The 72,089-nt window shown below is 45.1% G+C and overlaps 1 protein-coding gene across 1 annotated transcript; it reads left to right on the forward strand.

Moving 5' to 3' along the window:
• Positions 1-6,403: 6,403 nt before the first annotated feature.
• Positions 6,404-53,941, forward strand: LOC138528136 (olfactory receptor 52E5-like). Its single transcript, XM_069639589.1, has 3 exons — positions 6,404-6,469; positions 49,301-49,461; positions 52,951-53,941. The coding sequence occupies exons 1-3, from the start codon at positions 6,404-6,406 to the stop codon at positions 53,939-53,941; spliced, it is 1,218 nt and encodes a 405-aa protein (XP_069495690.1).
• The last annotated feature ends 18,148 nt before the right edge of the window (positions 53,942-72,089 follow it).

Here is a 72,089-nt window from a genome sequence, read left to right on the forward strand (position 1 = left end):
AAAATCCACCTAAAAATGATCTCATTGACCCATAAGGCCCTAAACAATGCTGCTCCTAGTTACTTACGGACAAAATAAAAAGAAAAACATCTAATAGACCCATGAGACTCGCCAACTCCAATTGCCTGGTAGTACCCAGATTTAGACTTGCTAAAATCTGTGGTGCAAGCTTCCCTGTGAGAGCTGCCAACTTGTGGAACTCTTTGCCACCCAACCTAAGAGTAGACCAACCCTTCCCACACTTCAGAAGGAACTTCATCAAACATATTAACGCTAACAACGACTAGACACGTGAACCTTCACAAGTGTAGCCCCATAGCTCCCAACCTTTTTTGTCAGCATGGCGGGTGAAAACACCCGATTTTCTTTTTGGCGGGTGAGAGGCCCATAGAAGTGAATGGGCGTACGAAGGACTTGGCGGGTGATTCATCTGCTTTCAAGGCGGGTGACACCCGCCAAAAGCGGGTGAGTTGAGAGCTATGTAGCCCTACTTAATGCACTCAGATGCGTTAGTAACCCTTATGTTTATAACTGCTAACTCTGTATATTGCTAACTGTACATTTTTTTTTTTTTTTAACATTAGTTTATTACAAAAGAAAGAAAAACTTTTTGTTACGTTTGTATCTCAAATCCTCAAAGTCTTCACTAACTAAGATCACTAATTACATTCCAAGTTGTTTAAATGTAGTGCATCCATAAAGTTTATTATTGCGCAGGTTAACTGAGTGTTAAAACCTGCGATCAGGTAGCACCACCAGGAATCCATATTTCCTGACAGGGGAGCAAAGCGATCTAAATGCAGACTACGCTGCTCTGTAATGGCTTCACAGTCCAGTATTAGATGTCTCACCGATTCTTGGCCAAGTTTGCAGAATCTACATTCTGTCTTCTGCACCAGTGGATCATTCCTCAGGAACTGTATCTCCCTAGTTTTATATAGATTAAGTCTCATCCGCAGGAACATATTGCGATGGTATTGTGATGGAAATTTCTCCAAGTATTTTGGAATTGCGTCAAGTTTATTTAGCGCACTTCCAAGGTCCAGGGAGGTTTTCAATTTGTTTCGGCATTCTTCGTTTCTTAGCCAGTTATAGTAACAGATTTTTTTCTTCGCAATTTGGGGGCGAAGTATTACAGTTTCTGCAGAAACTCCAGCATCTTCTAATACAAGAAGTAGTTTTTTCTCCCACTCCTTTAATAAAAAGGCAGATGAATGTTCAGAAACCGAGTGTAGTATTTCGTATGGTTTTACTACCGTCTCCATCCGCAATTTCCTAAGCATGGAGAATGATTTCCACAGAACAGTTCCATATAGTGCCTCAGTACATAGCTCATATCGTATTGCCATAATTGATGAGCTATTTGGTAATCTCAACACTTTACGCCAAAAACTACCTTCGAGCTTGTCCCACAAGTCTTCTGGAAGATTCCAACATGTTTCGCTCCCAAAAGTTATCGCGGGAACTACCTTTTGAAGGTAGAATGATAGAACCGGCTTTAAAGTGAATTTTCCGTACGCTGCATGCAATTTTGCTCCTTGTAATGCAAACATTTTCATCCGGGCCACCAAGTCTTGAGACCACTCCCATTCTCGAATTGAGGTGTTAAACAAAACACCTAAGTATCTTATACTGTCAGTTATCGCGAGAAGTTCATTTTTTTATCTTCCATTCAAAGTTACCTGGTCTCTTTGATTTACTCTGGCCCACCTGGATGATTTTTGACTTTTTGATGTTAATTCGTAGGTCATTTTGCATGCAATATTGCTGGAATTTATTCAGCAGGCGCTGCAATCCAATAGGAGTAGAGTCCATAAACACAATATCGTCGGCGTAAACAGCCCAACTTAATTCATGACCATCCACCAACGGAGGAAAGACTCTTAAATCACTTAATGTTAGAGGTAGGTCAGAGATGAAGAGCTTAAATAACTGGGCTGCTAAAGGGCAACCCTGTTTGACTCCTCGTTTTGTCAATATCTCATCGGATAAGTCGCCTTGTTCGTTTGACCGAACTCTGATGGATGTGTTGGAATGCAGCGCAATCAAAGGGGCCAACAGCTCACTTGGACATTTCCAGGCACAAAGTTTTTTCCACAGCAGGTTGCGATTTATACTGTCGAAAGCCTGACTTAGATCTATAAAGGCGATGTATAGTTTTCTCTTACACCTCAGTGCGTCTAGTTTTAGGCAGTTCAAAAGCACCAAGTTAAGCTCAACCCCCACACCCTTTGTAAAGCCGGTTTGACGTTGATCAACAGCTGCGACTTCTTCCGCCCAGTGAGCAAGACGTTTCTGGAGAAAAGACCCAAAAACCTTCCCGATTGTATCCAAAAGGGCAATCGGGCGATAGTTGTTTGGATCGTCCCGATTACCCTTTTTGAATATCGGAACAACCACAGCCCTGGACCAAGAATCAGGCAGTACTCTTTCCAGAGCAATTCTTTCGAACAAGATACTCATCAGGTTTGCCCATACAGAGCTGTGGTTTTTTAGCATCATGTTTGAAATTCCATCGGGGCCGACTGCTCTGGAAGAGTTTAGCTTCTGAATTGCCTGTTTAATATCTTCCTCTGAGTCTGCCACATTCCATCTTACATCGGGGAGCACTAGTTGGGGGACCTTAATGCAGTTGCAGTCATCAAATGTGGTAGTAAAATGCATCACCCGGCTTGCTCCACTTACTCCATTTGACATTGCATGAGTATGTTTAATCCCACCGGTGTTAATTATCTCCCAAATATGTCTACTATCTTTTTGCAGAATAAGTTTCAACATCTGTTCAGCTTGGGCTTGGACTCGACTCAGGTTGAAAGATTTCATCCGGTTTCGGTAACGCTGTTTTCTTTTTTGAATTAATATATTGTTACAGGAGTTAGAATCCTTTCTTAAGAGCCTGATGTCGTTCCGAAGATTTTGCTTCTCTCGTTTTATTATTGGGTTAAAAGTATGTTTTACTTCGACATCGTGCCCTTTTCGTTTATTGGACCTCGTTTTGTATTGATGTAGTAACAATGTATAATTTATCCTTGCCGTTGTGTCGGTCGCGTTAGCAAAACGGGATTTTATCTTGACCAGCTTTGGTACACTCAGACGTAGCCTGTTTGCTCCATTGTTTATAGTAATCTTCTCCGGGTATTTTATCAAGGTTGTTTTTTGAACTTTCAGCCATTTCAGCATTAGTGCGTCATGGTCGCTTTTTTCTGTGTCGATGACTTTGAGAGTGATTATTTGTTCCAAAAAGTTCCTGGATACCCATATATAATCAAGCGTCTTCATAGAGTCTCCTCTCTTCCAGGTGAAACTTGGGGGGATGTCACCACGAGTGCAGCCATTCAGCATAGAGCAATCTCTAAGGGCAAGTTCCTTTGCCCATCTTTCACCCCGATCCTGCAAATGTTTGTTACTCCTCGATGCAGTTGTTGTGCTTTTTATCAGAGGTTTGTTTACCCAGGAATAATTGAAATCCCCACATATTATAATTGCAGGATCAGTGTATGAGAGTAAGCATTCATCACTTGCGGACATAACATCAGAAATGAATCTTGATTGTGATATCATTGCTGGATTCCAATAAATGTTCACTATCAAAGTCACCTGGTCCCTGGAGTTTAAGGACTTGGAGTTTTGAATTGTCGTGACTTGTACGAACATGTTTGGAATCTTAGTTGACAAAATCTTCCAGTCCTCACTGTTATTTATCATGGTTATCAGACCAGAGAAGGGACGGCCAAACAAGTTCTTTCCCGCCGGGTTGAGAAGGACAGTATATCCATCGCACACTGGGCATTCACGTAGCCATGTTTCTTGTAAACATATAATTGAAGTTTTGTCCGTTAATTGCCATTTACCTTCAAAAAGATGAGAAAAGCCTCGTGTGTTCCATGACATTAGTTGATTATTAATGTCCAATCCGTCCACGCTGAGCTACTGTCCAGTTTGCTTTACGTGTCTTTGGCACGATGATCGCTTTATCCTCATATGGTCCCACAGTTCTTTTCTTCTTTTTTCATTCTCTGTTTGTTCCATAGAAGAATAGGGAAAGCTTTCTGCGTCCTGAACATCAGCACATATAATTTCGAAGCCAAAGAACAAAAAGTCGGCAGCAGCATCCTTTACGGCTTCCTTTAACGTGCTGGAATTAAGATGCAAATTTACCCAGTCCAGATGGTCTTCAGACATATAGTCAACTACCGGCATGTCGTCTGATTTGGTAGCTCGAAGAGTTGGAATGCACTGTAATAGTTTTAGTATGTTCCGACGATTCAAGTTTACTTCTTTTTGTTCTAGTAGGACATTTTTAATTTGTATTTTCCAGATTTTTCTCCCAATTAGAACATTTGACTCTGTGTTTTTCAAATTAGAATTTCTGCCAAGCTTTTCAATTTGTGCTCTTGTCAATTTCGGATTTAATTTGCTGCACATGTCATTTGGCTGGTCACGGACAGCAGGCAATTTGCTGCTCTGCTCTTCTGTTTCCGTACTTATTGGCATAGGCTGAGACACCTTTTTGTTGTTTTCACTTACTTGCCCACTTCCTTGTGGTGGAGTGACCTTTCGAAGGCCCGGTCTAGCCTGAGTCTCTTTGGCCTTACCCGTGTCTCCTGATAATTCTTCCACCGGAGGGGCGGCCACTTCTTTTTCTTCGTCGTCGTCAATTGAATAGGTTGAAAATTCACATAAGTCAATAGATGACTCAGATGTTTCATCGTCCTTACAACCTGAACAGTCTCTTGTTCTTTTCAAGCACCGTTTAGGCACTGTCGTTGATTCGGTTTCTTTTATTGAATTATCGGACTCCTTTGGTTGTTTCGCCTGATGTTGAAGCATTGACAAGCGTGCCGGTGTTGATAAATTCCGTATGAATTTTTTGCTGCCTGTTTTACGTGCGCGTTTGGCCACTTGCCTCTGGGTAGAGTGCGTCTGTAAGTTTTTTCTCCTCTCTTTTTATCCAGGGGTTGGTTTTTGCTCACTTTCTCTGCTGTTATCGATTTATTAAAGATCCCAAATGAGAGTATTTCAGCTAAATTTCCTGGAACCGCTCTTTCCACGTCAGGCCCTGGGAACCGTTCCCCTTGTGCTTGCTCCGGCTCCGCTGATGCTATAATCACGACACCATTATTGGTATTGTCGGGTGCTTCTTTCTGGAAGAGGGGATTGAGCTGAGCACACGACGTTTGCTTTTTACTTGCTTCGTTTGACTTCAAGCGCCTGTCACTTACGTCAAGGCCGTTTTTCTCAATGTTCGTTTGCTCAATGACTGGACACACGGTGCCCATATTACAGCTAGACAATCCTGAACGCTTACAACAAGGTTTTGGGATCACGGCAGGCTTCCTATTTGATGATTCAGTCAATAATGGTAATCTAGGCAAGTCATCAGCTCCCACGCTACCTGTCTGACTATTCGTTGGCTTATTATGACGCATCCATTTTGTGCATTCGATTACTGCATCAATTAAGCCCGCATTATCACCATTTGCCTGTCGAGCAAGTTCACATAATCTACTTTGCCATTTTAGGGATGTTTCAGCTTCATAGTCCATTCTATGCGTTATTGCTTGCGAAAAGGTTTCTAATGATGAAATCTTGGCGTTTACAGAGGCCAAAAGCGTCGATTGGTCACTCACAGCATCATGCAAGGATTCATACAATTTCATAAAGGGTAATAAGGCAATTGATGTTGCGGCCAACACATTATTGTGGATTTGTATTCCGGCCGCTGTGGATAGCGAGCTTTTAGAGGGGGGTTCAGGCCTATCTTGTTCGGAGACATCTTGGTTCTCTCCAAGGGGGGCTCTCTTTTCCTTTATCCGACCAGTCAACTTGGAGTTACTCATAACAGCTCTTGCCTCTACATCCTTTAAGCCTACCGATTCCATGTTTGCATCCGATTTTTGAAGTTTCGAGTTGTCTACAGCTGACACGGAACCCTCAGACCTGAATGATGTATTCCAAGATGAATTCCCTGCTGATTTATTGCCTGCGGATTCTTTTCTAGATGAATGTACCATTTGATGTTGTCGAAAGCTGTCGTTTAAACGCTCATAGGTTGCTAAAAAATCGGCTTTTAGCCTTGTCGCCAACCTTGCTTCGCGACCAGAGAGTTCTGTCGATGGTACTGCTGTGAGTTTCTCACCTCTAAGAGAGTCTTGTGAATTTTGCAACTGAAGTGCATGTGCTTTATTTGTGTCCACAGCCTCAAGGCGGGCCCTTTGACTAAGGTCTTTATCCGCCGCTGTGGTAATTTCAGGTGACATTACATTCGGCATTTCAGTCGGCATAGAATCAACACACGCCTCGCCCCCCCCCCCCCCCGATTTTGTTTTATTAACTGGTTTAGAGGCAACTGCCTTCATAGTATTGAAAGGTATTGAAGGCATGGGTATGTTTTTTGTAACAAATGGAAACATTGGAAAGAAAGGTGCGGACTGCGATCCTGATCCTCTATAATCTGCCAGGGAGGGAGGTAATGAGTCTTTAGTCTGAGATAGAACATTTGGAATATTAATACCCAACAAATCGAGGTCAGTTAGTTCAAAGGGAGAGATTTGTGGGGTTTCATAGGCGTCAATGTAAACCGAAGGCGAAAAGGCTTTTTCCGGTTCAACAATGCGGCTCTCAAGTTTGTCTAGATGCATATTTTGAGGAAGTATAATGGCATCATTACTTTCATTTCCCGTGTAAGCAGTCCCTGGCTGCGGGAAACCCATTACCGTCTGTGACAAAATGGCTAAAGAAGGTGCTATGCCTTTCATCGGTCGACTAATTTCCAGATTGTCCACATTTATAATTGACCCAATTGGGTCATTCGGTGCAGACAAGTCCACCAGGCTTACCTCCTTATTTAGCCTCTGCGGTGGCTTCCTTCGATGTAACAGTGATTTTTGCCGAGTCTGCGGTCCCTCCTTCGATGTTGTAGTCACCATTTTGTATTTGTAATGTATTATAGCTGGTATCTGCATGTGATAGCGTACAGCGGACTGCAGACAGAACTCGTCTCCGAACTCCTGGTGGGTCTTATGCTCACCTCCGCGTAACAGCCGCTTAACAGCCCAGTGCCTTTACCCCTGACGGGCTTAACGCCGCAAGGGTGGCTGTATCCGGCTTTTACAGCTGGGAAGAGTCATGTGACACTGCACATGACCGCCAATAGGCTCCACCCCCTCCTGGGAGCGAGCGCAAGGCTGCTGGGTCTCTGGAGCTCCGAAATTCAGCGCAGGCTTAGCTGGATGCTGGGTGCTGGGCTGAATGTACTTGACACGATGGTCTAACTGTACATTCATGTAAATACTGCCACCGCTAATTGTACATTCATGTAATTTTGTAATATTGTAAATTCATTCATGTAACATTGTAACATTGTAAGTCTCGCATATACTTGCTGCTGCGCCCGGTAACCTAAGGGTCTGGAGCGCATTATAAATAAATAAACAAACAAACAAACAAGAATGCTCAGGTATTCTGGGGACTTTTGAATAGTGCTGATCCACTGCAATCGGGGAAGAAAATGAATGCAGTAGCGGAAATTGAGTGGGCCCAGCATTTTTCAACCTTTTCCAGGGCACCTGGATTCCAAACGAACACAGCCTTCTTTGACTATAAGAGTATATCAGAGGCTATAAGGAAGATTAGCCCTTCCCGTGCCACAGGACCAAATAAACTATCATATTTCTTGTTTAAAAGTGATCCCGCCAGAAACACTGAGCATTTAGAGTGTGGTCAGTTGTGATCATTTTCCCAGCTCATGGTCTCTGGCACATATTTTTCCTATTCATAAGAGGGAGGGGCGCGAGAACCTGCCCTCTAAACTATAGACCTATTGCCCTTCTGGATGCAGAGAGCAAGGTTTTTCAATCAATATTGCTTGCCCATCTGGAGGCTTGGGCGCCAGAGGTGGGCCGATTACAGAAATGGCAAATTGTATTCCACGCAAATTTAGGAACTTCATAGAATGGTCTCATAGTTAAAAATGTCAAGCATTTGGCTTGAGATGAAAAGTGCAACTCAGTCTTCATCGCCTCTATTGATTTAACTGTGTGTCATGATGCCTACCCCCGGGGACCCAGACCACGTCCAGCAACCCCGGAAGCAGGCATCCAGTTATTCCAAGCAAGCCCAACAACCCCTGCTAGGGGCTATTTGGGTGCAGTCCTGGCGTCAATGGCGCCAGGCTCATATGGAGAGTCAGTCCTGGCGCCAGGCTCATAGATTTAAACTTACCTGATGCAGACCATGCTGCAAGAGCTCCAAGCCAAAAGAGGCTTGGAAGGGACTACTTTATCTAGGGACTATTTTTTACTCGGGTGGGGCTGGGGTGGAATACTTACCTGGGACTACTTTGGAGGATATTTAAACCACGCCCGAAAAGCAGCACACGCTTCGCGTTATTCTGCATCCAGCAGCATACAGCTCACCGTGCCTGCAAGTCTGCATCCAGTCTTCTGCCACGCCCGCCTCAAGTCTGAAGCTCCTAGAAAAAGGGAGAAAGAAGGAGAAAAGGTAAGAACTAGAGCAATACCTTTGATCCTTACCTGAATTCCCGATCCACCGTGCCTTCGAGCTGGAAGAAAGGAGTTATTTTATGCGCGCCGCCTCGCCTGCTGCAGCGCCGCGCTGAACTCACCGGCCTTCGCAGCATCGTCACATTCCACCGCATCCTTCTCCATGTTCCCGCCGCACTCCAGCACCTAAGGGGAAGACAAGAACAGCAAGGTGAGCCAAGAGAATAAACAGAGGCAATATTAGTTACACCCCATAGACTTACCTGATTTTACCACCGGGGGTAATATTCCTCTTCACGGGTCGGCGGGGCTTCCACTGCATCCTCGCCGAACCCCGGCCCCTAAGGGGAAACAAAAGGACAGCAAGGTGAAACAAAGGGACAAACAAGGGGAAACCTCCTCTCCACAATAGACTTACCTGATTTTACCACTGGAGGCATTATTCCCTGAGACTTCATACTTTCTCTCAGCGCCTGAATAAGGGAGAAAACAACAGGTTACATACTGACATTATTTTATTGAACTGTGTTGGATAATACAAATCCTTACCTGAATATTACCGGTTGCCAAGAGGAACTCTTCGCTAGGATCAAGCTGCAAACTGCAAGGAATCGGACAAGAGTGAAAGTCAGACATTTGAACTCTTACGAACTACATACTTACGGCGTCTTGCCGGAAATCTCAGAGTCAATATTGTTCTGGAACTCACCAATTCCTTCGAGCCAGTGAAGCAACTGGTTATCTACGCGCCCCTGCGCTCAACGCAGAATGGAGAGGTCATCTTTCCAAACCATTAGGTGAGACTATAAGAGGAGACATCAAAGGTGATCAGTGGGGAGAACAGCGGGGGTGGGGGGTTAACGCTCAACTCCACGGGTGGTTAATTCCCTTTCTCCATTTGCAGAAGAATATTCCTACGGGCCAAGCAAATGAAGCTAGGTGGGCCAGTCCAGTCCGTCATCTCGGCACTACGCATCACATTGGTGGAGTCCGCATCTGTATATTTCAGATCGACGCCCCTGTGGGAGCCAGGTGAGCGTAACAGAACGCAAAGCCTACCCACAAATTCCCACCCGGGCGTTATGGATACCTCAGAAGCTGACCAATTGTCCCAATTACTAGGGGAACTGAGGGCTGAAGTGCATTCCGCCCGTCAAGAAAACAATGCTCTTAGGAGAGAACTGATTTTGTCAAAGGAGCGAACTGATGACCTTGCTAGGCAACTACTGCAAGGCCAGGCTGGACAAGCTCCCCTACCAGGACCCGGAGGAAATCCAGCTCCTGTGTCATTGAGTAACCATGTGCAAATAATCCTACCAGGAAAAATTCCATTAGCTCCGCCTGAATGCTTTGCCAGAGATCCCAAAAGGTTCGCCATGTTTATGAACCAATGCCGCTTGCACTTTTTATGCAGACCTGGAGCCTTCCCAAACGATCAAGCCAAGGTAGCCTTTGTATTGTCATATCTCAGTGGCAGTGCAGTTGATTGGTCAATTCCACTAGTTACTCAGGATGACCCAATTCTTCAGGATTTTCAGGGCTTTCAAAAGAGCATGGAAAGACTATTTGCCCGGCACTCCCAAGAACAGGCCATGGATAACGAACTTTTGTCCTTACGACAGGGTAATCAGGACCTTCTATCCTACATCGCAACCTTTAATAGGTTCATAGTGGAAACTGGATGGCCTGAGGTAAAACGAATCACGTTTATTTCATCGAGGGCTTCGAGCAGAACTCAAGGATGTCTTGGCTCAGGTCGTGAACCCACCTCAATACTGCGCTCGATATATAGACTTAGTGGTCCAGTTAGATCACAGACTTCAGAACAGAAAGGCTGATCGAGCCAAGTTTGAGAATCGGGTGTTGGTCAAAACCCACGCTAACCCCAAAGGAGCAGATGCTTCAGAACCCATGCAAATCGGAGGGTTTAAAGGACCCTTAACCCAGAAGGAAAGAGAAAGGAGACGGCAAATGCAATTGTGTCTATATTGTGGAACTTCTGGGCATTTTCTACGGGATTGCCCCATAAAACCACCCAAGAAGGTAGCAGGACCTGCTGATAAAACCCATATGGAGTCAGACTCGGGAAACGACCACGCCCGACAAGCGTAGAGGTCCGCTTGCCGAGCTTGAAGAAGGATACTCAGACCTCGCATTTCATCATACCAATGGTCCTCGTAGATCCAAGGCAGCCAACGCGTATGCACACAGTAAGGGCATACATTGATAGCGGGGCCATAGGAAACTATGTGGACTACGAATTGACTTCCAGGATGAATCTACCTCTCTGCCGAAAGACCACCTCAGATGTCATCACCACAGTCGATGGAACTGAAATTGCCTCTGGGCCTGTAACTCATTCCACCGCAGAGATGACACGATTGGGTCAGGATGGGCATCGAGAGACTATTGTGTTTGATCTAATCAAAGCCCCACAGTTCCAAATAATACTGGGGATACCTTGGTTGGAAACACATAATCCTTGTATTGATTGGTGAAAGAAGAGAATAACCTTCCCGGATTGTGCACAAACCTATTACCCAAAGAAAAATCAGAACGCAGGCCTGGCCACAGTAACAACAGCAGTCGCGCAACTACCTCCAGAATACCAAGAATTCCAGGATGTCTTCCAAAAAGAACAGGCAAACACCTTACCACCTCACAGATCGTACGATTGTCAAATCGATCTCATACCCGGTGCACAACCCCCTTGTAGCAGGATCTACGCCCTTACGGAACCTGAGAACCTTCACCTACGACAATACTTAGACCAGTACCTTGCTAATGGCTTCATTCGCCCATCCAAGTCCCCTGCATCTTCAGCTTTGTTCTTCGTGCCCAAAAAGGAAGGTGACCTCAGAACGTGCATAGACTACCGCGCATTGAACCAGAGTTAGATCTCCGTGGGGCCTATCATCTGGTACGTGTAAGAGGGTGACGAATGGAAGACTGCTTTTCGCACTAAGTTTGGGTTATTCGAATACCAGGTGATGCCTTTCGGGTTGTGCAATGCACCAGCAGCCTTCCAATACTTTATGAACGATGTCCTTCGTGAACTCATTGACGTTTGTGTTGTTGTATATATCGATGATATTCTAGTATACTCCTCTTCAGAATCTGACTATGTGAAGCACGTCCGAGCAGTCCTTGAGAAATTGCGCCAGCACAAACTATATGCAAAACTGGAAAAATGCGTTTTTCATGCCACATAAATTTAATTCCATGGGTTTATCCTAACCCCAAGAGAAGTCTGCATGGACTCACGAAAGGTGGATGCAATCCTTAAGTGGCCATCACCAAGTTCAGTTAAAGGAGTACAAAGCATGCTCGGCTTTGCCAATTTCTACTGCAGATTCATCCCGGATTTTTCACATGTTGTACATCCCATCACAGCACTCTTGCGAAAAAATAAACACTTTATGTGGACTGAAGAAGCAGAATATGCCTTCCAAGAACTGAAAGCGAAATTCACGTCTGCACCTGTATCAAAGCACCCGCACCCTGAACTTCCATACATAGTGGAAACTGATGCATCCAGTCTAGCCATTGGAGCTGTCCTGTCTCAAAAGGACCCTGAAACTGGCCAGCTTCACCCAGTAGCATTTTGGTTCAGAAAGTTCTCGGCACCCAAGTTAAACTATGCGGTTACCGACAAGGAGTTATTAGCCATTAAATCCGCCTTCAAGGCTTGGCGGCACTATCTTCCCAAGAGCCAGGCATATCATTAATGTGATCACCGATCACCAGAACTTTTTTTTATTTAAAGACAGCCAAGGCCAAATCGTCACACCAACTCCGATGGGCATTGTTCTTTGCCGAGTTTGATTTCGTGATAACCTATCGACCAGGTTGTAAGAATAGTAAAGAAGACGCCTTATTCCAAATAGAGATGGGAGAGGCAGAAGTGAACCCAGAACCAGTACCTATAATTTCCGAACAAAGGATTCTTGGCATGACTACTCTACAGACACTTGAGGACATTCAGGTAAATATCCAGCAACTCTTTGATCCTACAGCCCTGCAGGACTGGGTAAAGAAAGGGCCGGACTACTCTGTCAGCAATGACCTGTCTTATAACCAAGGGCGGCTATTTCTGCCACACAAGGAACTACAAGAGCTAGTCATTTCCCGTTATCATGATACCCTAATGGAGGGTCACCCAGGTATTGCAAAAACTGAAGCCAAAATTAAGAGACAATTCTGGTGGGCCACCTGGCGAAAGGATATTAAATCATTTGTGATGTCTTGTGGCATTTGCGCCCAAAACAAAAGTCAGAAGAAAAACCCAGCTGGACTCTTACAACCTTTAGACATTCCGCCTACACCATGGCACACCTTATTGTTAGACTTTATTACTGATCTACCCCCATGCAATGGATTTAACACCATTCTAGTTATTGTGGATCTTTTTTCCAAGATGGCCCACTTTATTCCTTTAAAGGGATTACCTTCAGCTTCAATCCTGGCCAAGGAGTTCCTCGAAAACATTGTTCACATACACGGATTTCCGTCGTATTGTTCTCTGATCGGGGCAGTCAATTCATTTCACATTTTTGGAAAAAAAATTGTCAATTGGCGCAAATCGATGTGAGGTTATCGACCAGTCACCACCCCCAAACCGATGGTCAAACGGAGAGGACCAACCAGACTCTTGAACAATACCTACGTTGTATGTTACATCAGACTGAGAGTAATTGGAAAGACATTCTTTGGATCGCCGAATATGCATACAAGAATTCAGTACATTCTGGAACTGGACAAGGCCCCTTTTCTACCTTATATGGGCACCATCCTCGAACCTCAGACCTTGACTCACCCCAACACTTAGAAATGCCCGCAGTGGACCATCTGCACGCTACGATTACACAAGCCTTTAAGGAAGCAACTGCACATTTAAAACAGGCGAAAGAAAAATACAAGAAAGATGCTGATCGGCAGAGAAGTGATACTCCACAATACCAGATAGGGGACCAAGTATGGTTAGCCACAAAACACATACCTCTAAAGGGAACACAGACCTTTAACCCCAGATATTTGGGACCTTACTCTTTTAAGGCCATTATCAACCCGGTGGCTGTCAAGTTCGATTTACCTGCTAATATGCGAATTCACCCTGTCTTTCATGTGTCACTTTTGAAGCCAGTGCAACCAGGGACAAGACTAAACAAGCCACCAGACCCCATCCTTGTAGACGGGGAACCCGAATTTGAAGTTAAGAACATCCTGGACTCCAAGCTGATAAAGTCAAAACTTTTTTATTTAATCAACTGGAAAGGTTACGGACCACAGAAAAAGGTCATGGGAACCTAGTGACCATGTTCATGCACCCCGATTGGTGAAACAATTCCACCGAAATTTCCCAGACAAACCGAAACCACAGAGAAGAACGACTTTACGAGGGGCCTTGGGGGGGAGTGCTGTCATGATGCCTACACCCGGGGACCCAGACCAAGTCCAGCAACCCTCGAAGCAGGCATGAAGTTATTCCAAGCAAGTCCTACAACCCCTGCTAGGGGCTATTTGGGTGCAGTCCTGGCGTCAATGCCGCCAGGCTCATATGGAGAATCAGCCCTGGTGCCATAGGCGCCAGGCTCATAGATTTAAACTTACCTGATGCAGACCATGCTGCAAGAGCTCAGAAGCCAAAAGAGGCTTGGAAGGGACTACTTTATCTAGGGACTATTTTTTACTCGGGTGGGGCTGGGAAGGAATACTTATCTGGGACTACTTTAGAGGCTATTTAAACCACACCCGAAGAGCAGCACACAATTTGCGTTATTCTGCATCCAGCAGCGTAACGCTCACCGTGCCTGCAAGTCTGCATCCAGTCTTCTGCCATGCCCGCCTCGAGTCTGAAGCTCCTAGAAAAAGGGAGAAAGAAGGAGAAAAGGTTAGAACTAGAGCAATACCTTTGATCCTTACCTGAATTCCCGATCCACTGTGCCTTCGAGTTGGAAGAAAGAAGTTATTTTATGCGCGCCGCCTCGCCTGCTGCCGTGCCGCGCTGAATTTACCGGCCTTCGCAGCATCTTCACATTCCACCGCATCCTTCTCCATGTTCCCGCCGCACTCCGGCACCTAAGGGGAAGACAAGAACAGCAAGGTGAGCCAAGAGAATAAACAGAGGCAATATTAGTTACCCCCATAGACTTACCTGATTTTATCACCGGGGCTACTATTCCTCTTCACGGGTCGGCGCAGCTTCCACTGCATCCTCGCCGAACCCCGGCCCCTAAGGGGAAACAAAAGGACAGCAAGGTGAAACAAAGGGACAAACAAGGGGAAACCTCCTCTCCACAATAGACTTACCTGATTTTACCGCTGGAGACATTATTCCCCGAGACTTCATACTTTCTCTCAGCGCCTGAATAAGGGAGAAAACAACAGGTTACATACTGACATTATTTTATCGAACTGTGTTGGATAATACAAATCCTTACCTGAATATTACCGGTTGCTACAAGGAACTCTTCGCTAGGATCAAGCTGCAACCTGCAAGGAATCGGAAAGTGTGAAAGTCAGACATTTGAACTCTTACGAACTACATACTTACAGCGTCTTGCCGGAAATCTCAGAGTCAATATTGTTCTGGAACTCACCAATTCCTTCGAGCCAGTGAAGCAACTGGTTATCTACGCGCCCCTGCGCTCAACACAGGATGGAGAGCTTATCTTTCCAAACCATCAGGTGAGACTATAAGAGGGGACATCAAAGGCGATCTGTGGGGAGAACAGCGGGAGTGGGGGGGGTTAACGCTCAACTCCACGGGTGGTTAATTCCCTTTCTCCATTTGCAGAAGAATATTCCTACGGGCCAAGCAAACGCAGCTAGGTGGGCCAGTCCAGTCCGTCATCTCGGCACTACGCGTCACATTGGTGGAGACCGCAGCTGTCCAGTTCAGATCGACACCCCTGTGGGAGCCAGGTGAGCGTAACACTGTGCCAATTGATGCTGTGAACTGCGATTATTTATAGTCCAAACTCTATCTGTGGGGCATCCCTGTGGGGCCTCTTGGGGCTAATAATTGGCGTGTATTCACAGTCTAATATTCAAGTCTGTTGAATCATTCGTGTTCTCTTTCACAGCAGATTGCCACTTTATGTGGTGCCAGGCAGAGTTGTGTTTTGACAGCCTGCCTGTTTAACCTTTATTTATCAGATATAGGTGATCACCTAAAAACTGCAGCATTTATTTCCCCAAGTCTCCAGGATGGGAGCCAGTGGACGCTCCTTAGGATCCTGGTTCTGATCTCCAGTATCCATGTAACCTAATAAGAGCCCAATGATGCATATTTCCCAACCAACCGAAATATAGTTGACACTATCAAATTTAGGTAGAGTAACCTAAACTTTACTCTAAAGCATGGATGCAATGCAGTGTTTTGCAGTAGCAATACTGTAATCATGCATTATGAATCGACTTAAATAATAAGAAATTGAATTGCATGACTGTCTATGTGAAAATAAAATAAAGCTAACACATACTGGTCTTTGCCAGACAGGATATAGTTTGCTTAATAAAACTATTATCCTTTGGCCTCAAGCCCAGGGATGGCATCTCTACAGCCCTAAAATCTCTCCACTGGCTCCCGGTAGCTACACGGATCAAATTCAAGACCCTCTGCATCATCCACAAGGCCTTCTTGGGCCTGGGACCACGATATTTCTAACTTTCCCTCCCCAAATACACCCCTTCTAGAGCCCTATGCTCCTCTAACTCCAACTCTTTGACTGTCAAATGCTTCCCAAGCAGAGAGTGGGGTGCAGGTCCATCTTGGCTGGGACTGGGACCTCCCTCTGAAACAGCCTCCCTGCCTCTTTCAGACTTGAGCCGGTCCTCCTTAAGTTCTAGAAATTGCTCAAAACTGCTGTTCTATACCTCTTTTCCTCTTTCCCTTCCCTGTTAATCACCCACTGCCGCTTTGATGGGTGGCCTGATCCTTATGAATCTCACAGGATTCCAATCCCTTCTTCCCAGTCGATACCAGACACCCCCCCGACCGCAATGTCCTTGATGGCCCCTGCTTGGGGCCTCTGCATCCCACCCATGGGAGTCGCCAGCACTAGCACTTAGCCTGAGGTTCTCATCCTTGGCTCTCCTTAGCACTTCCATCCTGGGCCCTCCACCACTACTTGTCCTCTCCTCTGCTCTCCCCACCCCCTCTTCCCTCCCTCCTCTTGCACTTTCCTCACTGCACTTGTAAATCTGAATGCCACAAGGCCTAGTAGGACCATTGTGCAATTTTACTGTTTTGCCATTGTTGTTATTTCCCCTGTAAAACAAAAAAAAACATTCTTGCCTAGCACTCCCACACAGGCCTTTGGCACTTAAGAGTGTAGAAGATAAATACTCCTACACTCTTTCTCCCCATTAGCTCCTTTGAACTTGCAGTGAACAGAGAAAAGAGGCTGGAGAGAGAGCCCTGAGGTGAGCGGAATGCAGGGTGAGCTGTGCTTTTATTGAACAGGGTAACATAAATAGCAAGTGTCACTTTAATTTACAAACCTACAGAATTGCATAGCAAATTTCCATGCAACGCTGCCTATTTTATTCCTTGTCTATGGAGGTGTTCTCTGATACCTTTGTGTTGATGGGTTCAGATGTATGGTCTATGTCACGGTCATGGTGGTGTTCGCTGAGCCCCACCAGGAGTTATGATTTTCTTGTTTGTTTTTTGTTGTTGACCACCTTCTCAACACCTGGTTTCCTTGGTGGGTTTGAGTGCCTCTTGGTTGGTCAGTCTGTCCACCTTCTCCATCTTCCGTTGGGATCTTCAGTGTTGTGTTGCTAGTAGAGTTGACGGGTTCTGATTTGCCTGGCCAGCATCTTGAGACTTTAGTGTTTGTTGGCAGTGAGGAAGATCCTGGCTGGTGGTCTTGCCACTTTGTGAGTGTAAATGTGAGTGTGTGATGGTTGTCCTGCGTGCCCCTCCCCTGTGTGGTTGTCTGTTCCCCAGCAGTGACATTCTGATAAGACACTTTTTCTTGCCCTTTGCAGTGGAGGAATGTTAGCTGGAGCATTGTAGTGTAGTAGACTTGAAACCCCCAGTGGCAGTGGCGGGTACTAGATGCACCACAATCCTATGGTGGTTGAGAATTAAGGTTGGTGTTGCATGTCCCACAGTTCCTGATTGTTTTTTGTAGGACGAAAGATGTGTTGTGTTTTACTCCTGTGTGAAGCCCTGCCCTTTACCTAGGTGTGTCTTTGTGGTATGTTGAAGGAAGGGATTTGTGTTATATCCTGTTTCCCTTCCCTGTATGTGTGTGGAGTTATATCATGATGGAATGTCCTGCACGTGCTTGGAATGATACGGTTTGCCTGTGAGAGTTCCTACCAGAACACTTGGTGATATGTAGCCTGGGTGGTGGGAGCCAGCGGGCTCTCCTTAAGATCCTGTTCCTGATCTCCAGTACCTGATGTCCTTTAATGTAACCTCGTATCCATTTGACATAATAAAGAGCCTAAGGACTTACCTGCAGCACCCAGATGACTGTATTTGAATGTGCACCTACGTGGCAGAGATTTCCTCCAGTACCTGCCTCACAACACAATAGATGGTCCCTTAAAGGTGACAGAGACATCTGATAACTTGCCAAGGTACTCCAGACGACCTTAAATCCCTGACCTGTAATTGGGTGGGTTTAAGAGAGGAAAAGTAATGTCTCTCAGCTGGGCTGCCTATGAACGTCATAGCTGACATGAAACCCCATGTCATGTTTGAGGCTATGCTCATCACAGTCCCCTACCATCCCCTCCTCGCTTGTTCTTGTCACAGTCTCCCGCTAACCCCACCTCATTCTTCCTCATCATAGTCCCCAATGCCTCACCTCACGCTTTCTCGTCATAGCACCTCATTATCCCCACCTCACTCTTGCTTGTCACAGTCTCCCTCTTTCTCATCTCACTCTTCCTCATTGGTCTCCCACCACCCACACATAACTCTTCCTCATCACAGAGCCTCATTACTAATCACTAGAATTACCCTCAAACTCCTCTTCCTCATCCCAGTACCCAATTTCAAATCCTACATTTACTGTCATCTCCTGCTTCCTTGTCCCATTACCCAATAGTTATCCATGTAAGTAGTCCAACATCCCTCTTCCTCATACCAGTACCAAATAGTAATTGGTGTCCTTACCCCCAAATCGCCCCTGCATCCCTCTTCCTTGTACCAGTCACCAAAACGTACTTGATGTCATTAATGCCACATCCCACATCCTCCTCCCAGTACGCTAATAGTAATCCATAACTATACCCACACACCCCTCTTCCTCATCCCATACCCCACCTCATAACTGTTCCTCATCCCAGTACATATTTAGTAATCCTACCATTACAGTCACCTCCCTCTTCCCCATCCCAGTACTCAATAGAAATACATGTTATTACCCCCCACATCCCTCTTCCTTTTCCCAGTATCCAACAGTAACCATGTCATTACTCCCACATCCACCTTTCTCATCCCAGTAACCCAATGATAATCCATGTCATTACACCCACATCCCTCTTCCTTGTCCCAGTATGCAACTATCCCCACTTCATGCTTCCTTCTCATGGTCACCCACTATACCCACCTAACTCTTCCCCATCACAGTGCTACCAGTGCCCCACCCCACTCCTCCCAGTACACCAGTAGAAATCTGTTCTTATCTAGCGTACTAATGTACAAAAAAAGATGAACTTGATAAACCCAATGTTACGTAGTTGTAGAAATCATATTGATAACACAGGCTATGATATCAGTTACGTTATCAGAAAATAAAGTTGAATTACTGGTGGTGGGAGGTGCAGTATAACAAAACCCTTTAAATTCAGGGAAAAAAAGTTAGTTAAAGGACAGTTAATAAGTTCAATGCAATAAAAAAGTGAACAAAACTTTAATTGAAGCACCACTAAGGTGAAACAATCTGTTGTAACAAAACACTTGAAATTCAGTAAAAAAGTGTTACTTGAAGTGACATTAAGATGCTGTTATCCCCTAAAATGCAGCATATTGTAGAAGCTATACTATGCCACAGTCTTTAGGTCAGGGCAAGTACAGCAGACATCCCTTTGACATTCTTTTCCACATGTGACCACTGGTGAGATGATAGGAGTCTTGTATGTGTCATCAGATAACCTCAAAGTATATGTATACAACAAAGGAGCTATGTTAGATGATATCTTGCAAAGTTTACATCTGCTCCAATTCAAAAGCCAGCACCAAATAGTAGAACATTACAAAAGAATGATCACATGATCCAGCCCCAGATGTTCAAGGAGTCACAACATTTCCTTGGAGATCCCTGAACAGTAATATTTACAGAGGAGCAGCAGCTTTCGAAAAATCAATTTCTTCAGAGACTTACAGTGCAATTAGATGCGTAGATGGACTTTCCAGGGCCCCAAAGGACACTTCATAAATGCATCTCACATTCACAGATTCACTGCATGATCACAGGACGGAGACTCTCTTTGTCACAATGCTGAAGGATCCGGGTGAAAAATGGACAGCAGATGAAGAATACCTTTTTTAATCCAATTAAACATGGTCTGGTATGGCTGCAGCAGAGAGATATACTCAGCGTATATGTGACCCTGCATCAAACGCCCTTATTCTTCATGGTTTTCAAGCGTATGTCCTATTTTATATTTCCGTACAATATTACTAGGAGTTTCTGTTAGATCTAAGCACCTTTACAGACAAACTGAAATATTTTTCTGAAGATTAAATATATATGACAGTGATTTGCCTGACTGCATGAGTTACCGTCATTGACAGGTAAGTGGCTGTCAACTCTCTGACCTCTCCCTTCTTACCTCTCACTGGAGTCAAAGCTGCACACATGAATTTTTCAAATGCTGAAAACTGTGTGTTAAGTGCAGATTCAACAAAACAGAGACATAGCTACTCTCTGATTTACCCCTAAATAAGGTATTTACAAACGCATTTCCGATTTGTGCTGCAGTGGGTTCCCAGCTACTGCTGTGCTAAAGTAATGTGAAACTCAAATGAGGCGCATGAGTACTCTTTAGCTCATAGATCTACAGTGCAATTTCCATTGAGCCACATTCTTGTCACGTCCAATAGATTCATCATCCCCCTTGAGCATCACATGTTCAGTACTGTGCCACACAATCTATTCCTGGAATTCTTCGACTTCTTTTCCCTGCAACTCTGATGTGGCTGCAAATTGGCCTGCAGTTCTTCCTTAAATCCCTGATCAAAATAAATACCTTCTGAATGAGGTCAGTGGGTGACTCATCCGTACCCGTTAAGTCCTGTTCATTCACAATTCACCCTCTTTCCTTCTGAGTTCAGTTGATATTAACTTGAGCCCCATTCCTGCTGAATCCAGAAAGCAATAGATCAATCAATAATGGGGATGTTGATTGATGAAGTATCCCAATGGGGGATGTTGCAAGTCGAGTCCTGTATATTACTATATTATTTTCTACATGCTTGCTGGATCATAAGCTATTATTCACTATAGGTGATGATATCAGAACCAGTCACCATTGTCACATATTGAATCTCTCACACACACAAGCTTTAAAAAACAGATAAAAATATGACAGGGTCAGTGATAGTGAACCTGTAGTTATGGTTAAAATGTTGTTCCCATAGGAAGTGTGCACTTATTGGGTGATTTATGAATTTGGTTCTGTTTGATGAACCCGCTAGACATTTTCTTTTTTTAAAACAACTACTTTGAATGATTTAAATGTTTGGTGCGGTTTTTATTCAAATTTCTTTTTCTTTTCATTAAGGCACGTAATAGCGGAGTTCAGTTTCTAAGCATGGCCCCGAACTTCAGTTGCTCTGCATGGTCTTGCTTCCATGACCAGCGCGTTGCCCCTGTGCTGTCCTCCGTTCACAGGTTTTCATCAAGGTAGAGGGAATAACTATAAGGGATCCCAACATTTCCAAAATCTGAATAGATTTCACTAGGACAAAAATGTGCTCGTGGCTATAGCCAGAACCGCTGGACAGATTTGCAATAAACTTGACCAAGGAGTGGTGGCCCTCAGCTCGAAGGTGTTCTTTGGCAACTCTGGTGTATGTTGTCCAGTGGAATTTTTAGAAATGTCAAAAAGAATAGGTCGAAATATATTAGTGATATCTCTGCCCTGTCCTGATTCAGTATCTACTTTGCCTGTGAACCAATCAGGAAGCCATGGGATGGCCTCAGACAGCATACACGGGCGCTTGAAATTGGGTGCTATGTCTGGTTCTCGACCCATGCCCTTTGCCCAGGGACAATGCGTTACAAAAATGTTTTTGCTTTAAAATGCACATTTACACTTGTGTTTTTCATGAAAGAATTCCAGAGAAGGTCAGAGGCACATTATATATGTTTATCGAACAGAAAACATAATTATTTCTCGTACGTTGTTTAGAGTTTCAGTTTCAAATTGTGGACATTGGAATGCGTCCGAAGACAATTTTTTCTGTCTGTTGACATTACCACTCTAACTATGGTGGTAGCCAGCTACAACACCTGTGGTGATTAACATTGATTGTTATTTATGTTGCAGTGGGATTTATAATAATTAGACATATGTAAAATTGAGCAGTTTTGCAGGGGGCAGATATTTGGCCTATTGCCTTGGTCTGTGACCAGATTTTTTTGGTGCATGGGAAGGGGAGCAAAGTTGGACTATGGCCATGACTAGTGGCCATGACTAGTGCCCAGAATGTTCGGGACATAGGACTGTCTTTGGAGTTAAACGTGGCATTTGCCTAGCCTGCTGCAAGGGCTAATGTCTACTCTGAAATGCTTGTTGGGTCTTCCACATGGCTGAAGGCCATGCCCAAGGGACTGTGGGCAATGGTCATGGCCGCAAGCCACGAACTGCAGTGAAATGTCCCTGTGGCCATAGCTGGCACTGGACCTGACCTGCTGCAAAGGCCAATAGTACTCTGAGAAGCTTAGTGTGGTCTGCAGCATGACATAGCTGCTGTCACAGGGACTGTGGGCACTGCCATTGCTGCAATCGGTGGACAATGGTGAATGGTCCCTGCCGCATTCGATGGCAAGAGTCAAAGTCTACTCTGAGATGCCTGGTGGTGTCTGCAACATGGATTAAATCCATGGCCCTGTGATTGGGCATGACGGCCAGGGGAAAGTGCGTTCAGATTGTGGGTGTATGCCAAGGTAGTGGCTACCATTTTACTTTGGTTTTTGTTGATGGTGTGGGTTTCGGTCTAGGGAGAAATGAGGTAGGGATCTGCAGAATGTTGGTTTATGGTCATTGCCAGTGAATTGTCATACCACTGACAATAAGGACACTGCCCATAGCCACTAGGAATTGGCTATGAGTTAAAGTTGGCACCGGGCTTGGACTGGCACATGGGTCAATGTCTACTATGAGATGCTGAGAGAATCCTGCAACATGGCAGAAGGCCATGCTTTAGGGATTGTGGCCACAGTCTGTGGATACTGGTGAATGGTCCACTCAGGCTTAATATAGTGGACCACAGAGCAGGCTCCAGGCTAAGGCAAATAGAAATTTAGGATTGTTTGATGGGGCTGTACTTATTCAAGTACAAACTATCTATGGGAGTTCTGTTATCATATAATGAGCAAATTAACAAGGGGGGGGGTCCTTGGAGTCTCTCTGCCAGACATTAGTCCTGATTGCGAGAGCCTTACCCAGATTCTTTAGCTCACTATCTTTCACAGAGGAGAAATATCCAAAACATATCATGCTTTGTCCTGCCCCGAGGCAGTCCAGCACCGAAATGCTAGGCAATTCTCCTCTGAACAAGAGTACCAACAGCATCCCCAGATGCGTGTTTCGGTCTGGTTGGACCTCATCAGTAGGATGCTCACTGTTCTTAGAGAGACCCAGCTCCACCTCACTGACAAAGCCCAACCAGCCCAAAACATGTGTCTTGGATTGTTGTTGGCACTCTTGTTCAGAAGAGAATTGCCAGGCATTTGGGTGCTGGACTGCCGTTGGCAGAACAAAGACTGATATGTAGTGGACATTTCTCTTCTGTGAAAGGATGGTGAGCTAAAGACTCTGGTTGAGACTCCAACCAGGGATATAGGCCAGTAATAGAGAAACTCCCGAAACCCCCCTCGTTTGATCATATAATGAGTGCCAGTGAATAGTGAGTTTGGGGTGTAGTTAGTGGGCAGTTACTGGGACCTTCTTTACCTGGTCCTGTTGTAGGAGTGTGTTTAGTGCAAGTCAGACATTGTTAGTTGGAAGATTCAACATTTAAGACACGGATGCACTTGTGATTGCTTTTATAGTCTCAGTGTTTTCTTAGACTGATAATTGTGTAAAAGATAATATCATCTTTTGTATGTCTGTAAAGAAACAAAAGCATTAGTAGTAGAACATGATATGGAAAATATAGCAAACATTATTAATTTCTTTTACCTCGAAAATAGTACATTGTATGTGTAACATTTATGTATAGTACTCTGCTGCTGTATTAACATATTTCTAATCATTGGGTCATGGGAAAAATATCTGAAGTGGATTTCCAACAATTCATATAGTTGTTGGAGAACGTTTGGAAGTGGGAACATTCTTAATGTATTAGTGATAGTTCCAAATGGCATTGGGTTGTCATCGAGTTTATTACTGTAATATGTGCATAATAATAAGGGATCTGTCATGTTTTATTTGCTGTTAGGTACAAGTTAAATTGAAACCATTGTGGTTGCTCACTGTCTTCGATTTTGTTGCACATGTCTAGTGTTTTGTACTTTGCTTGTAGAAAGGTATATGGTAGCAGAGGCATGCGTTGGCTGGCATTTCAGCAGAGGTAGTTTTGTTTATTTGTGTTGCAGAGGAAGGTACTGGTTATAAACTGTTGGGCAGCGATTTCTGAAATAGTTGTGTTTTCTTGTCCTACTTCAGTTCCAAAAGATGCATTTTAATTTGTTTGTTGTACTTTTTGTGTCAGACTTGTGTCTTGCCAGTTAGTAGAGTTTAATGTAGTTTTTATAATTATAGAGCAGGAATTATAGCACTGCACAATGTATGCACATGAGTGCACATTGTAGAGTGGAGTGTGGTTACAATTTGAAGTCTTTTCTCGTATTGTTTTAAAGATGTTCATAATCATTTGAAAAACTGTTGCTGCAAATAGCAGATTGAGCTGCATGGCCAGTTGTAGACTACACATACTTTCTGGAGTATTTGGTTTAATATTTGGCTGGGTATGTTTATGGATTATGTTTTTTTATTCATAGATGTTTTTCTACTATCGTATAATCTCTACCATTTGCTTCTATAGCAATTGGATTTCTTTGTTCTTGGCTGTATGCTTCTTCATTAAAGTATTGTTCTGTGCTGATAGTGTGACAGCATTTGACAGCAGAAACTTTGCAGAAGTTATCTACATTGACATTTTACATGCATTCTAGCTTTGGTTGTAGTTTTCAAATACATTTAGGTATTTGGTTAAAACTTTCAGGACTGGATCGAGGGAGGCCTTGAAACCTTAGACCAACTATATGAGGGCACCCTCCCCTGCACATTTGAGCAATGTAAGGAGAGGTTCCAACTTCAAGAGAGGGACAGGTTCACATACTTTCAGCTACGCCATTGGTGCTCACATCCGCAGACCCTCCGAGCAGCTACGCACCTGCTCACAGCCCTTGAACTAACTCTCAAGGACCTCCCATCTCGAGCCAGAATATCTACTCTATACAGATGCTTTTCGGAAGACTTCCTGACCACAAGGACCCGGGCTATGGCTCAGTGAGAGGCAGACCTGGGAGGCCTATTGGATGACTGTCAGGTGTATTGACCCACGTTTGAGTCATTAAGCTGCAACATTTGGTGCTGTGGGCTTAGAAAATCCAAGATGGCCAAAAAGCCCACATGTGCGCCAGAATCCAGGAGAACCGCGCAGTTTGTGCGCACACCAAAATGGTCGCCTAACCTTCCACCCACCAGTGCGAGCGTGATGGGCCAGGGGTGCCATGAGTGGAATGTGTGCCAAAGGAAAAACAGCAGTGCCTGTTAGCTTAAAAAGCCCTTTGAAATCACCTTGGTATCTCGGAATGCAAGCTTTCAAACATTGCAGGATATTCAAAAATCTCACTGAACACCAGCAGACATTTGGCAAAATGAAGTTTTATATGCATACAAAATCTGGAAAGAAAAAGAGCCCAAAACCATGTTCATAACAAAACTGACTGAGCTGTGGAGGTCAGCAGCTTAAGTTAAACTGAACTGAAAACCACTAAAATCGAAATGTTTAAATTAAATGAGGGACCTACTTTTGAGTGTCACATAGTTTGTAACTGTTGAAATGTCATAGTTTTGAACTTAGAATCAGCATTCTAGCTGCATGTGTAAAAATTGTCAGTTTGATTTGAATGTAGAAAACTGGGAACAAAAAGTGACATTTAGCTGAAACCTGGCTTAATGAAACTGGATTCTGCCTGACAACTTCCCCCGACAGGAGTTGAAACTGGATCAACAGCTGTGTTCCCAGGCCTGGCTGCATTCTGCTGCCCCACAAAAAGGAGGTCACATGGCCCTGTTGATTGAAAGGGGAGTGGCAGCTGGGGACTGCAGGAAACTGAACAATGGGCCTTCTTTGGCTCAGGCAAATGTTATATTAGGGGGGCCGTAAAGTGGCTTCCTCTTGGGGGAAACTGGGAGGGGGAGTGCCTCTGCTAGCAGCTGAGCTTGGGGGAAGTGGATAAACCAGTTATTCCACCCTGTGATGTGGGAAGCCACACACCTTTTTGACCGGAGCATAATTTTAAAAAGATAGATAACGCATAGTGCGGACTGGTCAAAATTATATAATTAATATCATTGTTCTTGTGATTTTTCTGTGCACGTTTTAAGAGGCGTTAGGACGCTGTGGTGTATTCTGGGGGGTTGCTAGCGGAAAATAGGATCTCACTCCAAATGTATGCATGTTAAAAATCTGACACTTTATCATCTGAAACCCATATCCCTGGTGCACATTTGTGTAAAATCTGGAAAGGTTTAGAGGTCGTTATATGGATGAAAAGGGGAGAATTCTGTCATCAGTGGACACGACATCGTACAAAGACAGGGATCGGATGGTTTGGTGCTACAGAAAATATGTAAACTGGACCTATAATATGAGAAAAATGGTACATAGATAAATATGTACTTGGATCAGAAATAGATTTGTGTGCAATTTGACAAGGGGAGGTTCCTCTGACCATAAAACCTACAGCATCACTCTGACACACTATCCCTTCCCAAATCAGGGACCAAAGAATCTATTGACCTATCAAATCAAGAGAGGGGCAGGCTTAGGGATGCTAGCCTCTCCACCCACTTTTAAAACACATAAAAAGAGACTGCTGGGACAGGTAGGGACATTCAATTCCATTTGCTGCGGAGCATGCTGACCGACGACTTCACATCCAGAGATCCAACACTTATACTTCCAAGCTAAACATAGACTACAGAGCTTTGAACCTAGAAGGCCCACTGCAAGCAAAAGTATTCTCAGCAGGCCTTCAGAATCCAGCAAACCTAACCAAACTATTCAACAGCCGGGCGAGCTGTTTGAATTCTGTGCCAAGAACTTTTGGCAGTACCCAGAAAGCAGTGTTGCATCCAGAAACCACATGATCCGGACCGGAAGCAGACCAGAGATCCAGAGAACCACAGGCCGCTGTATCCAGAGAGCTGACCCAGATCGCTGTGAAGTGCCGAGACCAGAACCGGAGTCCAGTCCAAAACCTGACCAGATCCGTGGCGAGGCCCATTCCTGCCCAAAATATATTGTGAGTACCGCCAGAACTGTGTAGAACCCAATCTCTTAGTTAAAATAATCTAATTCAAGCTATTTTAACCTAATTAGAACAGCCTCCTAGAAATCGTGTCATCTGTCATTTTTAAAGCTGCACAACTGTCACCTGTTATTTTGAGTTTTACTTTAAATCCGAAAATCTACCTTTATTAAATCATCCGTATCTCCGGAACCGTTTGTGCTAGGAACGAGACTTCCATATGAATGCTTAGAATCTAGGCTTTCCAACGCACCTAGAACCGACTTCCTACTCCCTATACTTTTTCCGTAATCGCGAGACACACACTCGCAAAATTTACCGCGATTTGCAATTTGGCCCGATTTCTTCATCTGTAGAAATCAGCAGCTTTTTGCTTCTCTTTGCTAAAATTCGTTTGCAATCTGCTAATCATTCATAGAGTATTGTTAAAGTGAGCCTGAACTAATATAAAGTAGCCATCACCTACCCTGAACCTCTAGAGGGAATTAAAAGCAATTTTAGCACCTTTTCACTTCCTTGCAAACCACATTAAAGTAATTCGCCTGTGTTTAAAACTCATCCCTGTTTTCCCTAAGCTTGCTGGGAGAAAAGGAACGGTGTATTGCATTATAAAGTGTGATTTGTTGGGATTCTTGAAGACTGTGTGCTCTCCTTCCATTTCTTGTATTGCATAGGGGGGGAGTGAATTGTCAAAAGAAAAAGTGATCATATTACCTTTTGCTAAAATCATAACAAGTTATTTCTGTACTGCATTTTATTCCACCTTGCATTTGCTTGAAACCATCAAGCATTTTCAGCTACCTCATCCTCTACACTACTCCTAAGTAACCAAATCAGTGTACCCCTGTAACATTATCCATTGTTGATCACGGTCATATTCTGAAGTGTGATATCAGTTATCAATTTATTTATAAAATGTGATAGATATATATTGTTGAATTGTCCAAATAAACCTTTTAATTTGGAAAACAAACCTACTTCTTGGCTCAGTGGGGTCAGGGGCATTCTAAGAGGGGGGTGTTATACAAGGGTTTTCATCCAGAGTACTGAACTGGATATAAAAATACATCAATAAGGGTTTTCCTCAGCATCCCAGACTAGGCATTGACTTAACTGTAGTGTTGATTGAATATCGCTTACAAAAGTGGGGGCTCGGATCCGGGATATTCTGGGTCAGATTTACCACTTGTGCAGATTAATACAGTGTGCCAACTGACCAGATACACATATCCGGTTAGATCACCACGCTGTTTTACACTGTAAAAGCATCCCTCAAAGGAACGCTCTAAGGAAACGGTCTGTTTTGCAAAATAAAATACAAACTTCTGTAAGTCAGGAAGGAACTCAAATTCCAGAATGACGACCTTGGTAGATATGAAAATAGCCAGAGAGCACTTCTTACATAAGCTATTTGTGAGAGGTGAGTGGACTCATCAGGACCAAACGGTCTGGTTGCAGGCAATCGCGCAACAGGTCACTGAAACAGGGTCAGATACATGGAGAGATCAGGGTCCATTACATGTGGCCCTAAGTGAATTATATATGGCTTCTAAGGCCAAAGATGAACACAATAAGATTGCCAGGATAGCGGCATATTTGTATCTATATATGGGAGCCATGCAGGAAAAATGTGCTGAAGGCCAAGATCTGGCAAATAGGCAACAGATGGTGTTAGAAAAGGCCCAATCTGACCTGGTCTCTTCTGAGCAGAGGCTGCAGAGGAGCCAGGAGTCAGAAAATGATAGTAGGCAGTATATCATTAAAATAAAAGAGGACATGGATATACTGCAACAGGAAAAGACAGACCAGGATACCAGAATTCTGGCTTTGCAGAAGGAGCACCAAGACAGTTTGGACTCCTTACTGCAGAGCCAGAAAAAGCTGGATCAACAGATCAATTTCAACAGGGCATGCACAGAGCAGGTAGCCACCCTGCAAATCCAACTAGACAGAGAGAAAGAGGAAAGCAATAAATTGATTTTGAAAGACCTGGATACCCAGGCAGAGTTTGATGAAGAACGCCAGAAAGCTGGTGCCTTTCAAAGGCAGAGGGACGACCTGGCGTCACAAATGCAGGCTCTTGGTCAGGAAAGGGATACCTTAGGCCAGGAAGTCTGCCATTTAAAAAGAAAAATTGAAGAAAATCACGTGGCCCTCCAGGGGCTGGGTGACCTCCAAAAAGAGCATCAGGGCTTGCTAGATCACACCAGGAGGGTGGAGGAGGCTCTGGCAAGAAAGGAGAAGGCCAGTAGGGATGGGACTGAGGAGGTAACCCTCCTGCAGCAGAGACTGGCCCGGTACTCCAGGAGCAATCAGGAGGCACTTAGAGAAAATGAGGCTCTCTGTCAGCACAATGGTAGGCTCCAGCAACAGGTAGCAATGCAGGAGAGACTGATAGAGTCTAGTAAGGCCTTAACTGAGGAACTGAAAACACAGGCTCTTGCATTGCAACAGGAAGCAGGGGCGGATAGAGATGAGGTTCGCTGGGAAAGAGAAACTCCTGAGCATAACCTCAGGAGCCCTAGTACCAGAGGCCTTCATCTCTCCCAGTCCCTGGACTCTGCCACCCCCATGTCTCCTCGCGCACATGAGCCCAGGGCCACGGGGATGGCAGATTACTATCCAGCTAGAAGTATGGGGCTCATAGGCCAGTACCTCCCAGGAATGGATGGGCGGGCATCCGGGTATTTGCACCCAAGCACAGTGCAATTTAGTGGGGAACCCCAGGAGAGTAGGCCCACTAAGGGCATCCTGAAAACCTCTGCCCAGTTAGGGCAGTGGGGGGGATACCCAGCAAATCCTGGTAGCAAGGACGGATCTGAAGACTCCTCTGAGCGTCACAGGACACAGGAGACCACGTCCCCACATTCTGCCAGCCATTCCCAGGCTTGCAGAATCCGGGAAAACCTGGAAGATCAGACGGGCACCTCTGGGAGCAGTGCTTCTGAGTCGGAGGATGAATGGACCAGGGTTACCCGAACCAAAAAGGCCAATAAGGCAAAAAGGGCCTTGCTTAAAGACCCATTGAAACAAATAAAGGCAATAAGGAGTGTCATCACGCCTTATCATAAGAACACCAAGTATTCTGTTTGGGAACACTTGGAGCTCTATGAGCAAATGATGGAGACTTTCCATTTGAAGGACAGCCAAAGCTGTATTCAATATGTAAAGTGGACCTTCTCACCAGAATACTCCAGTTTCTTTGCGGGGCTGCAGGATCAAAACCATTCAAGGTGCTCCACATACAGGGCGGCCATCTTGAAACATTTTTCTGTGCACAGAAATCCTCAAGAGGCTCGCAAGGCAGCCTGCAATTTGCAATGTGGGGAGGATCAGGCCCCACAAGAGTTTGTGCAAGAATTAAAGCGTGCTTTTGCGCAGACCACCAGAAGGGTGCGCACGGATAGCAGAGAATTTATCAATAGGTTTTTCCATGCCTAACCCAAATACATAATGACCCAGCTCGTGAGAGATTTTCATGAGAAAAGATCTTTAGACTGGGTCATTGAACAGGCTACCCGGATCTATGAGGTGCAGAAGCCCATCGAAAATAAAAATAATGCGCCGAAAAACCCCAAAACCAACAGCACCCCTGCTGCTGCCAAGGTGATGCAGGTAAAGGTTGCCCCCGTTTTAGATTTGGAGATGGGGGGGCCTAAAAACCTGCCTGCACCAAATAATTCACAGCCCAGAAGGCCCTCGGCCCAGTCACAGACAGGGAGTCGAGGAGGTAGTCCCACAAATGGGGTCCCCCGCTCCCCTGATTATGTAAGTCCCTGCTACAAGGGAAACCGACCCATCCTGGGTTATGTGTGGACTCCTCCAGCCCAAGGGGGGGGATCCAGCCAAGCACCTGACCCGGGGAACTTCCCTCCTAACTTCCCCCAGGAGGGCAGAAATTCACTAAATCCTGGGCAGAACTTTTTCCCCAGGTATCCACCCAATTTCCAGCCCCAAAATCATCCATCCTTCTTTCCCCAATTCCCTGAGCCCAGACAATCCAATCCGGGAGAGGGGAGGCCAAGGGTGGAGGGGTACCAAAATCTTCCCAACCAGGGGTACTACCAGAGAAGGGATAGCTACCCTTCCCGGGATCAGCCCAGGGGAGAAAATAGAGCCCCGTATCAGCCTGAGCGGGTTTCACAACTTGAGCGCCAGGTCCAAAATATGGCACGGGATCTGGGTCACATACTGAGGGCTCAACAGAACCCTCAGATGAGCATGCCACCTCAGAATGGCCCAAACTCTGGACCTGGTGCTCCAGAACAATGACGGGGGCAGCACCCCGATAACCCACTGGTTCCCAGGGAGGAGGCACAAGGGGAAGGGGGGTGTAAAGCCTTGGAGGAAGCTTCCTTCCCAACTTGTAAACAGCCCCTGGAAAACCAGGAACCGGAAACAAAATCTCCTGCCCCTGAAAGTCTGCCTCCCAAGGAGCAGAGGGGGGGTAGTAGAAACAAAGGACCCAAACAGACCCACTTTGTGGAGGAGGTACAGGTCTTCCAATTTGAGGGAGAGGGATCCTCAGAAGATCCTGGGAAAAGGATCTTCTCCTTCAGAGATGGAGGAACTCCTCCCAAGGAAAAATGGGTCCCAAGGGATGTCAATTCAGACTGGGGAGATGTGGAGACTGAGCTACCGCCGCCCATCATCTCATCCCAGAACCGACAATACCAAAATCCCCTGGTTCAAACCCATCCTGGTGACTGCCTCCAAAAAGGGGGGGGGGGTGGCCCAGAACCGGAACCAGGGGAACCCACAATGGCTCTGATCTCCAGTTGCCAACTTTTTCTTTCAGATTCCCAAGGCTCTCCACAAAATTCTGCCCAAATCTCTTCACTAGCAATGTCCAAAACCAGAAAGTTAGCCCACCAGTTGTCCAAAAATGTGCACTATCTGTGCCCCCTTGAGGAGAAGGAGGGAAGATACTATGCCCCGGTACAAGTACAGGGGCGGGGTACAATTTTGGCACGGATGGACACTGGATCCCAAGCTACCCTTCTGTCCAAAAGGGCCTTTGAGGAACTAAATGCAGGAAGGGGGGAGAATTACCGTATTCCTCTCACCTCTCTTCCTGGACAACTGCGGAACTTTGACGGGAAGGAAATTCCAGTCGAGGGGATTGCAGATTTGGACATCAAAATTGGGCGACACAAGGTGAAACACCAGGTCATAGTAGTGACTCCAGAGGGCACCCCTTGTTTACTAGGGATTGACCTCCTGAGAAGGTTGTCACCCCTAATAGATTGCGTAAACAAGGTCCTCTGGACCCAGACTAGCCGACCAATAAAATTAAAACAGAGTGTCAACCATGTTAGTTTAAATGGCACCTGCCACATGGTTGAACAAAAATCTGACCAAGTAGAATTTCACTTCCAGAATAGCCAGATTCCAGATGTGACAGTAATAGCAGTAGGACAACGGACTGGTGATGGGGGGTCCTCTCTATTTCTGAAAATCAACCTTCCTTCCAGTTTAAGGTGGTATTCCACACTGGAAGGAAACACTCTGAAATTCTTCACCAATCCACAATCAGACACTCCCACTCCTATAGTCCAGAAAGATGTGAAATCAGCTCAGAGCCTGACTGATATTCAGCAAATTGGAGAGCAGTTGTTCATCCCTGTTCAGTTAAATGATGGGAAGGACTCTGTTCCCGCTCGAGTGTGTGTGAACAACGGTAAGAGCTTCATCAGCGAAGCCATGTTCCGCCAACTCCCAAAAGATCCAGCCATTCCCACATTCAAACTGCTAGACAATTGGAAAATGGACCTGGAAGCACCTAATTCCAAACATCTCCTGCCAAGCAGGTGTATGCTCAAAATCTCCATTGGCAACAAGAGCATAGTCCATAATTGTTGGGTCGTGCGAGACGTCACTGCCGCCTTTTACTTAGGCAGTGACATTCTCAATCGCTTTGCCATTAGTTTGGGCCTAATAAACTTCAAAGCTTGGTCCCGATTAGCAGATAATCCCATGGGCTTTGATGATCCAGAAAAAGCATTTAGGTCAGCTCAATTGCTACCTTATGCAGTTGAAATTCAGATCAAAGAGAATGTCACCATCCCAGAAAGGACCTGACAATTCTCCCTGGTAGTGAAAGTTAAAAGAGGACAAAAATTGAAAAACCCTGATGCTTATATTCATCTAAATGCTTCTCTCCAGCAGCAAGGGTTAGGGGTAAACCCAACACCATTAGTCAACATAGAACATGACACCATTCCAATAGAGGTGGATAACAGCGACTTAAAGAGTATTACTCTAGCCGCAGGCACCATTATTGGAATGGCGGTTGATGACCGACATTTCTCCATTGATTTAGGAAATTAACTGTTAGGACTGATCCCCAAGGACTGTTTTGACAGTGACAGTGAGGACAATACAACACTAGACAGGATTTTCACCCGGCATGGGGGGAACCTCCTGGTGTACACTTCTTGCCCTTATGGTAAGGAAGATGTGACTTGTGACTTCAGGAGGGATGAGGTAATTTCCCAGGTCCATGAGGGCTGCCTTTCCCACCTGAAGCCCCCAGTCCAAATCAGCACTCTGACCAGGGACTTCTCCACCAAGCTGGAGGAGGCTGCTGAGATAGCCAAACCAGAAGTCTTTCCAGGCTTCAGGCAGATGGTGGAAGAGAGAGTCAACCTAGCTGATGCCTGCGTGACTCTGGAACAGAAGCAAAAGTTGAAACAAGTTTTCTTGGATTTCCAAGATCTCTTTGCGGTAGACTCATATGACTGTGGTCGCACCGACATCCACACCACAACAATTCCCACGGACCCTGGAATGACTCCAGTGTTTGCGAAGCAATATCGTTTGCCTCTCGCATCCAAGGAGTCTCTTACTGAAATAATTAAGAACCTTGAGTCCCGGGGAATAATCCGTCCAGTACACAGCACCTTCAATAATCCGGTGCTGGGAATATGAAGCCAAACGGCCAGTGGAGACTCTGCGCCGACCTTAGGGAGCTCAACAAACGGGTCCATACTTCCCGATGGCCTCTTCCCTACATTGACCAAGGGCTGGCCCAGATCCAGGGGTCACAGGTATTTACTGCAATAGACCTGACCAATGGGTACTGGACCGTGCCTGTCAGTAGGGATGACCAATACAAACTGGCTTTTACCTTTGGGGGCCAGCAGTACACATGGTCCCGGACTCCCTTCGGATACCTCAACTCCGGCAATTAATTCAACATTTTCCTACATAAGGCCATGCCCGACATAGGTGCGAGGGGTAACCTGGCTTATGTAGATGATGTCCTCATCAAAAGTTCATCTGTGGAAGAACACATAGCGGAGATCCGATATGTTCTGACACAGTTGAGGGCCGCCGGAGCAAAACTTTCCTTCCAGAAAGCACAGTGGTGTAGAAACCGTGTTAATTTCTTGGGGCATGAGATTACTCCTCAGGGTCTCTGTCCCCAAGAAAAGAAAGTGGAAGCACTCCAGAAACTGAAGGATCCCACAACTCTGCGGGAACTAAGGAGCCTCCTTGGTCTGACTAATTACAGCAGAAAGTTCATTGAGGGCCACGCAGAGATCACTAGACCCCTGATTCATCTCCTGAAGGGGGGGGGTCAAGTGGGAATGGGGTCCAGAACAATCCGAGGCAGTAAGACAACTCAAAAGAAGCCTCTCACAAGCGCCTTGCCTAGCTTACCCTGTCAGAAACAAGGAGTTCTTCCTGGAGACAGGGTTCTCTAATACGTGCTTGACGGCAGTATTATATCAAAAGCATGACAAGGTCAATAAAGTAATCTCCTATGCGAGCAAAACTTTATCCTCTGTGGAGGAAAAATTCAACGATTGTGAGAAGGCACTCATGGCAACGGTGTGGGCATTGAAGAATTACCGCCCGTTTATCCAGGGGGAACACATCATAGTGGAGACTCCACACCAGCCTCTGCAATACCTCCAAAGTGACAGAATCCGGGCCGGAAATGTGAGTAATTCCCGAATTACTTCCTGGATTCTGTCAATGCAAGGCTTTCCCGTAGAGGTCAGATATGGCCAAAAAAAGAAGAGTCCCCTCACGCAAGGTCTGGCTGACTTGCATGATTGTGCCAGAGAAAACTGTCTCGAGGACGAAAGTCTAAAAATCAAGGACAACATGGAGGCATACCTTAATTCCCCACACAACGTCTTTGAAGAAGACAAGTGTGAGGGAATGCCCACTGTCTCTGTGGATGGATGCTCTTACCACGTTGACAACAACGGGGAGAAAGAACTGGTGGCCGGCGTAGGGAACGCATGGGTGAATGAGTCCCCAGAACCCTCTGCTGGATACAAAATTGGTCCCCGAAGTAGTCAGGTGGCAGAGTTGATGGCTGTGCATCAGGCCATCCTCACTGCCGTCCAACATCAACTCCACGAACTAGTCATAGTCACAGATTCGGATTATGTACGGAACGGGTTTGTGGAGCACCTGGTTAATTGGAAAACCAGAGGCATGTTATGTGCTAATAACAAACCCTTGAAACATGGGAAGTTAATTCAAAACATTGATGATCTGGTCACATCGAATGGGATGACCATCTACTGGAAAAAGATCAAGGGTCATTCCAAAGTAGAGGGACCAGACAAAACTGGAAATGACTTAGCTGATCAGCTGGCCAAAACCGGGGCCATCCAAGGGGATCTAATAGAAATAGAGTCCCTTTTGGGGGAAATCCAGGTCACTGCTATCACGAGGTCCCAGACAAATGCTCACAATGATCTTTCAACTGCACAATGGAGTAAGGAGACCCCTGATGCTGATTTGATTACAGCTCAGAAGGGGGATCCAATAATTGGTAAGTTTTACCAACACATTGAGGACCCTGAGAACTTTCCCCTGACGGATACCGATTACATTGGGAAAGAGGACCTAAGAGTGTTGATGAAATGTCCAAAAAGGTTCCGAATCCAAGACGGTTTGTTGGTAAGGAAATCCCAAGCTGGCCATGATCAGTGGGTGGTCCCTACCTCATTTCGAAGCCTGATGTTAAGTCACGCCCATGATGCGGCCACCACCGGTCATAGGGGGTTTCACACAACACTGGAAATCTTAAGAGAGGTTGCATACTGGCCACACATGGGGCAGGACATCGACCAATACTTGAAGGGGTGTCTTGTGTGTGCACAATTTCAGCCATCATCCCTCACACACCGTGCACCTCTCCAAAAGAGGGGGATGACACTGCCATGGTCAGATTTGCAAATTGACTTTGTAGGCCATGTAATCCGCTCGTCTAGAGGAAAAAAGTACATGTTGACCGTTACATGCTTGTTTACCAAGTGGGAGGAATGTCTCCCAGCCCCAAACTGCAAGGCAGAAACAGCAGCTGCCCTGATGATTAACCACATCTTTTCCCGTGTTGGTCTACCTCAAAGGATTGAGTCAGACAGGGGTAGCCACTTCACCAGTGAAGTAATGACAAAGATGTGGGAGATACTGGGAGTCAAAAGGAAGCTACATATTGCTTACAGGCCAGCTTCTTCTGGAGCAGTAGAGCGATATAACCAAACCATTGTGAGCATCTTTAAAAAGTGTGTGGCAGATTCTGGGCCAAGTTGGGATATCCAATTACCTCTGGTTCTAATGGCCATCAGATCTACCCCTTCATCTGCAACTAAAATGTCACCATTTGAGTTGATGACTGGACGCAAGATGGTGCTTCCCCAGCATTTGCTCTACAGAACCCAAGAGCAAACGTTGATAAATGCCTCCACAACTCATGAGTATGTGGAGAATTTAAGGAAACACCTTCAGCATGCTTTTGCCCATGCTCAGCGGAATCTAGAAAGATCAGCCAAGAGCATGAAGACCCACTATGATTTAAAAACTACCCAAAAGGAATATAAGGTGGGTGATCGGGTCTATCTATACAATCTATCTATACAATTTCCAAAGGAACCAGGCCAAACAGCGAAAATTCTTGCCTACATGGAAGGGACCGTTTGAAATTATAGACAAGATCTCCCCTGTTGCCTACAAGATCCGCATCCCCAAAGGCGGTTTGGCGGAAGGGGAAGACAAGTGGGTACATATAAATCAGCTAAAGTGTTGCCATCCCAGGCACACTCTGCAACAACTGGAGGAGTCCTCTGCAATACCAGAGGGGACCGCTCCAGAGTAATTCAATTACAACCCTGAAATATCCCACATATAGTCTCTAAAATATTATGATTTGGAAAAAAAAAATGTCTTATAAGTGTATCTTGTTTTTGTTAAAAATGTTTTGACTATAAAATGTATATGCCACCCCACTATATCAATGGTGGGGAAGAAATGTCTACGAATAGGTATTGCCGCTTTCCTTTGTCATCCTAGGAGAAAGAAAACCTGGAGACTGACCAAGGAGGATGACCGGGGACCGGGAGCAGAGACCCGAGGGGCCTGGGGTACCGCCCAATATTCCCATCAGGACCGGCGAGGAGAACCGATCGATCCAACCGGATTGAGGAAAAGATGCTGAACTGTGCCATTTGCGGAATTGGAAGAAGATGATGCGGACATACCAGTGCGTGGGTCAAAACATTCTTCGCACCCAACTCCCCCTCGACTCAAATTCAAAGTGCAGTCAGGTGGGGGGGCTTTGTCAGGTGTATTGACCCACGTTTGAGTCATTAAGCTGCAACATTTGGTGCTGTGGGCTTAGAAAATCTAAGATTGCCAAAAAGCCCACATGTGTGCCAGAATCCAGGAGAACCGCGCAGTTTGTGCACACACCAAAATGGTCGCCTAACCTTCCACCCACCAGTGCGAGCGTGATGGGCCAGGGGTGCCATGAGTGGAATGTGTGCCAAAGGAAAAACAGCAGTGCCTGTTAGCTTAAAAAGCCCTTTGAAATCACCTTGGTTTCTCTGAATGCAAGCTTTCAAACATTGCAGGATATTAAAAAATCTCACTGAACACCAGCAGACATTTGGCAGAATGAAGTTTTGTGTGCATACAAAATCTGGAAAGAAAAAGAGCCAAAAACCATGTTCATAACAAAACTGGCTGAGCTGTGGAGGTCAGCAGCTTAAGTTAAACTGAACTGAAAACCACCAAAATCGAAATGCTTAAATTAAATGAGGGACTATTGAGTGTCACATAGTTTGTAACTGTTGAAATGTCATAGTTTTGAACTTAGAATCAGCATTCTAGCTGCATGTGTAAACATTGTCAGTTTGATTTGAATGTAGAAAACTGGGAACAAAAAGTGACATTTAGCTGAAACCTGGCTTAATGAAACTGGATTCTGCTTGACAACTACCCCCGACAGGAGTTGAAACAGGATCAACAGCTGTGTTCCCAGGCCTGGCTGCATTCTGCTGCCCCACAAAAAGGAGGTCACATGGCCCTGTGATTGAAAGGGGAGTGGCAGCTGGGGACTGCAGAAAACTGAACAATGGGCCTTCTTTGGCTCAGGCAAATGTTATATTGGGGGGCCGTAAAATGGCTTCCTCTTGGGGGAAACTGGGAGAGGCAGTGCCTCTACTAGCAGCTGAGCTTGGGGGAAGTGGATAAACCAGTTATTCCACCCTGTGATGTGGGAAGCCACACCCCTTTTTGACCACAGCATAATTTTAAAAAGATAGATAACGCATAGTGCGGACTGGTCAAAATTAAATAATTAATATCATTGCTCTTGTGATTTTTCTGTGCACGTTTTAAGAGGCGTTAGGACCCTGTGGTGTATTCTTGGGGGTTGCTAGCGGAAAATAGGGTCTCACTCCAAATGTATGCATGTTAAAAATCTGACACTTTATCATCTGAAACCCATCTCCCTGGTGCACATTTGTGTAAAATCTGGAAAGGTTTAGAGGTCGTTATCTGGATGAAAAGGGGAGAATTCTGTCATCAGTGGACACAACATCGTACAAAGACATGGATCGGATGGTTTGGTGCTACAGAAAATATGTAAACTGGACCTATAATATGAGAAAAATGGTACATAGATAAATATGTATTTGGATCAGAAATAGATTTGTGTTAAATTTGACAAGGGGAGGTTCCTCTGACCATAAAACCTACAGCATCACTCTGACACACTATCCCTTCCCAAATCAGGGACCAAAGAATCTATTGACCTATCAAATCAAGAGAGGGGCAGGCTTAGGGATGCTAGCCTCTCCAACCACTTTTAAAACACATAAAAAGAGACTGCTGGGACAGGTAGGGACATTCAATTCCATTTGCTGCGGAGCATGCTGACCGACGACTTCACATCCAGAGATCCAACAGTTATACTTCCAAGCTAAACATAGACTACAGAACTTTGAACCTAGAAGGCCCACTGCAAGCAAAAGTATTCTCAGCAGGCCTTCAGAATCCTGCAAACCTAACCAAACTATTCAACAGCCGGGCGAGCTGTTTGAATTCTGTGCCAAGAACTTTTGCCAGTACCCAGAAAGCAGTGTTACATCCAGCATCCACTTGATCCGGACCGGAAGCAGACCAGAGATCCAGAGAACCACGGGCCGCTGTATCCAGAGAGCTGACCCAGATCACTGTGAAGTGCCGAGACCAGAACCGGAGTCCAGTCCAAACCTGACCAGATCCGTGGCGAGGCCCATTCCTGCCCAAAATATATTGTGAGTACTGCCAGAACTGTGCAGAACCCAATCTCTTAGTTATAATAATCTAATTCAAGCTACTTTAGCCTAATTAGAACAGCCTCCTAAAAATGGTGTCATCTGTCATTTTTAAAGCTGCACAACTGTCACCTGTCAATTCTGCAGCTGCAAGCTGTCACCTGTCATTTTGAGTTTTACTTTAAATCTGAAAATCTACCTTTATTAAATCATCCGTATCTCCGGAACCGTTTGCGCTAGGAACGAGATTTAACTCCCTATACTTTTTCCGTAATTGCGAGACAAGCACTCGCGAAATTTACCGCGATTTGCGATTTGGCCCGATTTCTTCATCTGTAGAAATCAGCAGCTTTTTGCTTCTCTTTGCTAAAATTCGTTTGCAATCTGCTAATCATTCATAGAGTATTGTTAAAGTGAGCCTGAACTAATATAAAGTAGCCATCACCTACCCTGAACCTCTAGAGGGAATTAAAAGCAATTTTAGCACCTTTTCACTTCCTTGCAAACCACATTAAAGTAATTCGCCTGTGTTTAAAACTCATTCCTGTTTTCCCTAAGCTTGCTGGGAGAACTGGAACTGTGTATTGCATTATAAAGTGTGATTTGTTGGGATTCTTGAAGACTGTATGCTCTCCTTCCATTTCTTGTATTGCATAGGGGGAGTGAATTATCAAAAGAAAAAGTGATCATATTACCTTTTGCTACAATCATAACAGGTTATTTCTGTACTGCATTTTATTCCACCTTGCATTTCCTTGAAACCATCAAGCATTTTCAGCTACCTCATCCTCTACACTACTCCTAAGTAACCAAATTAGTGTACCACTGTAACATTATCCATTATTGATCACGGTCATATTCTGAAGTGTGATATCAGTTATCAATTTATTTATAAAGTGTGATAGATATATATTGTTGAATTGTCCAAATAAACCTTTTAATTTTCAAAACAAACCTACTTCTTGGCTCAGTGGGGTCAGGGGATTCTAAGAGGGGGGTGTTATACAAGAGTACTGAACTGGATATAAAAATACATTAATAAGGGTTTTCCTCAGCATCCCAGACTAGGCATTGACTTAGCTGTAGTGTTGATTGAATATCGCTTACATGACTAAGCTTGGGTGGACATCTGGTCACAAACTCATGCAGCATCTACCTGCGTCACCAATAGAGAATGCACGTACAAAATCTTACTGTGCTGGTACCACTCTCCGCTCTGGCTCCACTACATGAACAACTCCCTTGACCCCCTTTGTTGGAGGGGATGCGGCCGACCAGGCTCATTCTTCCACATGTGGTGGGCATGCCCGAAGGCCCAACAGTTTTGGAAACAATGCCTGACGGTCATCGAACAAATCACCCGGACCCCACTCCCCCAGACCCTGGGCCCGTTCTCCTGGGGACCCGAGCCCAGGGACATACCCGCGCTCGGGAAACAAAGCTAACTACTAACCCAATGTCTCCTGGCAGGGAAAATAGTGATCACCCACTTCTAAAAAGCCCCGGAGGGCCCCTCGATGATCCAATGGTGGGGAAAACTATGAGACATCCTGATTGCCAAAAAGGTGACAGCGACAAAAGCCGGAATCCTCCATCGCCTTCAGAATATCTGGGCCCCAGTGCTGGAATATAACCAGAGATTCCCCGATCTGACCTTTAAGTCCACTGGCGCCCGGCTTGTCCTGGGGGACCACGACCCAACCTGAAAGGAGAGACACAAAACAAGGTGGAAAGTCTGAAGCGCAAGTGTTCGGGAAACTCACCGGTATTTTGGGCGGGGGAAGGTTTCGGGAGAGGGGACATTACAGGCAAGAAATATATGTTATGCTATGTGTTGCATTTGCTGTAAACTTGTTACCTTGCCTTGGTTTAAAATAAACATATAAAAAAAATTTAAAAAAAGAAACAGGTTCCCACAAATTCTCTGACAGAGGGTATCCTTTCCATTGTATCATGTAATGGAGCCACCCCTTATGATATCTAGAGTCCCAGATCTTTGAGACCTCGTATTCGTCGGACTCCGGGTGTGCTGCTGTCTGAATAGGTTTCTTCCTGCCACAAAAAAAATCTGGAATGCAGAAGAGAAGAGTGGAAAACGGGATGTAATCTGCTGAGAGCAGAAGGTAATTTGAGTCTGAAGGCAACTGGATTGATCTTAGCTAAGATTTCGAAAGGAACAATGAAGTATACAATGCAGGCATCAATAAACTCTTTGAGCTTCTTTGGTGAGCCATCGTACTTGCCAGTAGCCAAAGCCATAGGTGGGAGGTCTGTAGATCTGTCCCTTGCAGTGACCATGTGCTTAAGAATGTCATTCTAAGCCTTGATTGTCTGTAGCTCAGCCGAGAGCCCCTGAACTGCAGCTATCAACTCCTGGACTTGTTCAGCGGTAGCCATAGTAGAGGAAGTTTACGGGGGTTGCAAACTGACCCCGTTGGTAGCTATTACCCCCTCCTCACCTGAATCTTCCTCTGTGGATACTACCTCTTGGTCAGATGGAGTCTTAAATCCCTTTTTCTATGAAGTATTCCTCTCTTTGAAGAGATACGGCCGACCCTGAGAGGAAGCCACTTTTATCGCTGAGGAGAAAGACAAGACAAGAACCGCTGAAGAGAAAAAGCTGGAGGCATAAAAAACCCTTCGTAGAAGATGGTGTCCTGAGATCCGGTGGCGTTTTTTCTGAGTACAGAAATTCCAGAGGTAAGTATCCTAAGTATATAGACAAGGCAAGAGCTCTTATGAGACCTTCTCTGACACTTAAAGATACTGCTAAATCCGGATAAAGGATAGCGGTAGTTTAGAACAGGTGCCAGAGAGACAGGAGGATAGTGTATGGTTCCAAATCCACTTGAAGCTGATTACCTCACAAAGCAAGGAAAAACAACGTGGAACGTGGAGGAGCCGCGAGGAGAGAAATCAACGAGTGGAACCTTTCTGCAGTATATGAGAGCCATAGCTCTGCCACTGAGAAAAACCTCTGCAGGGCATAGCGTGGCGGAGCCAAATGTGGATAATAATAGTCTTGGAGAACGCTTATGCAAGTGTGAGGGCATGCATAAGACTCCGGCTGTATAGGCACGGAGAGGGGAGGCGCTGCGGGGAAGCCGATCCGGCTGAGAGCCACGGGAAGAAGTGACTGGCAGAATCGAACACGGAGGAGCCGTGAACCGGCTGAAAAACATGAGTCTGTGGTAGCTAGTAGCTGGAGGGAGAGGGCGCAGAGATAAAGGAGTCAGGCAGGCAGGATAGAAAGAAAGAGTAAACTAGCATTTTGCAAACCGTAGATTGAAACAAGGAAGCAAGGTTGCAACTCAGGGAGAAAGGGGTGGGGTTTGCTTTTGAGCCGGCAAGGAGAAAAAGACTAGCACGAATGTGAACGTTTAGTGTGAACGTAGTTGAACCCTCAATGGAGGAAGTTCCACCTCCTCCACAAGCTGCAGTGCTGGCCGGTGACAATACGTTTGTTTTTTATCTGCACTCTGTTTTTTTGTTTTGTTCTGAGTTCTGTTTTGGCTGACATTTTTCATAGCCGTTGGAGGAAAGAAAGAATATTTAGATGAGGTTCCAGTAAAGAGTGTGATTTTTAATGCTGTAATTGTTCATTAGCACATGACCTCCTCCCAGCCAGTAGGAATGATCAGAATACAGTCAATGGATACTGGTATTGACTGCATTCGGAACATTCCCACTTCAATAGCAGTCAAGGAAACTATAATGTAATTTCCAAGCTTCCACTCTAGGAGGAGCTGTTTTTTCACAGCAATATCATAACATCATATTTAACATAAAAAGAGAAAGCTGATGCATGTGAACCTGTTTTCACTTTCTTATAGGGAAACCGTTTATTTTAACGTAACCCCAAATGCATCCTCATGTTAAACCCTCTGCAGTTTGTCGAAGTTTGAAATTCAACTGATTAACATTCGAAGACATCCTTATAATTATTTACAAACAATGAAATAAAACTAAATTGAATTTACTGAGTTTGTCAACTTACTTTCTCATTATTCAGCTAACGTTTTTTACTTCACCTCCAAAACATGATTTCTCTGTACCACTATTTGCTAATAGCCTTAATGACCTCGGGAGGCATAATTTTCTTTTTGCCTAACAGGTTTTCTTTTTTTGCGGCAATATGCTGTTTAACATATGAAAGAGAATTCTAAAACATGGGGAAAAGTTGTGTTTGTCTTAAAGAGTTACTGTTTAGTTTTACATGACACCTGATGCATGCTTATGGTAATCGCATTTCATTTCATTCAAGTTTACAATTACAATTCTAGAGTTAGAAAGACAACGTCCACATTTAATTTACTTACTCAGTTTGTCTATTTACTTTACTCAGTGTTAATAACTGGCAGGGGTGATCTGGGGGCATTCCAGCAAATTCCTGCAAATCACAGAAAGTTTGGAATGCAGGCTATGTGTCAATGTATTACTCATATTTCAAACTTCTTTGGAGGTGCGAGTGTGCTGTCTTCTCGGATGAGCTTAAGGTAAGATGTCCTGTACACATTTACCCCCACCTTCCCTCTCAATATGCTCCTCCCCATCCAACTTCCCCACACTTTCATCCACTGCAACTCATGCCCCACTTACCTGTGGCTGCCATATCCCTCGCTGGCGCCATGATCACTTTCTGGTTTAGTGCTTTCCTGCTGCATGAATGGTCATTAAAGAAAGGTGGAAGGGAGTACTTTTAGTTTCCCTCACCATAAGTACATGACAGCCCTTAAGAACACACTATTTGCACACTGGAAAACATGTTGGGCTTCTAATAGGAAAATACTTCTGTGGGGGTGGTGGCATTATTGGGTCAGGTAATGGCAGAGAGCATATAACCGGTTCCCAAACTATTAATTTATTTAATAACAAGTGGGGCCACAAATAACACAAGTGAACCTTTCAAAATCTGTCAGGAACTTGCCAATTCTACTGTAATCTCTACTTCTCCTTTTTCTTTTCAGGCCCTCTGCTTGATTTTGGCCTCCCACCTCTCCAAAAAAACTCAGGCCATCCTGTTCTCTCTCTCTCTCCTCTACTGCCCACCCTCCTCCACCTGCATCTAGGCCTCCCTTGGCCTCTCTCTCTCCATCCCTCCTACTCCGTTCCTTCTCTCACATAGCCCCGGATGGGGTCACCAAGACTGTTTGCTCCATGAAACTTGCCTCCAAACAGGTGCTTCCCTGCACCTCTAGAACTATCAAGGACAACATTGCCCCCCTTGCTCCCGCTCTGGCTGAGTTCTGCAATCACTCTTTTAACACTGGCTCCTTCCCATCACCTCTTAAGCACTCCCTTGTGCATCTCTCCTAAACAAGCCATCTGCAGATGCTTCCTGCCTTGTGAAATACCACCCTATCTCCACTACGCCCTCCCTGGGAAAACCTCTGGAGAAGTAGGTCATCTCCCAACTAATCCGTCAAACTGAATCTGTTGGCTGTCTTCACGACCACCAGTCTGTCGTCAGAGCAGCCAGAGGCATGGAAACTGCTCTCCTGAACACCCGTGAAGACTTGCTCTCACACCATGAGTCCAACTCTCCATCTGTTCTCATCTTCCTTGATCTATCCTCTTTATCTATCCTCTGCCTTCGACACAGTCAATCATGTCACCCTCCTCAACCGGCACCATGACACTCTGGGCATCACAGACTGGATGCTGGCTTGGCTGATTTCTTTCCTTTCAAATCGGCCCTCCCAGGTTCAAATGGGCCCGTTTCTCTCTACCTCACTCTCTACCTGCAGCATCCCTCAGGGCTCTATCTTCTCGCCATTTCTTTTCAACATTCACCTTGCTCCTCTTGCCCACCTTATCTCCACTTTCTCTCCTCACTTCCAGTGTTATGCGGATGACACTCAGCTCTCCTTTAAGCTTCCCTCCTCTACCTCCCCTCTTTCCTCTCTCCTTGCCATTTGTCTGACTGCTATTCATGTAATGGTGTGCTGCTAATGATCTCTGTCTTAATGCCAGTAAGACTGCTCGTTGGTACCCACATGTTACAACGTTCCCCTCTACTCTCTGACCCCGCTCCTTGGGCACCCCCCCCTCTCCCTCTTGTGAGGCAAAAAACCTGGGGGTCATCTTCGACTCCTCTCTCTCCTTCTCACCTCATATTGCTGACCTTGCCAAGAAGTCTCACTTTCAGCTTCACCCCCTCCTCAGAAGCATTCTCCCTTTCCTCTCCTTCCCCCAGAAACTCAATGTCTCCAGAGCTCTGCTTCCCATCAGGCTGGACTACTGTAAAAGCCTATTCCTTTATCTGACTCTTTCCTCCGTTCGCCCTCTTTAACCAATCCAGAATAGAACTGCAAGACTTATCCTTGGCCTCAAGGCCAGGGACCGCATCTTTCCTGCCCCAAAAGCTCTTCTCTGGCTCCTGGTGATTGCAAGGATCAAATTCAAGACTGTCTGCATCATCCACAAGGCTTTCTTGTGCCTGGCACCGTGCTACATTCAACTTTCTATAACTAAATGCTGCCCTGCTAGTGTGCTTTGGTCCTCCAGCTCTAACTCTCTGCAGGTCAGACATTTCTCCAAGCAGAGAGTGTGGGGGGGGGGGGGGGTAGATCTCTTTCTTCTGCAGGAGCATCCCTCTGGAATGTCCTCCCTGCCCCTCTTACACTTGAGCCGGATCTCCTTAAGTTCCGGAAGGTTCTCAAAACCTTCCTCTTCTTCTCCTTCCCTCTCCCCCTTTCTTGCTAATGCTCCTCTGCTGATACGACTGGCTGTCTGGTCCCTTCTGAGTCATACAGCGGCCAGGCCCCCCTTGACCAGTCTGCCTCAGCACCCAGCACTTGCCTTCAGGCACCCTTCCCTGATCAGACTACTGAGTTCGGCCCACCCCCCTCCTCGCACTATCTGACCCTTCACCCCTTCCCCCATAGTGTTTGCCCTCCAGACCTCACCCAGCACTTGCCCCCCCCCAGGCCACCCCTAGCACTAACGCAGCCCCTGCGCCCCTTCCTTCCTACATCCCCTGCCCCTCCCCCTGCAGTTTCTGTTGCTTGCACAATCCGAATGTCACAGGCCTAGTAGTGCCGTTTATTGTTGTTTTTTATCCTTTACTTTTTCCCTCCCCCTTAGTCTTGTGGTGCCAGGAAACACTTTCGGATGTATAGGTGCCATACCAATGTTCAATAAATAAATAAAATAATGCCCCCTGAGAGGGGTATATTGCCTAAATAAAGCAACATTTATTATTTAGCACGAAAACTCTAAAACATGTATTGGTACTGTCACTGTAGGTTAATGGATTTATAGAATTTGGGAGGGTTCGATATTGCATGAGATAATGATCCTTTTCCTGCTTTTATTCCTTGTCCTTGCCTTGGGTCATAACTTGGTGGTGAGTCATTATACTGTGTTAATGACACTTCTCTTGGTCTATAAGGCTATTGTTGCACGTGGATGTGTCTATTTGACATAATTTCTATTGGTTGTTTGTGTGGTTCTGTCTCCACGACTTATTTCTATTTGTTTGTTATTTGTGCCTGAAATGAATCTAGTGCTTAAAGTACCCTCTGCTCTAGTTTATGAGAATATTGCAAGTTACTGAGACCTAATGTAGGAATAAGACAGAATTCCACGTTCCTTTATAAGGTCTGAGGTGTATTGCAATATTTAATACACGGCTGCCTGCAAAATGAACATAAAGCCTGGAAGTAATTGTGTTATTAGAGGATAGTAGTGACATTACAAATCTCCTGTAATAATAAAATTGCATCACAACCGTTATGTAACTGTTATTAAGCTTTGGTTGATGTCACAATGCCATTTGATCTTTTCTTTGAATTTGAGGGCTGCAGGTACCGGCTCTCCACAGCAGACGACATACACAGGGTCACTGGGGAGCTTATGGGCTCTGAGCAGACACCACACGCCACAAGAGAAAATAATGATGAGGGCCGGTGGCAGCTGAAAGATCCGAGGAGGGGGCACATCCCAGGCGCACGGAAATATAGGAAAGTGGGCACCCCACTGGGATTAGGGATTAGACCCATGACTTTGTGATGTCAATGGCTCAGAAATGGCGAGGAATTTCCGGGAGGGAATTGACGCCCGAGGGGGAGGGTTGGGGTAGAGGCAGGGATGGGAAAAGGGGGTGACAAAGAGGGAAATCCATTGGTACAGGTCCAATTTTACTGTTTAAGTCGCTGCAGTACGTTCATCCTGAGGTCCACTCCCCTATCAAGGGGCAAAAAAGGAGTTCCTAACAAAGACACCCTGAAGGCTTTAACCCAAGGGGTCCCCGGTGGGGACACGTTGAAAGAGGGCACTCTCAATGTCAAAGGGCTTAATTCACCAACAAAGAGGCCGCAGGCGGTGAGGGAGTTCCGGTGGGTGGAACTAGACATACTGTGTTTTCAGGAGACCAGACTCTCCAAATTGGAGGAGTAGAGGATCCCGAGTGCACAGATAGGTAGCCAATACTGGTTGTTGGGCTCGCTGAGAAAGGCTGGAGTGGGGATCCTGGTTAACAAAGCACTGAGAATGGAGATCACTAAGGTCTGGTCGGATGTGGACGGGTGGACCCTGGTAGTTTCGGGGAACATAAGGTGGGTACGTTTCTCGATGGCCATAGTCTATGCCCCAAACCAGGGCCATCTTAGATTCTGGTAGAGTGTACAGGCCACCTCATTCTTGGGGGAGACTTCAATATATGGGTAGATATGGAACTCGATAGACAGACACTACGGAACACAGACCAGGACCAGCCTGGTCCGGGACACTGTGAATTCCAAGCAGCGCTAGTGGGTCATGGGATGAGAGATATATGGCAACACTTCCACCCCCCAGAGAGGGAATACACCTTTTATTCACCACTGCACAGTACGTACACCCGAATTGATTACATGGACATATCGAGGGAACTATGGGAGGAGGCTAAAGACTCGGTGATCACCCTGATCTCACGGTCAGACCACGGCATGGAACTCTACTGGGGGGTCTGGCACCCAAGAGGACGAAGTGGAGATGCAACAAGTCTCTCTGGAAGGACCCCGTATTTTGCAACGAGATGATGGAGGAGATTGGAGAATACTTAAAAATAAACCACACTGGGTAGGTTGCGAGGGACACTGTTTGGGAGGCTGGTAAGGCTACGTCTAGAGGGATCCACATTAGGGGAGGCTCAAGGGAAAGAGGGAATGGGGAGTAATAGAAGTCAGGTTACGAGAAGAAATCTAAACACGACAAAAAAGCACACGAGGAGTCGGGCAGACGAAAGGGACATATTGCTGCAGCAAGGGGTAAGCGGGAGGAGTTGAGACTATTGGAATAAGGGAAGATAGTCCAAAAGCTCCAATACTTGAAGCAACAATTCTATGAGAAAGGAGATAAGGCGGATGCCCTACTGGCTGCTAGATTGAGGGGGCAATGAGCTGAAAGGTGTATTACTGAGCTAGACGGTGTTGGCAGAGACACAGAGGCATCGGGTGACAGTACAGTGGGTGCTTTTGGAGCCTTTCATGCGTCCCTTTATGCCTCACAGGTGAGCAAGGATGCGGATGACTCCGACCGATACCTCACTGAGATTCACCTGCCGAAACTCTCCCTCGCGGACTCTGAGATGTTAAATTTGCCCATCTCGGAGGACGAAGTCAAAAGATCAGTGAGCAGACTAACACTTGGCAAAGCCCCGGAGGAGGACAGGTAGATAGCTGGGTTCTTTAAGTCCTTTCTCCCAGCCCTGTTACCCTTCATGACGGAACTGTTTAATGATATCATGAATACAGGGAAGGCCCCCAAAGCCTTAGGGCGGGCGCTTATTACCGTAATTCACAAGGCCGGAAGGGATCCTCGGAGTTAGGCCTCATACCTCCCGATTTCCCTACTAAATATAGATATGAAAATCTATACCAGGATCATAGCTTCCAGACTCGAAGGGCACATGCCGGCATTGATCCACCCGGATCAGGTGGGGTTTATTAAGGGCACACATGGTGCAGACACAATGAGGAAGACCCTACATATGATCCAGACGTCCCAGGGCATGGTTGGGGACCTGACCCTCCTATCACTCAATGCAGAAATGCCTTTGATAGGGTGGAATAGAGCTTTCTCAAAGCCGCCCTCGTTAAGTTTGGCATTGAAGGGGAATGTTGGCCCTCTATAAGGCCCCCACCGCCTGTGTAATGTTAAATGGAGGATATTCCCACTGGTTCGGACTAGGGAGAGGAACTGTATGCTCTTTCGATAGAACCACTGGACAAAAAGATCAGGGACGACCCGGGGGTTGAGGGATTTTCGGGTGGGGAAGGTGGAATATAAAACTGCATTGCACGCCAACAAAATGCTCCTCTATGTCAGAAACCTGCTTCAATCTATACCAGTGGCATTCTCATTGACAAAGCAGTACGGCTGAAGAGCCGGGCTGAACATTAATATGCCTATGTCCATACTTCTTTCCCTAGATCAGACTAAAAACAAGGAAATAGAAAGGTTCACTCCCCTGGGCATGCAGATAAAGCTGGATAAAATGAAATACCTGGGCATTAATGTTACTAGATCATGTGGGGGTCTATTCGAGGCCAATTCCCTCCCCACCCCAAAGGAAGACCTTTTGAACTGGAGCACGCTCACTATTTCATGTTTGGGTCGTCTAAACACTCTCAAAATGGTTGTTCTCCCCAGAGTCCTATACATGTTCCAGATGCTTCCAATCCATATTCCTGATGGATTCTTTAGAGAGATCCAATATACCACTTCGCAATTTCTCTGGCAGGGGAAAAAGGCACGGATCCCCAGAGAAACTCTGGTCTTACATAAAGAAAATGGGGGGTAGACTTCCCAGACATTAAGTCATATAATAAGGCGGCGCAGCTCAGGGTCCTGCTACCCCATTTTCGGTCCCAGCGCAACCTGCAGTGGGTGTTACTGGACAATCTTTTTCTTTCCGCTGCAACTGTCAAGGAGTGGCTATGGGGTCCTATGAATAGAATTCCAAAAAGGATTCGAGATCACCCAATTGTCGGAACCCTGTGGGACATTTGGCATCAAGGGAGTGACATGAGGGGGGTTACCACATGGCCCTCCCCACTGGGTCATTTATGGGTCCCAGGAATCAGGAGCATGACTCCTAATCCTGAAAGGTTTCAAAAATGGTACGAGGCCGGGGTGGAGAGGATAGGTCAACTTTAGAAGGGTGGCAATTTTACAGCTATTTCGGATTTGGAGGAGGCATTGGGAGTAGGCACGCTCTCTGTGTTTATGTATTTTCAGTTGAAAGGGACTCTTACAGGGTCTCACCTGAAGGAAAAGATTCAGAGAGATCTTACACCCTTTGAATTGCTTTTAGATAAAAGAACCAAGATGAAGGGGCTGATATCAGCCATGTACAGAGCGCTGGTTAGCTGTGAAGGGGGTTCCACGGACAGGTTGAGGGACTGTTGGGGACAGGATCTGGGGATTGCCATTGAACCGGACCTGTGGGACAGATTGTGTACGGACGTCACCCAGACCTCAATCTCATGCCAATATGAACTCTACTCTATCAAGTTACTGCACAGGTGGCACTACGACCCGGTAAGACTCTCCAGGATGTTCCCTAACACGAGTCCCAAGTGTTAGAGGGGATGCAGGAGGAATGCTGATTATTGGCACGTGCGGTTGGACTGCCCAAGGGTCCAGGTCTACTGGGATGAGATTCTGGGGTGGATAAAGGTCATAGACGGGGTTGTGAGGCAGAGATCACCCCTTGTGGTTCTGTTTGGGATCGAGGAGGAGGACGGGGACTAAACAGGGCAACCTAAAATGGCCACGTCTCTGTTGTTAGCGGCAAGGGCATGCATAGCCACCAAGTGGAAGAACGAGTCCCTCCCAGGTAAGAGTGAATGGATTAATGTGGGTATGAATCTGTATGTATGAAGTGAGCACTGGCCATTCCATCTCACAAGGGCCCACCAGGCCTTCACGACCTGGTGGGCCCTTGTGAGATGGAATGGCCAGTGGTCACTGAGAAGTACATGAATCAGGCCTAGTAGCCTCCAAGTGTAAAATATTGAACTGACCTGTGATGGGAGGAAGGAGGAGTGATGGCGGTGGGTCCATCTGGGGAAAGGTCCATCAGAAGGTGAATTTACCAGAGTAACACCCAAGGAGGGAATCTTCTCTCATAGGGTTTATACACTGGAACACCACCTTTAGAGAAGGGGCTAAATGATGGACTTTACAACGTTAATTCTCGTGAAGTGGAGGGACTGGAGGACAAAACTGTGCAGGATGCAAATGTGAGGAAAGTACCAACGAAGGGGAGTGGGAGGGTGGAAGAGGGAGGGAGTTATTTTGCATTGGTTCTGGTTTTGCATCCTTGGACGCCATTGAAATCCAGAACCCCTGGAATGTTTGTGATTTATGTGTTTATTGGTTAGAAATTTCAATAAAATACGAATTTGAAAAAAACATCTACATTAATTGTATGAATCACCATTTTCCTGGACAGTAACTTATCAGATACAGAACATAAAAACTTTCAATCTTTAGAAATACTGTTGAAGGAACATTTTCAGGCACAATAGCATATACATTTGGGGTAAAAGCCATCCAGACAAAGAGTGCAAACATGTTAATATTAGAACCTGAAAAATCCATGCTAAGAACAAACAGTCCAATATAGTTTGATGTGAAATATAGATTGAATTTCCCGCCAACAAGGTGCTCTAGAATTATCTGAACAATAATATCCCGAATGTGCAGGGCATGAGGGTAGCTGGATACATGTGTTTTGGTTTTGCCTATTTATTTGAAGAATCTCGGAAGAGGTAGAGTGGAAATGTATGAGAATAATATGAGAATCTGTAGGAATATGAAAACAAGTGCCTGTGGCTCTCTCTACTGCCAATAACTGCCAATAAAATGATTAAACAAGATAAAATCCTGGCACAAGACTGATAGAGAACTAAAGTTAGATCCATCAAAGAGAATGTATTTCAAACAGGATGTGGGTTTGGGTTATTGATATTGTGACTGAAATTAGGAAATTGTGAATTGTATACTGTCAATATTATCTTCCCTTTTCTACTGTCTTAATAAAAGTCATTAAATACAGTCTCATTCATTGTCCTATAACAATCCACATTATTGATTGTGATGAAATACTTGGAAACTTGTTATATCTGATGATCATTTGTGTTTTGTGTGCAGGAAAAGAAGACTCTTTGGTATATCATCGGATATGACATCTTGTAAGAATTTGTTGGAACACGTGACTGCATTGAACAATACTGGTTTCCAAATTCCAACATTTATCCTAATTGGCATTCCAGGGCTCGAATACGCACACATCTGGATTTCCATCCCTTTTTTTATTACGTATATCATTGGAGTTTTCGGAAACACTCTAATTTTATTCATTATAAAAACAGAAGAATGCCTCCATCGTCCAATGTTTATTTTCCTGTGCATGCTGGCTGGAGCTGATCTAATTATTATAAACTCTGTCTTGCCAAAAGCATTGGGAATATTTTGGTTTGGTTCAAGGGAGATGTATCTGAATTCCTGTCTCATCCAGATGTATATAGCTCATGTCTTTACTTCCTTTGAATCCGGAGTTCTTGCTTTGATGGCCCTGGACCGTTACGTTGCTATCACCAATCCACTCAGGTACACATCAATCTTAAGCAATCAATGGACAGGCATACTAGGGCTGTCCTGCCTTTTAAGAAGTGCCCTGTATCTTGCCCCCTACCCATATCTTGTTAAGAGGTTGTCCTATTCTGAAAGTAATGTCATCGCCCACACCTACTGTGAGCACATGTCAGTTGCAAAACTGTCCTGCTCGGACATCACAGTCAACATCATCTACGGCTTGAGTATCACTCTCATAACTGGGGCTCAGGATATATCATTTATAATGTTCTCCTACATCATGATTTTGAGGGCTGTCTCTAGACTTTCCACTTGGGGAGAGTGTTGGAAGGCACTAAGCACATGCATGTCGCACATCTGTGTGATGACAGTGTTTTTTATTCCGATTTTGACCACAGTCGTCATACAAAGGTTTAACCACGGTATCATACCTTATATACATATACTTGTGGCCAACCTCTACATTCTTATTCCTCCCATGGTGAATCCTTTAGTGTATGGGATACGAACACAACAGATCCGGGTTAAGGTTCTGAGTTTACTCTGACATGTTATGACTGAACAGAAAACCATTTAAAACCTAAGCTTAAATAAGAAGGTGTCTTGTTGATTGGGGTGTTCCCAAATTGAATTCCACATCTGATCTCTCTAATGTGTTTGCTTTTGGAAGGGCTAACGACAAATCTTTATCTATTAATAGACACTAATTTCTGCCGGAAACTGGGCGATCTTTGCTCCAGCAGGCAGATTGTTGTAGGAGTAACATTAGGATCCCTCTAGAGGCGGGTCCTCAAGACCGGACCCATGAAAGCTGCTTAGAAAATGTGTTCCATATGGTTGCAAATGCTACAAGGGATCTTTTGTGGGACATTATGGAGCTTGAGCTACCACCCAATTTAGATGTACCCCACCATCGGGATGGTTTGTTAACAACGACGAGTGTCACTTCTGCCCCCATTGCATCTAGACGTTCTACTTTGGGTGGAGGTTCTGAAACCTGGTCTGGCTTAAGTACTACAAAGCTTACTAATGAGATGGGGATATGTGAGCTAATTTATCCACTTCTATCTAACTTACACATTGGTCTGAACCTGGCGTTAAAAACCTTCAGTGATACACATGACAATTTGGGGGGGATTTTAGCAGGACAACAAACGGCATTTAATGAATTATTGGTACGTATGGGTTTTCTTAAATGACTCAGTAGGAGTATGAATACAGTAATAACGTATGTATGGGGAATTGTATTCCAGATGATTATAACTCTAGATTGATGAGCTTGGATGAGAAAGTATCAGCAATATTGGTTGCTCTCTCAGAAATCGTTCCCTCTGTAGACAATGGCTCTCTAAATGGTTCACAGGGTCATACCTTGGAGATTATTCAGGAATCTTCACCTGTGATTCAGGTGGAAATAGCTCTGGACAGTCCGCCAGCACTAATAGTAGTAGGTGATTTAACTTCTCCTCCTATAGAAGATGAAGAAGGTCAAGAGTTATTAAGGAATTTTTCAACGAAGGGGAAAAGGAGTAGGAAGAAGTCCAAACAAATGAAAAAAAAAGAATATGCCCCAAGTGAAAATCAAGGGGAGAAACTCCAATCTCAAAGACATACGGCAATTACAACAACATGATACACTCATGGATAATACTAGCCCAGGTGACCTCACAGGGGAGGGTGGTACAGTTGAAGGAATAATGGGTGCCACCCAATGCCAATTAGAGGTACATGTGTTTGTAGTGAAGTGCATACTGAGAGTTTAAGTACTTCATTGGGAGCTCAGAGGGGGCTTGAAGTTGTGAGGCTGATCGATTGTCCACAAACTAAGCAAACAAAGATGACAGTCTTTGGCAAAATTATTAGTACAATGCATGCTCGCACCTTAACGGGTCCACAGCAGATTAGCAATGCTTTAGTTTCTCCTGCATTTATCTCATCTGTTGAGAATGGTGTGAACGGTAAGGAGGAATTACTCCAGAGCCTTACTCATGCTCCCATTGAAGTTGCAAGGCAGGCCTCTTCCAAAGCTGAGGTGGACAGGGGGGCCATCAGGAGCAACTCAGGGCCACGGTTGCTAATAGCGTAGTCTCGAGGGAGGGTTACCCTTTCGAGTGCTGGGGCCAGTTTGGGTCATCAAGAACATCATGGGGCCAAAGATGTGGCAATTATTTGTTCTGGTGGTAAAATTATTGGATGGGTGCCTAACGTTAAACTGGCAAAAGGGACTAAACTAAATAGGACAGGTGTGCTGACAATTTTTAAGAAGGTTCCACTTCTTAGATCAATAACCACAGATGATAAAGATACTATACCTCTGCCCAGAATTGATAACGGCAGAATGGTTAGTGACTTTCATTCGGCAATGGCTGTTACTATTGTATGGGATCAACAGAAAAATCTTAAAATGATGGGACTTGACATGCTGTCGAAGCAAACACATTTTTGCAGGAAATTGTTATACAGAAACCAGCTGTTGTGGCTACCTCAATTTCTGTACCATTGAACGATTCTGGCACGATGTTGTCTCTTATCTCTAATCTCTTGGGTAATGGCCAGGATTGGTCCTTGATTCAGCCAGCACTCAAGACTTTGGAGAGCATAAGGCAAGGTTTGTGACATGCATGGCAGAATTGAGATGGAAATTATTTTATGGAATACTTGTGGCAGCACTAATATGTATAAATTCATGCTCAATTCTGTAGGCAATGGAGTTCCGAGAATCTATCTGTTCCAAGAGACTATGCCCGAGACTAATCCATTATTGGAGGGTTTTCATACCATTTCATGCCCGGCTGTCAGGGGTGTCGGGCAGCCTAGAGGGGGCCTTATCATTGTTATAGACTCCAATTTGGACCTTTCGTGGGAAACCATATGCTACACTGAATGGATTTTGGCTATTGGTTTGAAGTTGGGGCCTGGCCTCCTACAAATTATGTTACTTAATCTCTATTGGAATCCCATTAGAATAACATTTTAAACTATTGAGGATGGTCTTGGCGAAAACATTTCTGATTGGATTGAGAGGGGTTTTGGCTATCATGTTATCCTGGGACGTGATTTTAATTCCTTCTTTGCAGATGGTGCACAGTGGAATACTATGGGGGCTACTCCTACCTCTCAACGTGTGAACACCAAACGAGGTATACAATGGGATCTTTTCTTGGGGGAGTGGGATATGTCTTTTTTGGATCTTTCTCCTGGTTCTCATACATCTAAACATACCTGGCATAGAGGGGAGTCGACCTCAAGGATTGATTTCATCTATACTTCCAGTTATACCTGGAATGATAGCAGCTATCTGAGCCATATTTACTCAGAGTTGGGTGACCATCTGCCTTTATCCTTTTCCCTGTCTATTGGTATGCCTACCTTTTTAATCAGACCGGATTTGGCTGGTCTGGACTCTAATCCCAGGGGAACAAGAGTGGTATGGAATAGGAAGATTATTCTTAAATTCAATAAGCTCCTGCTTGTGTCTTTGAGGGAGTTGGCTTCTGCTGTTTATGTGTGTGTCCTGAGGGAAGGATGTAAGGATTCTGTGTATAATATTATTCCGGCCTGTACTCGTCAAATTAGGGATCAATATTCTCTTGTGAGTACCTATTGAACATTCTGAAATTCAATCTGACAAAAGCGGGGGGATCCAGCTTCCCAGTGCTAGCAGCTAAGTGCAGGAATTCACTCCCTATAACAATCAGATCTGAGGAATCATTCTGGTCATTCAGAGCCATGGTGAAAACTTGGCTCACTGCTCATTAAGTAAAGATAAGATACCTGCATGCTAATCTATACTTTAACCTGTACATCTATTGTAACCTATCATCCTGTACCTGACATGGACCATACTGTAACCCGGTCCATATGCTACCTATTAAACTGCACTTTTATGTATCTTGTATGTGCAACCTCTCTGTAACCTATGTCTTGCTTCAATCACAATGCGCTCAGCTACCCGAGGGTTCGGCCACGCTTTATAAATAAATAAACTAAACAAAACTAAAGAGGACCCGGGACTATGGGCGGAGCTGTTGAAGCCTGTGTTTGACTACATCTTTTTGTCCCATACTGTTCCCGCCTCTTGGGTACAATCTATTATCGTACCGATCCATAAAAAAGGTGGCAGAGGTGTACCTAGCTTCTTTAGATATGACCAGCACCTTTGATGGTGTTATAAGATCCAGGCTTTGGCATAAGATGCTCTCTATGAACATCCCCCGCAAATTGGTCCAATTCATTGCCCTTCTTCACTCCCATACCACCATACGAGTTTGTTTGATGGAGGATGGGTCCTTATCTGCCGTGACGCATTCTTGTATTGGTGTGAAACAGGGGTGTACTCTGGCGCCAACACTGTTCAACCTAAATGTGTGCGATGTGGGTGGACTGTGGCAGGGTCCGTCCATCACGCCGGCTAGGTTGGGGAGTGTTCGGCTGGAGTGGATAGCCTATGCAAATGACTTTATACTCCTCGATAGAACTCTGCGAGGCCTGAGAGCTAAAATGTAGCTGTTCTTTAAATATGCTACGGACAACAATCTTTCGCCTAATGCCTCTAGGTCCAAGGTTTTGGTTCTGTCTCGTAGAGCTAAAATTCAGCAATATGCTTGGACTATGGGACCGGATAATGTGGAACAGGTCAAGACCGTAATCTATTTGGTATATCAGCCCTCTAATAGGGCTAGTATTGAATATTTGAAGAATATTCTGACCGCTAAAGCTAAAAAACTCACTGTACAACTGAAGTTTTTGAAACATAAAGCTTGTAAATTTTCACTGGTGCCCTTGAAGCGCTACTATCCAGCCAAATTTGAATCCATTATCCTGCAGGGTCTGGACTTATGTAGACACAATATGGGAAACATCTTAAACATTCTTCAAGGGAAGCTCTGGAAGGAGATACTAGGCCTCTCGATGACCATTCCAAATGCGGTCATTAGACACGAGTTGTGCCTTGTTTCCCTGAAAGCTAGGTACGTTTTGAGACAACTCTCCTTATACAGAAGAATGATTGAGCCCCCTAAAAATTTACATTTAGAAATGCATGCTGGTACTGTTCCCTCTATGGAAGATTTTAGAAAGAGGATGAGTTCAATACTGGTGTGTAATGGGGTCTCTGTAAAAGATCTGGTGCAAAGGCCAGGGTATATTTAAAAAAAACCCTGTTTAAGAATGATTGGATTGAGACAGTCGACTGCATTTCCTCTTATACCACCAACGATTATTCTACATTTATTCATGCAAACGAATGTTTGCCGATTTATCTCCAGCAATTTCCTTGTTCAATCATACGCACAACCTACATGCGTTTTAGGCTCATCCAATTGCCTGTTTACGAGAGACTCATGCATTTGACGGAGCCAATAACTTTGGTTGGTACTCAGACATCCGATAGCAAGTGCAGGTTCTGTGGAGCAACCAACTCCTTGGAAACCTTAAGGCATTTGGTTGTTGAGTGTTCTTATTTTGAGGCAGAACATGTTAAGTGTTTCAAGGAGAAGATTGTTGCCACCTCAGAAGTGTCCAGGAACATGTTTTGGTGCAGGTGCAGGTGCATGTGGGGTACTTGCGTCTCTTTGGTTGTAGCTTTGAATTCTTTCCCGGTTTTCCTTAATTCAGAATTGGATAAGAAAAACCTGGAACTATGCAATGCTGGTTTATTGAGATGAGATTCTGTGGAATAGTTTTGTATTAAATTAATGTATATTGATTTTCTTTTTTTTTTAATCTTGTTTATGTGAATTGTTCTACTTTCTTGTAGTTTTATGTGGGATTGCTGTTTTTTAATGAATTCCTTTAATGTTATGTATGTTGTTTAAGGTTTCTTGTAAACTATATATGCAATAATAAAAAAACAAAAAAAACAAGAAGGTCTCTTTCACTATTAAACATTATCTGTGTCTGCATGCAAGTAGAATAAACCACTATAGCAATGCAATGCCTTGAAGAGATCTGAAGTCAGTCAAACAGATGTTATTCATTTTACACCATTAAAATCACACATAGTACATAGTACACATATTACACAAAATACATATAACAGAGAAGCCTACCAATTCATGCAAATTCTTCATACTAGTACATTAGCATACTAAAAATGATTGGATTTAATCCAGGTACCATAACAGTTCCCCTGCTTTCAGAAAATAAACATATCCCCAATCTAAGTTTCTTTCACAAATAATAAAATATCAAACATAACGTTCTCATCTTCCGAGTACATAATTAAATACATGATCTCTGCACAAATCCTAATATTATTCTTTAGGAAGTGTGGCCTTTACCGTCTACTTCTTGTCCCTATATTAAATTGCATACCAGGAAGAAATGTACAAGGTTTTCAGTCCTTCCCCGCCCGCAACTTTTGTCCAAATCTAACCATGCGGTTCTGGCTCACACTGTTAGAACATTTATCTTGATAGGATAGGATAATTATTCTGCACTCATGAGAGTTAACCTTATAACAACCTTTTAGGGGGTCAGCACTGCAGACATTCCTGAGGACAATTTTGAGATGCGCTTTTGGGTGTTAATCCATTTATCCTGGTCCAGACGCTCCCTAACTGACCTTCTCCATTGCCCTTTGATAATTGTGAGTAAATACTCCATGTTACTCAGCCCCCATTTGTCCAATAGGTTCACTCCCACTGAGAGCCAATGAAAATTACCCTGGAACCGGGCAGATTTGAAAACATACAGCATTTTGTTTATCTTTGTGATGGTAGCACACATTTTTCATTGAAAGTTGCAGAAATTCCTTTCGTGCTTACACAGGGTGCTTTTTCAATGCACAGTGTGGGATACACTAGTATCAAAACTATGGTGCATCATCGTATAAGAAAACCATGATGGGTAGGAGAGGGAGTCACAGGTTTTGTAGTTAGTACATGATGGTGTCCACATAGAGAGAAAGCATGGATGGAAATCATTTTCAATGAGTTTGGCCAGCAGATACATTAGTTGGTACGGGTTATTTGCATTGTTGCATAGTACATTGCAAAATGATTAATTTAATGACTTGCAAACGGGGTCTTCCTCAATGAATCAGTAGAGGCATAGACTGGTGTCTGTAATATTTTGACAGACAAGGCAAATGCGGGTGGCAGAATTGTAACCTTTGGTCCATGCCAGCGCTCCACCTGTCAGAACCTGGAAATTCACCCCATATTCTTAAATACAGTGTAGTCGTAATACTATGTATTAAATGGAAAATGATCACAGGAGAACCAGTTTCAAGGCAATTCTAGAAACACTTAAAATCTCCATGAGATTCCTCAGCTTGTCTTTCTTCCAATCTCATTGTTCAAATAAATATTGAAAGACAATAGATGCTGTTTCAGACTAAAGTGAAATGTTTTTAAGAAAGCACTATCTTGAATATAAATTGGAAGGTTGTTCGATAAACGGCATTCTAATGTAGAAATCACTTTGCTGCCAGAGTGAGTGAGGAATGGTTGGCCACCTGCAACAACCTTTCGCACGGAATCTAAGCACTCGGGAGAGCGCATACATATCTTCACAAGATTATAGAAATATTTAGGTCCCAATCCATGTGTTATTATCCAGATGTGTTAGAACTCAGGTTTAGATTTGGCTTTCTATCATTAACCAGCCCAGTGAACTATGAGCCTATGAAATGGGCTCACATTTTTTCAGCTCAATAATTATTCGCACCTTGCGACTTTGGACTGCTTGGTGCTTGGCTAGCCATTTCTTGCCAAATCGATCAACAAACAATACTAGCGAATATCATAGCCTAAACTTGTACATCTATAGGCTAGATCTATATATATCTTTCTGATGCTTGTTAATCTGCTTAGAATCACATGCATATAGTCTGACATCTAGTGGTAACCGCAGAGTATTGCATCTTGTCTTTCGAGGATTGAAAGGGAATGTCGACATGGGCGTGCCTGTAACACTATCCCTAATGTGACATGTAGTGTACCCAAAATCCCTCAGGCGTCGTGGTCCCTCAGCTAGCTGGTCACCTTATGCGGAGCGCATACCTATTGCAAAATTGTTTTATTTCCTGACCTTTGGTCATTTTATTGATTATTCATTCCTTCTTCGATCACTATTTTCTTAGCGCCGATGCAGACAGGAAAGAATAGCCTTCAACGGCTGGTCCTCCGGTCAGCGCTGCCGACCGCGTGCCCGGGCCTTCTGGCTGTCCTATACAGTCGGGAGAGTGCGGTCTGGGGGTCTCTATTCTTTTCAAGAATGTCTTTCCTTCTCCTCTCTCTTTACCCTTTTGGTCTTGCTGTCGCTTTCACACACCTGAGCTATGGACAGGACACCATTTAAATGTTGCCCTTCCTAAAAGGGAAAATACCCCTGGAAAGACAAGCACCGGCGGTGCAATAAGTGTCTTCCCCTCAATCATGACGAGGCGTCCTGTAAATACTGCCTAATCCTATGCCTTAAGACAATCAAGGAGCGTTGAGTGAAGCGGCAGCTAAGCGACGGCCGTGGCTGCGATACGGCTGCCATTCACCACACATCGGAGCGCTTGCACTCCACGATGTCCAACCCTGGCCCCACCAGGCACAACGATAGTCGTGCTATGAGTAAGGTGCAGCCCTGCGACAATGACGCACACAATTCCCGTAAGACTAAATACAACCCCCCCCCGTACTGCATTGACAGATCCATCAAAGTGGACCAAAGCGCCAACAGGTACGTCGAGTTCCTCGACGATACCCGCCGGTTCGCATGATCGGCAGCCCTCCGCGCAATCGCATAAGCAGCATTCTTCTGGGCAGTCTACAAGTAAGGGCGCCAGCACCAAAACCCACATGGCCATAGAGACGCCTCCTAAGAGCACTGACGCTTAAAGCTCCGGATGCATCGAAATCTATAGAGCAATTGTCTAAACAGCTTAAACCCCTCCCGGTAACGCTGAACATCAGCGAGAGTCTTGCTAAGATTGTTTCGGCGGCCAGTAAAAAAAAAGGACAAGTCTAAAGACACGTCAAAAGACACGTCTGAACGCCCAGAATGGGGGGGATTATTCTGAAAGCCCCCAGTCCTTATCTAAGACCCTGCTTGATAAATCTCGACGTTCTAGGCTAGGGGATCCCAGGAAGAGTCCTTTCCCCCTCTGGACTCATCTGGCTCTTCTACATGGACCAGAGAAACATTTGAAGAGTGTATGGAGAGGTTGGCTAAATTTGAGGATTTCTCTAAGAGGAGCAACCCTAAGAGACCTAGGGAGGACGACCTTTATCCCGCAGTGGCCAAATTTCAGAAGACATCCTGCCCTCTTCATGAGGAGGTTTTTCACCTTACAGATCAAGAAGAGCCCCTTGATCCTTACTTGCAGAAGGATGATCCCTTTGTGGATACCACTGATCAGACCCAAGATTGGGGGGAAGACCAGCAGGGGGATGACCTACCCTGGCTGTCACCCACCCATACCCCGGACCCTGAGACCATATGTATGGATCCTCCCATCCTCTGCATCAGGCTTCACCTGTCGATGACCAGATGGTGTTTAACGCCATTCTGAAGAAGGCAGAAGACACTTCCAAATATTCACACAAGAGGCAGTGTTAGATTCAGACTTTGTGGATGGCGTAGTAAAGGTGAAACCTCCTGCCAGCCAGGCTATCACTTTGATCAATTCCATCAAAAGGCGCATTGCCCCTTCCTTGTTAAAGCCCTGTCAGACTAGGGCTGTGAACTCTTGAGTGGAAAAAAATGTTCTCCCCTCACCCTGTGACCCTCTATATATTAGGGGTCATGCCATCCCAAAGGGCAGGGGTCCCCATGTCCACGGGGGAGGCTTCGCCGGACAAAGAATGTAAAAAGTTGTATGCTCTTGGGAAGGGAGTCACTACTGCGGCAGCATATTCTACCCGCATAGCCAACAAAACTGTGCTGTTAGCCAGCTATTCGCACGTCCTTTGGAACCTGCTGCAAGAGGGCCTACAAAAGGTACCTGAACCAGTGTGTTCTTGTCTGCTTTCAATTGTTTCAGAGGGTAAGCAGGTAAACCACAACATCCTAAAGAACACTTTCGAGGCTGCTGAGACAGCAGGGTGGACCTTGGCCCAGGCTACCCTTTTAAAACATCACGCCTGGTTGAAAAACTTGGGTTTCAAACCAGAGACACAGGCGTCGATGATCAACAAACCTGTGGAAGACTCAAACCTTTTTGGCAAGGCCGTTGATGAGGCACTGGAAATGGCCAAGAAGGAACACAAGACTTTAAAGACTTTGAATCAGATCACTCAAAGACCCTTTCAACAGAGAGGGGGAAGTTCTCGCTGCTCCTTTCGTGGGCAACCCTACACCCATTCCCCACACAACCAGTCTGGCTCAGACAACAACTGGTCCTCAGGACAGGAGTCTGCCTCCAGAAACCCATATCCACCCAGAGGACAGCTCTGTGGGAAGGGAAGAGGCTGCAACGCCACCCTCAGAGCCTCCCCGGCCTTGTCTTCCCCTCCGATGCCTCCCCGGTCAGGGGTCGTATAACATCATTCCTGCATGCATCAGGGGGATTACCACAGACCGGTGGGTGCTCCAGACCGTCACCCACGGTTATTACATCGAGTTCAGCCGACCACCTCAATACAGACCTCCAAGATCCAGGTGCCTAATACCGGAACACCTGAAGATCCTGCTGCAAGAGATTGAGATCCTGCAGGAAAAGGGCGCAATAGAAGTCGTCCCCTTTTTACAGGTAAACAAGGGTATTTATTCGGTGTACTTCCGTGTACCCAAAAAGGATCTCACCATGCGCCTTGTGACAAATTTGTTCTACCACAAAAGCTTTGAATGGTAACATTGTAAGAAATAATTTCTCTACTAACGCCGGGGGGTTACATGGGAAAGTTGGACAAGATGCATACTTTCATATTTCAATGTTGCCGGCACACAGGAAATACCTAATGTTCATGAAAAGGGACAAACATTATCAGTTCAAGGTCCTTCCCTTCAGCATTGCTTCAGCCCCAAGGGTATTTACAAAGGTACTGGAGCACCACACTTGCACAGACAATCCATCCCAGTTTATCCTTCGACGACTGGCTCATAACAGGGGACTCCTACAGAAAATGCTTGTCAAACAGTCAAAAGACGATAGACCTCTTATTCAGTCTGGGATTCTCAATAAATGAGAAGAAATCCAGCCTCGACCCCAGCCAATTCAAGTAGTTTCTGGGGGCTCTAATTCAGACAGAAGAAGGCCTTGTCTTCCCCTCAAGCGAGATGGTTCTAAGCATGCTGTTTCAGATCCCTCCTTATGTAGCCAGTCGAGAGGTGATGGTACGCAAGGCCATGCGACTGTTAGTGATCATGTCATCCTGCATTTACTTGATTCCTAACGCATGTTTGCGCATGCGCCCCATGCAAGAGTGGCTCAACAGCGAGTGGTGTCAGGCCAGCATACAATGGGACGATCTAGTGGTTGTCTCGGCTGCCCTCGTTCTCTCTCTGAAGTGGTGTTGGTCGAGGGAAAACCTCTTGATGGAGAAAAACTTTAACACCCCTGCAGTAGAAGCCACTATCAAGACGGAAGCATCTCTCACGGGGTGGGGGGCTCACCTCCTTCTACAGATGGCACACAGCGTTTGGTCCCCAGCAGTAGCATCCAATCACATAAAGCTGTTGGAGCTGTTAGCGGTATTCAAAGCACTGAAGGCCTTTCAAACACAGTTGCAGGGAAAGACAGTACTGATCCTCACAGACAGCACCAAGGCCATGTACCACCTGAATAAGCAAGGGGGCACTCACTCTCCAGGGCTGTCCAAACTGTCACAGAACATTTGGAAATGGGCTCTCAAACACCAGATGTTTCTATTGTCTCAACACGTTCCAGGGGAACTCAATCTTCTGGCAAACGTGCTCAGCAGATACTTCCCACTAACCTTAGAGTACGAATGGCGACTACACGAAGACATCATCTCTAACATTTTTTGCAGAATGGGGCTTCCCAGAGGTCAACTTGTTCGCAACTCTGGAGAACTCAATGCCCAGATTATGCCTCCAGGTACCCTCTGAAACGGTCCAAGGGGAACGGCCTCTGCATAACATGGTCACAGAAATGTATTTACGCTTTTCCCCCCCGACTCCTTTACTCAACAAGATTGTACACAAGATGCACCAGGAATCAGTCACCATGATATTGGTGGCCCCGAGGTGGGCACGCCAACCCTGGTTTTCCCATCTGATGGAGAGGTCTCTCTCTCCTCCAATGAAACTGCTTCGCCTATACAACATGCTATCTCAGGACAAGGGGGAAACACTTCATTCATGCCCACAGACTCTCAATTTAGCGGCCTGGCTCCTGGGGGCATGGAGTTTGGGCATCTCCAACTTCCTCAGAGATGCATGTATATACTCAGGGAAGCAAGAAAGCCTAAACCCAGACATTGCTACTCCAATAAGTGGAAACGCTTCATCATTGGTGCAATTCCAAGAGCATCAATCCCATTGACTGCTCTCCTACTCATATTGTTTTATACCTGACTCACTAACTAGACTCAGGTCTGGTTTTTAATCCCTGAAGGTTCACTTAGCTACACCACATCCCAACAGAAGGTGTGGTGGAAGATCCCAGTTATTAAAGCTTTCATGGAAGGGGTTAAGAGAATTCATCCCCCCATTTCTAACCCGGCTTCTGATGGGACCTAAATGTGGTATTAACCATACTTATGGGGTCACCTTTTGAGCCTTTGCATAAAGCGAGTCTTAAAGCTCTTACTTTCAAGACTGCCTTCTAGTGGCGGTCACCTCGATAAGGAGAGTCAGTGAACTACAGGCCCTATCAATTCTAGACCCTTTTGTTACAATTCACAGAGATATAGTGGTTCTGCGCACTCACCCTCGGTTTGCACCCAAATGTATTTCTAAGTTCCATGTGAACCAGTCAATAGAACTGGCAACTTTCTTCCAGAACCCAACTAACGTGGTGGAAAGAAGCCTACATTCACACACTGGATGTGCGCAGGACTGTCATGTACTACCTGGAAAGAACTAAACCACTAAGGAAGACAAACCAGTTTTTCGTCTCAGTGGTAGCTGGTAGAGAAGGGGATCCTGTCTCTAAATCAGCCATCTCAAGGTGGATTGTCAATTGCATCACACACTGCTACACTATTGCCAAGAGAGATCTGACCTTCAAGCCTAGAGCACTCTCTACTTGGGGCACTGGGGCTTCCATAGCATTCATTGAACATTTTCCTCTTAAATCCATTTGCAAAGCGGCAACCTGGAGTTCTGTACACACCTTTACATAACACTATTGCCTAGATACTCACTCTAGGTCTGATTCTCAGGTGGGACAAGCAGTACTAAGACATCTTTTCACTACTGTTCTTTGTTATCCCACCTCCAACTCCGGGTACTGCTCGCTAGTCTATGCACAGCATATGATTCTAAGCAGATTAACAAGCATCAGAAGACATGCATTACTTACCGTAATAGCATTTCTGATGATTGCATCTGCTTAGATTCACATGCGCCCACCCTTCCTCCCCGCTCGGATGGAAGGAACATAGACATCTCACTACTTCTTCTCTCTTTTCTGTACTCACTCACGATAGTCATAAAGCTCCCCCACGGCAGAAGAAATATAATCGGAGGGACATCGACGCGTGAGGGATTTTGGGTACACTACACGTCACGTTAGGGATACTGTTACAGACACACCCATGTTGACGTCCCCTTTCGATCCTCGAAAAACATGATGCAATACTCTGTGGTTACCTCTAGATGTCGGACTATATGCACAGCATGTGAATCTAAGCAGATACAATCATCAGGAATGCTATTACGGTAAGTAATGCATGTCATATTTATAAAAAAGAAAATGTGTAGGTTTGCTTGTGGCTTGGTAAAGCGTTGTTCCTTATACAATTCCACACTGTTTCACCAATCTTCACCAGATTTTGCACAGTTACCTGTTAGGACCCTCCGGGAATTACTGGCTACATCACATGTGGACACCCCACCGCTTTCCTGGATTTCAGCAAAAGCCACCATTTGTTTGTGGGGTTGTGGCTTGGCCAAGTGTTGGTCCTTATACAATTCTACACTGTTTCACCAATCTTCACCAAATGTTGCATAGTTACCTGTAAGGACCACCCTATGGAGATTACTGGCTACATCACATGTGGACACCCCACCCCATTCCCTGGATTTCAGCAAAAGGCACCATTTTTTTGTGGGTTTGTGGCTTGGTCAAGCGTTGGTCCTTATACAATTCCACACTGTTTCACCAATCTGCGCCAAATGTTGCATAGTTACCTGTTACGACCCTCTGGACATTACTGGCTACTTAACATTTAGACACCCGACCCGTTTCTCTGGATTTAATCACCTTCACACATGAGACGGTTGCCTGAAATGAGCAAAACATCAATGTGGTCATAGAAGGACCAGCCCTCAACCCCAGAATGCACAGTTTCTGAGACATTTGCACCACAACCAACTGCACCATGCCAGGGTGAGGCAACAGCTGGAGAGAGAGCACAGCAAGTCCCAGTATGCAGCAGCACACCAACTCACACCTCCTCACACAACATCTGCTCCAGCGTATGTCAGCCAGCCACACACGCCCAGTCTCAGTGCAGTTTATTTCAGAGTACAGAGCACAGCAAGCGAATCAACAGCAACCTACAGGATCATTGATTTTCAACAGTTGATGGGAGTGTTGTCATGTCTGTTCACAGAAGCCGCTTGGCACTTTTTGCTAGTATGCTATAAAGGTGAAAATGTGAATTTTTCACGACCCAGTTCACATGTCAGGCAAAGGACAATGTACTGTCAAACAGCACAACCAAATTTCCAACTACCTCCATGGGACAGGTGGAGCACTTAAACTGGTAGGGTACAAGAGGGGCCTCAGCCGAGCCACCAAACAGTACATACATTAAGCCTAAGGAAGTAATCTTGCATCTAACGTTGCATTGCACCTAACAATTCGGCCCCCTCTCTATGAAAGACCAAAGGAATATCAATGCTTAGTACCACAAAAAGAAATACGCCAATCACGGGTCGAAAGATACAAGTATCTTTATTTCTGTACAGAATTCAAAGCAAAACAGATAGCTATCTGGCTTCCAACACCTTGCAGTGTGTACCAGCGGACACAGTGAGGGATGAGAGTGCTGGACATCTTAATGCATGCTGTTTAATACATTTTTCCAATCATTGTCCAGCCCCTCTCCAAACTAATAATTTACATGCTAGGGTTTGTGCCCAGTTCATATGACAAATATAACAATATTGTTTAACATATTTAACAAGTTTGCTTGTCCTTGAAGATATAATGACAGTGTTGGGTCTCCGGCTCATAGTAAGCCTAGTTTCATGAAAGAACACAATATATTACAACCAAAGCACACAGTTTGAGTTTGCTCTACATTGTGCCGTTGTTTACATGAGGATAAGGCTTGTGAGTGCAGACAACTCTTGGATTGCAGGTCATACGAGTCACAAGGTTTCTTTGCACAGAACAAACAGTGTTAGGCAGAATCCTATGCAGTTCCCTTAGGGAGCAATACAGAAGATTAGGACTACAGGTATATGCAAGATATCCCCTTTGGTATCAGTCTGTACCACAAAGATTTAGTTGGTAGCTGTGGCTAAGCAGTCAGACTTATCGCAAGAGGGAAATGAGCAGTATTCAGGGTTTACACATTAGGGCCTCAGTACTATGGAACAAGGAAACACTGACCAAAGCTTTGTATCAAAAAGAATATATATATTTATTTTACACACTCTGATGTTCACACACAAATCACTATTACTAAAGCAAGTTAAATCATTCCAGAAAAGTATACACAACTCCCTATTTAAATTGTAGACAAGTTTGAGCAAGAGTGAAAACAGCAAAACGGCACAGTTAAAAAACCAAGCAGAAATGTCACTCTAACAATTTTTCAAAAGGGAGGGAAAGGACAAGTTATACAGGTTTAGACTCTTTAACACACCAGCAACACTTCCCAAGTAGATTGTGAACAAGTTAGGCAAGGCAGTACTTTAGCATATGCAATACTGAGGTGAAAACGAAGCAAAATGGCACTTCACAAGTTTTTAAAAAAAAAGGGAAGGAAAAAGGTGGTTATAAGAGTTAGGTGCACCAACACATTTCTAGGTGAGAAGCAATCTAGAGAAGGCAGTTGTAACAGATTTAGCCAGAGTCAATAGGCCTGTGCCAGTGTCAACGGTACAAGGCGGTGTTGCAAGGATCAAACAGTTCTAGTAGCTGCAGTCAAGTCTTTGTTTAACAATTCGAAAAGGTGGTTGCAGAAGGTGAAAGACAATGTTAGATGATAGGGGTGGCCAACCCAGTAGGTAAGTAAAGGATTTAAAACTCCTTTAGGGATACCCACGAAACTGGAGGCCTGGCAGAACAATGTACCTTTAAAGTAGTAGTTCCTGGCAGGTCCTGCTGTTCGGAAGATCCAGCAGAGGAAGAGAGGCTCTCGTCATGGAGGAAGGTTTGAGTTACTGCACTGCCCAGGGATGAAACCAGCCGCAGTGCTGCCAAAAACAAATAAAAGGTACGCTCCTTTAAATCGCGGTCTGCCTGGCTATCTGGTGTCTGAGTGCAGGGCACTGGCGATTCGACCAAGGCAGGTCCTGGAAGGCGATTGGTGAACTGGTTGGCCCCACCAGCTCAAGGGAGATGAGGACTCTTGCAGAGGAAGATCTTCTCAAGTCGTTGGAGAAAAGTGGTGAGGATCTGCAGCAGGGCTTCACTGGTGGTTCAGTCGCTGCAGATGTCTTCAGCTTCTCTCCTCTTCGGTTTCTTAGTTCCAGTGGCAACGTCTTGCCCTCCAGTCCTCAGGACCCTGCTTTTATGCAGCAAGACCCCCATTCATACAGCCTAGCTCTCACTCACAGTGGGGTGGCTCTCCCGGAGGGAGAACCACCCAGCCTATCAGGGCAGAGTGTGACTTGGGTTGCGTAGGCAACCCTGTCCAGGGTGCCTATTCCCCCTCCCACACATCCTGTCTACCCTAGACTCAGTGGCGCTGAGAGGAGGGCTTCTGTGCAGAAGCCCGCCAAAACGACGAACAAAGGATCCCCGACCTAGGTTAGAATGATAGAGAAAGACACGAGAAAGAAATATTATTAAAGTTCTGGCAATAAAAACCTAACGGAGTAAAGTTAATATTAAAATAAACCGGCGGTATGTTAGAGGTCAGTAAAAGTGGTAGCCTCGAACAATGGGAACATCCTATAGGGAAATATTTGCGGTCGAATATTTACGGTAGTAACCACTGCCACCAGCCAGAAACTTTTGAGAGAGGGACTGTACGGTACCCGTCCGAAAATGAACACTAGTGAAAAACTATTAACCCCTTCCAGTACTTCCATAGTAAGATGGGTTGTACTGGTTTAGTTCATAAGTATTGACTAGTAAAGTCAATGGGGACTTTACATGCCTTGGGAGACAGTAGTCAGTCCCAGGGTATGGAGTCTATGTTTGGGGGTCGCTACCAAAACCCTGTGATACGCATGGAGGGTGCTGTGTACCACACATGTTAAAAAGATGATTCCTATGAGGGTGAGAAAAACCCCATAGACCATAAGCACACGCCTAAAACACACACTAGCAATCTGTCTAAGAGTGGGAAAAAAGGATCTCACTCTTAGCAGGAGAAAAAAATAAACCCTTCAAATCCAGCAAAGCTACTGGGGGACTCTATAGGTAAGGGAAATTAGCCTTAGAAGAGAATTCTCCATAACAAACAGTCTGCTCTCGGTCAGCCTAAATGTTGACATAACTCAAAGGTCGTTCGGGTCAGCTGTGGTTGAAAACACAATTCACCATTTTAGGACACAAAGCAAGAGTTAAAATCAAAATGGCAGATAGTTCTTAAAATGGCGGCGAAGTTGATCAGAAATCAGAGCATTTCAAACGCGGTTTTATGTGCAACGCGAACGGGCTTAGGCCAACATTCATAACAAGGCAGTATTATACGAATACAGTTTGAAATCTACCTTCCTCCTATCTCCCATGTATATCTGCTTAAATATGGGTGCTGTCAGCATAGGTCTGGCACTCAAAACCTCATCTTTTACTTATTTGCACCAAAGGGGGACATAAACATTCAAAAACCAGATGACAGAAAAGTGTCTTGTAGCACACCACTGTCTATGTTGCTGCTTGCAGACAGAAAACCTCCCAAATGAGCCCTCTGATGTCTTACTTTTAGGTAGGATTGCAGCCAGGCTAATGCTGCTCCAGAAATGTACATCCAAGATTTAAGACCTTGTATCAGAATGTTGTGGTATACTGTATCAAAAGCAGCTGACAGATCAAGCAAGAATCATACGCCTTTTACACATCGTTTTTGCAGTGCATTTAACACAGTATAGGGGATGGGAGCAATGGTATTGGTAAATAATGGTTTCACTGAAGATATTGGTTGTTCATAAGGGGATATATCTATGTTATAGCTGGTGCATAATAGGAGACCATTTAGTTGACCAGCAACTCTGTGCCTCTAACACTCTCTGTGGGCATGGATTATATGACTGTCAGTTGACTCCAAGAAACTCCAGGGTTATAGCTACTGTGATTTCTTTAATTGCTCACTCACCAGGGCCCTTCAAACATGGATGTCTTTTCCACTTATGATTCAATTGATTTCACATGCTTCCTCAGTAATAATATGTTATGCCTCTTGTAGATTTAAGTGACTGAGGTAGTGGTTGGAGGAGGAAACTATTTA

This window comes from Ambystoma mexicanum, chromosome 7q (genome assembly GCF_040938575.1).
Source record: "Ambystoma mexicanum isolate Mex_15411 chromosome 7q, UKY_AmexF1_1, whole genome shotgun sequence".
Lineage (NCBI taxonomy): Eukaryota > Metazoa > Chordata > Amphibia > Caudata > Ambystomatidae > Ambystoma > Ambystoma mexicanum.

Coding starts and splice junctions, on each gene's coding strand:
- LOC138528136 (XM_069639589.1), top strand. CDS start 6,404: ATGGAAACATTGGAAAGAAAGGTGCGGACTGCGATCCTGATCCTCTAT. Junction 6,470..49,300: donor ATAATCTGCCAGGGAGGGAG/GTAATGAGTCTT, acceptor TATGCCTCACAG/GTGAGCAAGGATGCGGATGA. Junction 49,462..52,950: donor AAAGCCCCGGAGGAGGACAG/GTAGATAGCTGG, acceptor TTTTGTGTGCAG/GAAAAGAAGACTCTTTGGTA.